Source organism: Antechinus flavipes, chromosome 2 (genome assembly GCF_016432865.1).
Source record: "Antechinus flavipes isolate AdamAnt ecotype Samford, QLD, Australia chromosome 2, AdamAnt_v2, whole genome shotgun sequence".
Lineage (NCBI taxonomy): Eukaryota > Metazoa > Chordata > Mammalia > Dasyuromorphia > Dasyuridae > Antechinus > Antechinus flavipes.
Window position 1 is genome coordinate 684,820,795 of NC_067399.1, and position 65,561 is coordinate 684,886,355.

The 65,561-nt window shown below is 58.8% G+C and overlaps 3 protein-coding genes across 5 annotated transcripts; all 3 read right to left on the reverse strand.

Moving 5' to 3' along the window:
• Positions 1-8,214: 8,214 nt before the first annotated feature.
• LOC127552242 (sperm flagellar protein 1-like) lies at positions 8,215-18,033 on the reverse strand. Of its 2 annotated transcripts, none has more exons than XM_051982811.1 (7): positions 16,860-17,212; positions 16,023-16,134; positions 14,590-14,752; positions 11,650-11,719; positions 10,368-10,452; positions 9,826-9,928; positions 8,215-8,613 (listed from the first exon to the last, which is right to left on the reverse strand). In XM_051982811.1, the coding sequence occupies exons 1-7, from the start codon at positions 16,996-16,998 to the stop codon at positions 8,518-8,520; spliced, it is 768 nt and encodes a 255-aa protein (XP_051838771.1). In that variant the 5' UTR covers positions 16,999-17,212; the 3' UTR covers positions 8,215-8,517. The 2 variants fall into 2 exon arrangements, with proteins under 2 accessions (XP_051838771.1, XP_051838770.1); XM_051982810.1 differs by lacking the exon at positions 16,860-17,212 and adding an exon at positions 17,479-18,033 and having other exon boundaries at positions 8,221-8,613.
• Positions 18,034-18,681: 648 nt separating this feature from the next.
• On the reverse strand, positions 18,682-41,425 carry ADAM8 (ADAM metallopeptidase domain 8). 2 transcript variants are annotated; one of them, XM_051982806.1, is made up of 25 exons: positions 41,275-41,425; positions 34,835-34,944; positions 32,761-32,837; positions 32,434-32,512; positions 31,966-32,042; positions 31,245-31,422; positions 30,991-31,050; positions 30,838-30,906; positions 30,423-30,592; positions 29,888-29,969; positions 29,597-29,745; positions 29,213-29,396; positions 28,237-28,326; positions 27,390-27,579; positions 27,022-27,100; positions 26,571-26,733; positions 26,292-26,369; positions 22,699-22,783; positions 22,321-22,407; positions 21,733-21,844; positions 21,119-21,263; positions 20,779-20,847; positions 20,304-20,354; positions 19,770-19,832; positions 18,682-19,533 (listed from the first exon to the last, which is right to left on the reverse strand). In XM_051982806.1, exons 1-25 carry the CDS (start codon positions 41,357-41,359, stop codon positions 19,486-19,488), a joined length of 2,580 nt encoding a protein of 859 aa, XP_051838766.1. In that variant the 5' UTR covers positions 41,360-41,425; the 3' UTR covers positions 18,682-19,485. The 2 variants fall into 2 exon arrangements, with proteins under 2 accessions (XP_051838766.1, XP_051838767.1); XM_051982807.1 differs by lacking the exon at positions 22,321-22,407.
• A 14,612-nt stretch (positions 41,426-56,037) lies between these two features.
• LOC127552240 (septin-7-like) lies at positions 56,038-57,652 on the reverse strand. The gene has a single exon (XM_051982808.1). It carries the CDS (start codon positions 57,369-57,371, stop codon positions 56,145-56,147), a length of 1,227 nt encoding a protein of 408 aa, XP_051838768.1. The 5' UTR covers positions 57,372-57,652; the 3' UTR covers positions 56,038-56,144.
• Between the last annotated feature and the right edge of the window lie 7,909 nt (positions 57,653-65,561).

Sequence of the window (65,561 nt, forward strand, 5' to 3'; positions counted from 1 at the left end):
AGGGGGCAGCAAAGAGCAGTAGGGGGCAGCAGAGAACAGCACAGGGCAGCAAAGAGCAGTAGGGGGCAGCAGAGAGCAGCAGGGGGCAGCAAAGAGCAGCAGGGGGCAGCAGAGAGCAGCACGGGGCAGCAGGGGGCAGCAGAGAGCAGTAGGGGGCAGCAGAGAGCAGCACGGGGCAGCAGAGAGCAGCACGGGGCAGCAGAGAGCAGTAGGGGGCAGCAGGGAGCAGTAGGGGGCAGCAGGGAGCAGCACGGGGCAGCAGAGAGCAGCAGGGGGCAGCAGAGAGCAGCAGGGGGCAGCAGAGAGCAGCAGGGGGCAGCAGAGAGCAGCACGGGGCAGCAGGGGGCAGCAGAGAGCAGTAGGGGGCAGCAGAGAGCAGCACGGGGCAGCAAAGAGCAGTAGGGGGCAGCAGGGAGCAGTAGGGGGCAGCAGGGAGCAGCACGGGGCAGCAGAGAGCAGTAGGGGGCAGCAGAGAGCAGCACGGGGCAGCAGAGAGCAGCACGGGGCAGCAAAGAGCAGTAGGGGGCAGCAGGGAGCAGTAGGGGGCAGCAGGGAGCAGCACGGGGCAGCAGAGAGCAGTAGGGGGCAGCAGAGAGCAGCAGAGAGCAGCAGGGGGCAGCAGAGAGCAGCAGGGGGCAGCAGAGAGCAGCACGGGGCAGCAAGAGCAGTAGGGGGCAGCAGGGAGCAGTAGGGGGCAGCAGGGAGCAGCACGGGGCAGCAGAGAGCAGTAGGGGGCAGCAGAGAGAGCAGCACGGGGCAGCAGAGAGCAGCACGGGGCAGCAAAGAGCAGTAGGGGGCAGCAGGGAGCAGTAGGGGGCAGCAGGAGCAGCACGGGGCAGCAGAGAGCAGTAGGGGGCAGCAGAGAGCAGCAGAGAGCAGCAGGGGGCAGCAGAGAGCAGCAGGGGGCAGCAGAGAGCAGCACGGGGCAGCAAAGAGCAGCACGGGGCAGCAGAGAGCAGTAGGGGGCAGCAGAGAGCAGCAGGGGGCAGCAGAGAGCAGCAGGGGGCAGCAGAGAGCAGCACGGGGCAGCAGAGAGCAGCACGGGGCAGCAAAGAGCAGCACGGGGCAGCAGAGAGCAGTAGGGGGCAGCAGAGAGCAGCACGGGGCAGCAGAGAGCAGCAGGGGGCAGCAGAGAGCACACCAGGCCTAGACTGCCCCACGCAGGGCAGCAGAGAACGACTCGGTGGAGACTCTCCGTGGCGACGCCCCCAGAGGACAAGGGCTGCTCGGGAGCAGTGGGAGACGTCGGCTGTTCCCCCCAGATGTGTTCCTTGATCAGCTGACGTCCCTGCACATGCGCTTCTTCATACCCGTTCTAGAGCCGCGGTTCCCTTGGTACCAGGACCCCTGGCCGGGCCGCGGGATCCGTCACGTGACCCGGCTGACCGTTGGGGCCGCACTGAAGGCCGGGGCTTCCCACTCCCGCTTGTTCCCGGCCCGGCCGCCCCGGGGATCCGCGCCCTCAGAGCTTCCCTCGGCCGGAGCCGGGGCTTGGGAAGTTTCCATCCTTCCATTGCTGGATGTGCTCCCTCCGTTCCGCCCCCGCAGGAAGCGCGTGGCTCCGTCTCAGGGAAAGCTCTGCTCCTATTTCCAGCGGACGGGAGTGGGAGGCCCCGGGGCCGCGCAGCAGCAGCTGGAGGGGGCGCTAGAGCCGGGGCCGGCCCGCGGGGGAGGCGGCGCCCGCGGGGGAGGCGGCGCCCTGAGCCGGGGACCTCCTCGCTCGCAGGGCAGCATCTTGAAGTTCCTGGGACTCTCCGGGGGGACCCGCTTCTGTCGGCGCAGATTGTCACTCGGCCCCCGTGGTTTGTGGCCTTCGAGGGCCCGGGGGCCCAGCCGGTCGCCCCCGACCCGAAGCCGTCCCAGGATCGGGCCTGTCCCAGAGCTCGGGCTCGGAGCCAGCCTCGGAGAGCGCCCTCTGGGCCTCAGGGCAGGCGCTCCTCCCGGCCGCCCTGCCAGGGACCGCTCTGGGGCACGCCCCGGACCCCTCACAGCCTGAGCTCGCTCCACGTGGGGCTGTCCCGGAAGCAGCCGTGTGCCCCCGGGTTCTGGGGCAGGAAAGCCCCCCTTCCCGCTACCCAAGTGGCCAGTGCTGACTCCGCCCCGAGACTTCTGGGAGGCGCCTTCCTCAGGGAGCCTTCTCCGGCCGTGGACCGGCAGCCTCGGGGCTGGGAGCTGCCTCTTGATGGAGGACCAGAACCTGCGCTAGTTGTAGCCTGATCCGTGGGGCTCGCAGCCCTACTAAGGCAAACACCTGGCTCCTTGTACCCGGCTGGTTTGGACCTTAGGCTGCTGTGAGAATTCAAATCAAGGGTGTTAAACGAAGAAAGAGTGAGATTTTTTGGCGTGGGAAGGACTCAGACCTACCCCCTCCCCCCAAAATCGCCTCTTTCCTCTCTCCAAGGACCTGGTAACCCTGAGCCATCCCGGGTAACAGCTGGGTAATTTTTCAGCCTTGATCCTTGCAAACCCTTTTGTTCCACTTTTTTCCCTTCTCCCCCCCCCCCCCCCAGATTGCAGGCAGACCAATACGTGTTAAATATGTTAAAGTATATGTTAAATACAATATATGGAGACATGTCCAAACAATTATTTTGCCGCACAAGAAAAATCAGACTTAGAAATAAAGTAAAATTAACCTGAGAAGGAAATAAAAAATGTAAGCGGACAAAAACGGAGGGAGTGGGAATTCTATGTTGTGGTTCACACTCATTTCCCAGAATTCTTTCCCCGGGTAGCTATTCTATGTAGTCTATTCATTGCTGAACAAATGGAACTGATTTGGTTCATCTCATTGCTGGGGATGGCCAGGTCCATCAGAATTGGTCATCACACAGTATTGTTGTTGAAGTGTACAATGATCTCCTGCTCATTTCACTCAGCATCAGTTCGTGTCAGTCTCTCCAGGCCTTTCTGAAATCCTCCTGCTGGTCCTTTCTTACTGAACAACAATATCCCATCACATTCATATGCCACAGTTTATTCAGCCATTCTCCCACTGATGGCATCCCCTCAGGAGCTAGTTTCTGGCTACTACGAAGAGGGCTGTAGTGGGCACCTGGATAAATCTGGGGGGATTTGCTGAGGGATCCCTTGGGAGCAGAGTCGAGGCTGGCGCGTTGGGGCTGGCTGCCAGGGTTTGGACGGCCTCCCTTCACACCCCCGGACTCTGAGTGCTACCCCCCCATCACCGTCCCTCCTGGTAGGGTGACTGGACCCTGGAGCCCTGTGACCCCAGCACGGACACAGTGTAGAGGGTTGAGCTTTGGGGGGCTCCTATATTCAGAGCCGAGGCTTACTGGAAAATGCAGATTTCCGTGACCAAGGTGAGACCAGGACGTGTAGACCTGATCCCGAGCCTGGGTCCAAGAAGCGCTGCTAAGCACAGAAAGTAATAAATAAGGAAGCCTTGGGTGAGAGCGCAGAGCCGGCAGGAAATCACAGTCCGGGCGCCCGAACAAAAGCCGCTCTGTCCCGTGCGTAGAAGCTCGGACCCTCATGGTCGCCAAGTACCCGCCTGTCCCGGCCATACTTTCTCCCGAGGGCCTTGAGCTGGTCTCAAGTGGCACCGGAACAGGGACGAGGGAACTGAGAGAGAAAGGGGAGAAAGGGCCTCCAGTGAGACCCAGGACCGACAAGGGAGGGGCAACAGGAAAGCCCAAAGTCCAGGCGCAGCCGATCCGGGAGGAAGAATGCCTTAGTCTCATAAGAACAGAAATGAGACAGTCTGTGTCGAGGAAAACAGACACAGGTTTATCTGGAGTCTGGATGAAGATAGTTAAGGAAATACCACTGAGAATTAAAGGACTTTATGCTGGGGTAGAGAAATGCTGCCCCCGGGCTCCGTGTCAGGGAACTGGACTGGGAAAAATGGGAGACAAGAGGAAAACAGGAGAGAAAGTGTAGGTAGAGGCCCCTAAGCCTTCCTGGAACAGTCATCTCTGCCTGGAATGAGCTTAAAATTGCTTCCAAACCCCCTGAAAATGTCCCATTTACTCCATGCAGGTGGATGTAGGAGCCACAAGGCAAGGCGGGGAGAGTGAGAGCCGGTGAGCAAACAAGGTGGGCAAAAGGAGGATTCGTGGGACCCGGGGGTGGGCAAAGTCCCGCCAACGGCACCTTCTCGCCCTCCAAAGCTCACTTAGGATAATCTAGACAAGATGGAACAAACGGCAAAGAGCCAGAGTTGTGGGGCAGCAGCGGACCCCGTCCAGAGAGCTTTGGAAGCAGCCCGGCCACGCAAATGCTTCATCCAGTGCTAGAGGTTCCTGATCCCCAGAACCTGGGAATCCAGGGAACACATGAGAATTTGAACTACTGGAAGCGTGGAAGACGGGAACATCCCGATGGGGCCCACAGTTCTTGCGGGAAAGCTTTGTAGAGACAGGAGCAAAGTTAAAATTCTGTCCCCTTGATTGGCAACAGGGGTCGAGAACAGCTTTCCCGGGAGGGGATCACTATATCTGGAAGGCTGCGTTTCACCAAGAACGTCAGAAAAGAGAGGGGACAAATGGGGATTAATGCTACTTTTGAACAGTCAACTGGAACTGGAGCTTATGCTCCTCTCAATCACAATTGGGCCATGACAATGCAGCCGGGAAAGCGGGGTCTCAGCTACTGGGGGCACCGGGCCCACCAAGGTGCTGGGGTCCTGAGGGCTTCAGACTTTCTGCACTGATGGACTCGTACGTACAGAGGCGCGTCAGGGTCCGGGGGCGGCATCCATCACGTTCCAAAAAGCCGCCAGGGAACGTGGGAGTCCGGGTTGCTGGAGGGAGAAAAAGGAGTGACCATTCCCGAGCTCCGAGGTGCCGGGGGCGGAGCCACAGCACACACAGCGGGGGGCCTCAGAAAGCGGGCCCACCTCCATCGAGTCCTCCCAGCAGCGTTCGGGGACCCTCCCAGATGCAGGCGGAAGGAAGGCAGGGGAGCTGATGTGGACCCCAGGACGGACCGTCCGAGTGGTGACGGGGAGCCGTGCAGAGGGCAGAACCTGCCGCCGACCCGAGAAAAGCGGATGAGGGAGAAGCCTCCCCGGAGATGTCGGAACAGCCATAAAGCCGGGGTAAGCTTTCTGGTGTCCTGACTCGGGGAGACGGGGCAGGAGAAGTCGCAGAGGAAAGCGGGACATTTGTGCCCCATCTGCCCTGCGTTTGCCTGCGGACTGGAAGATACTGGGAACAGGGAAAGACTCTCTAGTCATTTCCACACAAGATCTCCACTACGTTGTGATTCCCACTTAACTGACCCCTGTGCCTTTCAGTAATACGAAATAGAACTGGAATAAAACACGGGCTAAGCTGAACCGCACGTGGGCCGACTCTGCCTCGCCAGAGACTTAGATTAGTTGAAAACAGACATTGGACATTGAAAATCGCAAAATTGCAACTGACGAGAAAACTTTGACAAATGACATGTTGGATGTTTTGAAACAAATAAATCCTTTTAATAATATGGGCGGTCCCCGGAACATCCGGATCCTTCCACTTGCTCCTGATGCCGGTGCGTGCGCGCAGAGGCGCCTTACTCCGCAGGCACCGGGGGGTTTCGTCAGCACTGCCTGGATGCCTCGAGTTAAAAAGGGGGAAGATGTGGAGGGCCAGAGTCAGTGGGGCCGCCCGAAGCTCCGCGGGGCTGACGGCGCTCGGGGAGCCGAGCTTTGCGGGCAAATGCGGGCTCCCACCCCTCTGTGTGGGACCAAGCTAGAGAGCGGCCGGCTGGCCTGTTACCGAGTCTGGTGGATCAGGGAGTGCTGCTAAGCCCAGGGAAGTAAGCATTAAGCTTCGCGGGAGAACACGCAGGCGGCGGAAATTCCCCAGGCCGGGTTCTCGGAGAGCAGCCCTCTCTCGGGTCTATAAGCTCGGACTTCTCCGCCGAAGCACCCGCCCGTCCCGCCTCGCGCTGTCTCCTGGGCGAGGCCTTTGAGCCTGTCTCACGGCCACCCGGAGAACGTCCTTTTCCTCTGAAAACTAGAGGGGTTTGTACACAATGCCGGGCCAGGGTCGTTGGCCCCTCCTCCGGCCCGGCAGGTGCTCTGTCTGCCCCAGTCTCCCCCTGCAAGATGAGAGGATGGCCCCCCGGGTCTCTGAAGCTCTCTCTGGGGCAATCGGGCAGTTCTAGGTCTGACTTTGGAAGTCAAGGGTGAGGTCTCCCAGCCAGCTGTCCCAGGAGCTCTTAACCCCCCTCTGACGCCTGGGAGAGAGGTCTCCATCGGTGGGCAGGATGCTGCTAGTCTTTGGGCAACCCCGCCCCCCCATCTGTGGCCACGGAGCACCGCGTCTCGGTGATGGCTGATGGCCCCCCAGCCAGGAGTGCCCCGGGCCCCCAGTTTGCTATCATTCCACTTCCTCCACAGTCTTCTGCAATGGACTCCCAGGCACACGGGCACCGGCATCCCCGAACAGAAACCGGGGTCTTTTCTCCTTGTAATCCCGGGGCTCCACAAGGGCTCCAGGGGCTCCGTTCATTCGTACCCACCCTCAGATTTACCCTGAACTTCTCCCCCAGTGACTCCTGCCTCTCCGGGCCACCCCATCTCCTTCCTTACACCCCCAAAGTACACGCACAGGCGGCAGTCACCAAGTTGCGTTCTCCAGGGCACGGCTGTTTTCCAGCGGGGCTTGTGAGCTGTTTGGGGCCCTTTGTTTTGGGGTTCTCGTACAGCGGGGCCCGTCTGTGTTCAGTAATCCCAATTAATCTGGGATCCCGCGAGCGCCGCTGGGGGGGCAGAGGGCAGGAGCGCCACAGATCCCCACAGCCACGTCTGAGTCTGCCCCTGGATAACCCTCGGCCTGTCCCAGGTGGCCACAGCTGTATTGTGCAGACTCAAGATACAACTAAGACCGTCCCTACCCTCGGGAGGCTTCCACTGTGGGGGGGGGGGGGGACTGGGGCTGGACCTTCCGGGGCCTTGTCTGCGCCCCTCCCTCGGCCACTGCCTTGCCCAGGGCTTGTTCCCGAGCGGCCGACACCGGTGATCCCCTCTCTCTGTGGCAAGAAGCCGGCTGACCTCCGAGTCCTCTGCATCTGTTCAGAGGAAAGAGCCAGGCTCTGCCATGGACCCAGCCACTGAGACGGCTTCGGGATCCTGGCAGCCAGAGGGGATTGGGCGAGGGACAGCTCGGGGAGCTGCCGGGAGCCCCTTGGAACATGGGGCCCAGGGGAGAAGCTTCAGAGTCCAGACTGTCCAAGGGTGGGTAGGGAGAGGCTCCGAGGGCCGGGAGAGACATGGAGGGCAGGGAGAGGCTCCGAGGGCAGGGAGAGACATGGAGGGCAGGGAGAGGCTCCGAGGGCCGGGAGAGGCTCCGAGGGCCGGGAGAGGCCCGCGGGGCTGGGAGCAGGCAGGGGCCTCCTGGCCACGGAGCTCCCAGAGATTCCCACGTGTTCCACGGCCTGCCCCGGCCCAGTCCAACCAGACACCGGCTCCTCACCAGGCTTTCTTTAATTGTAAAAGTAATTCCAGGCCTAATTCTCACCGCATACATTTTTAAAGGCATTTTCTTCTAGCCCACATACGTGCACTAAGGGAGCACTCGAGTGACCCCTGCACGGCAGGAACACGTGTGCACACGGACGTACACGCACACACACATGCACACACACGATTCCGGAGAGCCTCCTTAAGGCAGCCTTGCTCACGCAGGAGGGGGAAGGGAGGGGCCCCTCAGTAAACTCCCCTGCACTGGACACGACTGCGGACAAAGGGCTATTTTTGCCCAAACTGACCCCACAGAATTGTGGGCCCGTCAGAGAGAGCTACCGGATATGCAGATGGAGCTGTTTGGGTGTACCAGTGAAGGGCAGAGAGAAGAAAGGAGGGAGGGAGGGAGGAAGGAAAGAAAGGCACAAGGAAGGAGGAAAGAAGATGAAAGGGAAGGAAGGGGGAAGGAAAGAGAGGAAGGAAGGAGAGAAGGGAGGAAGGAAGGAAGGAAGGAAGAAGGGAGGAAAGAAAGAAAGGAGGGAGGGAGGAAGGGAAAAGAAGGAAGGAAGGAGAGAAGGAGGAAGGAAGGAAGGAAGGAAAAAGGGAGGAAAAAAAAGGAAGGAGGGAGGGAGGAAGGGAAAAGAAGGAAGGAAGGAGAGAAGGGAGGAAGGAAGGAAGGAAGGAAGGAAGGAAGGAAGAAAGGAAGGAAGGAAGGAAGAAGGGAGGAAAGAAAGAAAGGAGGGAGGGAGGAAGGAAAAGAAGGAAGGCAGGCAGGCAGGAAGGAGGAAGGAAGGAAGGAGGGAAGGAAGGCGAGAAGGAAGGAAGGAAGGCAGGAAGGAAGGAAGAAGGGAGGAAAGAAGGGAGGGAGAAAGGGAAAAAAGGAAGGAAGAAAGGAAGGAAGGCAGGCAGGCAGGCAGGAAGGAGGAAAGGGGGAAAGGAAGAAGGGAAGAAAGAAGAAAGGAAGGGAAGGGGGAATGGGGGAGGGACAGCCCTCCTGACTGTTGCTCCTGACAACCTGATCCCCTCAGGTTTCAGGTCAGAGAGTGAGAAGGGGCAGTCATGATGCGTGGAGGCGGGCAAGGCCATGCCAGATGTCTCCCTTATTTTGGGGTGTTCAGGTGTCTCGTCAGGTCCTCAATCCTCATGTCCTTCAGCTGCACCAGGTGTTCCAGCCTATGCACTTTCATCTGTAGAATCTGGAGGAAACACAGGTGCCCATGAGCCCATCTTGTGCCCATCAGTTGTCCGTGAGTCCATCTTGTGCCCATTAAGTACCCAGGAGCCCAGCTTGTGCCCAAGAGCCCATCTGGTGCCCTTCAGGTGCCCGGGAGCCCATCTTGTGCCCTTCAGGTACCCGGGAGCCCATCTGGTGCCCTTCAGGTGCCCGGGAGCCCATCTGGTGCCCTTCAGGTACCCGGGAGCCCAGCTTGTGCCCTTCAGGTACCCGGGAGCCCATCTTGTGCCCTTCAGGTTCCCGGGAGCCCATCTTGTGCCCTTCAGGTTCCCGGGAGCCCAGCTTGTGCCCTTCAGGTTCCCGGGAGCCCAGCTTGTGCCCTTCAGGTTCCCGGGAGCCCATCTTGTGCCCTTCAGGTTCCCGGGAGCCCATCTTGTGCCCTTCAGGTACCCGGGAGCCCAGCTTGTGCCCTTCAGGTACCCGGGAGCCCATCTTTTCCCCATCAGCTCGCCCAGAGCTTAGCCTGGCACATATAAGGTACCTAAGAAATGTTTCCTGACTGACAAGCCAGAGCTCCCCATTTCTTAGTGACTCATTGGCCATCTTGTCGAGTCGGGGGGGGCTGGGACAAGCATGAGTGGGCCCATTTTACAGAGTGGCCACTGAGGCTCGGCCGTCTCAGTCAGGACTTCTACCTGATGCCGCCTTTGGGCTCGGAGCCCGGCCCCCCTCCCGGGAGTCCGGGGCGCCTCTGGCAGTGGGCCCCACGTCCCCCCGAGGATGCCGCCCCCGGCCTCTGCTTTGCAGAGAGAAGCGTGTGCGCCTCCCCTTCTCGGCCTGGGAGGTGCCCCAGGGTCCGGCCCCACCGGAGCCGGCGCAGAAAATGAATCCGATACTTTGTTCGCGGCTGACGGCCCGACGGGCCGGGGCTGTTTTCCTTCCCATTTAACAGATAAGTAAACTGAGGCTGAGAGAGGCGATTTGTCCGGGCCGCCCGTGAGGGGCTTGTGGGCCAGTGCTCGGGGCTCCAGACCCCACCCACCACCGGGCGGGTATGTTGAGGTCTGTCTCTGGTCAGAGGCTGGTGAAACATCCCAGCTCCCAACTGTGTCCCTGCTTTGCTCAGAGCTTCCTGCCAGGGGGCCGTCAGCTGGGCTGGAGACCACCCAGGGAGCCCGAGAGCAGAGCTCTCCCCTCCCCCTCCCGCTGCTTCCCCCTCCTCCCCGGGCCCCACCTGCACTGTCTCCTGGAGCACGGCGAGAGCCTGCTCCTTCTCCTCCAGTAACTGCTGGAAGTTGGGCTCACTGTGCGGGCACTGGCTGAGACTCACATCCTGCCTGGAGAGAGGGCCGGCCGTCACCGCTCAGCTCGGGGCCTCAGAGACCCCTGGGGGGACTCAGAGATGGGGGACCCAGAGCCGGGGGGACCCGGAGCCGGGGGGACCCGGAGCCGGGGGGACCCGGAACTGGGGGGACCCAGAGCCAGGGGGACTCAGAGCCGGGGGGACCCGGAGCCGGGGGGACTCGGAGCCGGGGGGACTCGGAGCCGGGGGGACCCGAGCCGGGGGGACTCGGAGCCGGGGGACTCGGAGCCGGGGGGACTCAGAGCTGGGGGGCTCAGAGCCGGGGGACTCGGAGCTGGGGGGACTCAGAGCTGGGGGGCTCAGAGCCGGGGGGACCCAGAGCTGGGGGGACTCAGAGCCGGGGGGACTCAGAGCTGGGGACTCGGAGCCGGGGGCGGGGGCTCCTGACCCCTGGCCTGGCTGCCATACTCCACCTTCCAAAGTAGTCACAGGCTCTCTCCTCTCCCTTCTGATTGGGAATCGCCTTCTTGCCCGAGGAGCCCTTGTTAGCCAGGGATTCTGCAAGGAAAGGCGCCGCAGGGTCACAGAGAGCACGGGCCGTGGCGGGGGCTCCCGGGGCCCACTTCCCGCCACCTGCGGGGGGCGCCTCTGTGGGAGACTGAGCCGCGCTCCTCGGGAGGCAGAGGCCCTGGTGGAGACCCTGGGGGGGGGGGGACCCGCGGGAAGCTGGGAGCGACTGACAGTTGGAGAACCGGGCACCGATCAGCGAGCCTTTCTGGGCGCCCCCGAGCATCTATTAGACACTCACTGTGTGCAGGCAGCGCCTCTGATTCGGTTAATGCGGGAGGTGAGGTTTTGGTAAACAGGCGGGGCTGCCTTTCATTCCTGTTAATCTTTCCTTTTTATGCCGCCTGAGTTGGGCCAACAACGTGGGCACCAGAGGCCAGTGCGGGTGTAATTATTTGTTCCATTAGCACCAACTGCGGCTGACACGCCGGGGGCAAATGCTCAGAGACCCTCAGTGCTGACAGAGCTGGGGGCCGGGCTGGGGCCGCTGACATCTGCAGAGCACTGATTAAGCACCGACTGTGTGCCAGGCAGAACCCCCGCCCAGGGGCGCGATGCCGCTGTTTCCGTTTTTCTGGAAAGGGTCTCTCAGGGCCAGGAGACCCGCCCTCTGGGCGCTCCCCAAACACAGGGATGGGACCTTCCGTTCTACCTCGTGTCTAACGGGGAAACAGGCCCAGCCGAGGAAGGCAAAGAAAAGGCTGAGGCGGTCAGTCCGAGGCCGGTCAGTCCGAGGCCGGTCAGTCCGAGGCCGTCAGTCCGAGGCCGGTCAGTCCGAGGCCGTCAGTCCGAGGCCGTCAGTCCGAGGCCGCTCAGTCCGAGGCCGCTCAGTCCGAGGCCGGTCAGTCCGAGGCCGGTCAGTCCGAGGCCGCTCAGTCCGAGGCCGTCAGTCCGAGGCCGGTCAGTCCGAGGCCGGTCAGTCCGAGGCCGGTCAGTCCGAGGCCGTCAGTCCGAGGCGGTCAGTCCGAGGCCGGTCAGTCCGAGGCCGTCAGTCCGAGGCCGGTCAGTCCGAGGCCGGTCAGTCCGAGGCCGTCAGTCCGAGGCCGGTCAGTCCGAGGCCCGAGGGCACAAGTTTTCTGCGGGCCTGGGCCGCTGCCCCAACTCTGAATTCATGACCCTCCCAGGGTCCTGGCCGGTCCCAGAGACTCCCCTTCCCGGGCTCACAATCGGCGCCCACTAAAGGCCTACCGGCGGACTTGCAGCTTTCCAGCTCTGCCAAGTGCCTGTTGATATTGATGCTGTCAAATCCGATGGGGTCCTGCGGAGATGTGAGGGAGGAGAGGTCAGCGTCCGTCCCTTTCCCTGGTTGCGGGGACCCCGGGAGGGGCAGCCTCAGCCCTGCAGCACCCCCGGCTCCCACTCCAGGATACCCCCCCCTCCCCTGCTCCCCGGCCCCTTTCTGCTTCCCGACATCCGGCCTCTGCTTCCATGTCTCCGGTTTCCCTCCCGCAGGGCCCCGGAGGGCCGTGACTCAGCCCTGAGTCCCCCCGGCAGTCGTGGTTTGTAATGGTATAGCCTTCCCTACCAGAACAATCTACCTGTATCAACCAGAATTGGTCTTTCTACTACATTTCTCTTTTTTCTTTTCTGCCCAAGTCTGTACCATTTTTCTGGGGTTTCCTTTACAATATCCATGACGAAACCTGATGTGGTGAGCTTTTTCTTCTCAAAACGCAGCCAGGTGATAAAAGTTCAGATCTTTTATTATCTCCAATATAGCCCGGTTAGCTTAGAGGCCTATCTCTCTGCTTGGTTCCAAGAGCTCTCTCCGAATGTTGCCAAATCCAAAGGTCTGGTCCTTCAGCCTCTGCCTCTTCTTTCTTCAGCCTCCAGCCAGCTCCAGTCTTCATGTCATTCCAGTGAAATCTCGACTTGTAGCGTCTTCCTCTGAAGAACTTCTTCGAGAGGCCCATTGGCCTATTTATGCTCCTTCCAGAGAGAGGGATTATGGGTTTTCTCCCATAGTGCTCTCTGGCCCAATGACTTCAAGGGAGGTGTGAACTCATTGAACTCCACAAGCCTTGTATTGATTAGTTCTACTTAGTACCTAGTTTCAGGTTCTGGCCAAAACATCTTCTTGTAAGATTAGATCAACTCTAATTAGTTAGCAGTTAGTAAGGATTCCAACAGTGGTTTCTCGTTCCCACTGCCCGCCAGCACAAGTTTGAAGACAGATTTTTTGAGCGGCGCCGCCTCCCCCGGGGGTGAGCAGTGGGAGGTGGGCTCTGCTCGGGGGTCCCGGACACACAGCACCGCGTGGCTCAGGGTGGAGAAGGTGCCGCCCACGGCGGGGATGACAAATCGCAGACACCGGCGGCGCTCGCTCTCCCCCCGCCGGTCCTCGCCTGGGCGCGCATCTCCCCGCGGCCCCCTGGGACGGCTCAGCCCGCCGCTAGCGGGGCGGGTCCCTCCCGGCCGGCCACGGGCCAGCACTGCCGCTCCGCAGGCGCTCGTTGGCGGGCGAAGCTCCGAGCCCGGAGAGCGGCCCCCAAAGGCCCCCTCCCCTCCCTGCGCGCCCTGCATCGCCCCAAGAGAACGTCCGGGGATGGTGTTTCCAGCATCAAAAAGACCTGGGGAGAGGCCGGCCCAGAGGGGTCCTGCAGCCCCCCCCCCCCAAGCCTGTCTGGGCCAAGTCCCTGGGGGGCGGAGGATGCCTCGGGCTCCAGGCCCCACGAGCCTCCCTGGGGCTGCCTCAGGACTGGCCTTCCCGCCCAGCAGGGAGAGGGGGATGGGGGCTTCAGGAAGGCTCTCTGCCCTGGCAGCAGGATCCTGCCTGGGGGGCTCCAATGTGGACGTCAGGGACTCGAATGACTCCTGGAGGGGCTGCGAGCAGCTCCAGACGCTGGGGACAGCAGTTAGGATCTGTGCCCAAACCTATTAAACCGCGTCTACGGGAAGCATCGGGGTAGTCCCTGCCCCCCAAGAGATGAGAGAAAGGAGAGGGACCCTGCACACAAACTTAAAGCAGCTCTTTTTGTGGGGGCCACGACTGGAAACTGAGGGGGTGCCCATCGACGAGGGGGGGCATTGGTGAGGGGGGGCCCATCCACGAGGGGGGGCCCATCCATGAGGGGGACCCATCGGCGAGGGGGGGCATTGGTGAGGGGGGGCCCATCCACGAGGGGGGGCCCATCCATGAGGGGGACCCATCGGCGAGGGGGGGCAGAGCAAAGTGCCGTATGCGATTTTGATGCAACGTTATTGTGCTATAAGAAAGGACGAACTTTTCGAAAAACCGGAGGCCGACCCGAATCAGTACAAAGTGAAGTGCGGAGAACCGGGAAAACGTACCCGGGGAGCGCTGAGAGAATTATCTACTCTGCTCAGCGCAGTGGCCGGAGCATTCCGTCCCCCCCCAGAGCTGGTGGGAGCCTTTGTTCCTTCTTTTTTTTGGGGGGGGGGGGCATGGCCACTATGGAGGTCTGTTTTGCATGGCTGTCCATTGTAACGGGCTCTGCTTTTCTTGCCTTCTCAGTGGGTAGAGAAGGAGAAAGGGGAGGGGAGAGAACTTGGTAATGAGAATAAAATGTGATAAGGTTGTTGGGGGGACCCGCGCACAAAGGCCTGGAGGGAGGAGTTTGGAGGTACACCAGGGAGTTAGCTCATCTTGTACGATAAAGACTTTGGAAAGGGGAACAAGGATGAGTGGCAGCCAGACCTGGAGAGATTGGGGGTCGGGCCGGGAGCCTCTTTTCTCCTGAGGTTTGGGGTCAGAGCTGGGTCTGAGGGGGCTGGAGGGGAGGGGACCGTCCCCCCGGCCTTGCTCCCTGCCCTGAGCCGCCCGCTGAGGGGCCAGTGGCTTCCCAGCTTCCCCTGCTGCTCCATCTGGCCACACAGCCCGGAGCTGACGGAGCCCACAGTACCGGCGTTCCCCACGCCTGCGATACCCGAGCCACGACAGGTGGCGGGCAGGGCTGCCCCAAGCTACGCGGTGGCGTTTGAGCCGCCGGGAGTCCCTGCTCAGCCACCTCGGGAGAAGACCCGCAGCGCGCAGGGGGCCCGGGCAGCCGAAGAGACGCCCGCGCCTTCCTCCCCGGGGAGCAGAGGCCACGGCCGCCCCCGGGCTCTCGCTGCCCCTTCCTAGAGCAAAGCCCAGCAGCCCCAGGGGACGAGAATCTCCAGACGCACCTTCATGTTCATCCTGGCCTCCTGGATGGCCTTCCTTTGGCACTTCTCTTCCATCTTCTGCCTCAGTGTGGACAGCACAGACTCGATAGCCCCCGGAGTGCTGATGACAACCTTCCGAATGTCCTCCTCGGAGACATAGAAGCGAAGTTTGGGGAACACTTTCCTGAAAAGCAATCGGGGAAGAAGGGCTCGGGATCGGACTCTCGTATCTCCGGCTGAACCGAGGGGCACCTGGGAAGGCAGAGGCCCCAATTCAGGAGACAAAGTGGTAGAGGGAGGACCAAGCAACAGCCCTGGCGTTCGCCCCCCGCTCCTCCTTCCTGGCTCTGGAGGCAGATGTTCACTCCCTGTGTCACTGTGAGTCGGGGTTTTACTCCTCTGCCCCCCCAGAGCTCAGACTCCTCTCCTGCGAGGAAAGGGGGTTAGACGGGAGGGTACCGAGGTCCCCATGGGCTTGTGCTGCTACGACTCGGAGGAGACACGATGGATGCTGGCGGCCCCAGCACCCCCAGACACGTGCGACCCTCGGGGTCCCTCAGGCTCTGAACAGACCGGGCCTCTCGCCACACTCTCCTCCCTCGTGGCCCAAAGCTCTTGCCCTCCCCAATGCAAACCCAAGTTTCTGATTTCCCAGGAAACCACCTGCCTCAAGCCCAGAGGCGAAGATAGGTCCCAGCCTTCAGGGCCTGGCTTGCAGTGACCCGGATTGATAATGAGGATTTACTCCTTCCCACTAAACTGAGGCAAGCCAGCGGAGGGCACCCCGAAGTCCAAAGCACAGGCCCCTCTTCAACTTCAAGTGGGATGATCTCCCCCTATTCCCAATTCCACTTGTGGGCATTTGTGGAATCCATTTCCTTAGTCCCGGCCCCCTCCCTGCTCATCTTCCTTTTCAATCCCTGCTAACCCATCTCCCTCAGAATCTGGCCTGATTCAACACCGCGGGACCCCAACCCCAGCGTGTCTGGAGACCTCAACCATTGTGGAAATCCCAAACCAAGCCCGGACCGTGACCCCTGCTGTACCCACTACCAACCTGGCCAGTGCATCCCCGCCCCCAGCAGCCCCCCAGCAGCCCCAGGCTCCGGGTACAGACCCCATCCAAAGCAGTGCCCAATGCGTCCTGTACAGACCCGTCTCATGCAGCACCCTCAGCAGATCCAGACGCCCGCTGCGCCCAGGACACATGCCCTCCGGCGTGGTGCCCCGTGTACCCCAGAGACCCATTCCGTGAAGCGCCCCGAAAGACCCTGGCAACTGCACCTGGGCCAGATCCCCTCCGGCGTGGTGCCCCGTGCACCCCAGAGACCCATTCTGTGAAGCGCCCCGAAAGACCCTGGCAACTGCACCTGGGCCAGATCCCCTCCGGCGTGGTGCCCCGTGCACCCCAGAGACCCATTCTGTGAAGCGCCCCGAAAAGCCCCGGCACTTACCTGTTGAGGATGCTCCAGTTGCTCAGCTTTTGTTCCGTGTTGCTGGTCGGGATGTAGTTGTGCATTTCCACAAGTTTGGGTTCAAAGTGTTTTACAATCTCTGCAATCATCACTGCAATGAATTCACAAGAAAACAAAGTCTATTATTGTTCTATAAGAAATGATCAGGGGGCAGCTAGGGGGCACAGCAGCTAAGCACCAGCTCTGACGTCAGGAGGACCTGAGTTCAAATGTAACCTCAGACACTTAACACTTCCTGGCTGTGTGATCCTGGGCGAGTCACTTAACCCCGATTGCCTCAGGGGGAAAAAAAGGAAAGAAATGATCAGCAGCATGATTTCAGAAAGGCCTGGAGAGACTTACATTACCTGAGGTTGAATGAAGTGAGTAGAACCAAGAGAACATTGTACAAGGCAACAAGATTATGTGATGATCAACTGTGATGGACGTGGCTCTTTGCAACAATGGGGTGATTCAAGGCAACTCCAACATACTTGGGCCGGAGAGAGCCAGCTACCCAGAGAGAGGGCTGTGGGGATTGAATGTGGATCAAAGAGTAGTATTTTCATCTTTTTGTTGCTTGCTTTTTTATTATTTTTTCCCTTTTTGATCTGATTTTTCTTGTGCAGCAGGATAAATGTGGGAAAGTGTTTAGAATTGCACGTTTAACCTGTACTGGATTATTTGATGTCTAGGGAAGGGAGTGGGACGAAGGGAGGAGAAAAATTTGGAACATGATGTTTTGCAAGGGTGGATGTTGAAATGGATTTCGAGTAAAAAAAAAAAAGCTAATTTTTAAAAAAGAAAAAAAAAAAAAAGAAAGAAAACGAATTTTACTTTTGTCGCCGAAGGGGAAGGAACCCGGAGCTGCAACAAAGTCACGGCCTGCTACTTTGTATCCACTTGTATCCTCCCCGCCCCCCACCGAGAATGTGAGCTCCTCGAGGGCAGGGGAGGCGTTTCCCAATTTGTGCATCCTCGGCACTTAAATGCCTCCGCAATAGAACTGAAGTCCATAAAATCGACTGGAGGGCCCCAGACATTCAGGGCACCCGAAATTCACAGGGCAATTGTCGCGTAGTTTGGGATCAGAGCAGCAGCGGAGCCCGTGCTTCCCTCCGGCCAATCTGCAGGGCGCATCGCTGGCTGCTAGGTGACCGGTCCTCCTTGATCCTGCAGCACCCAATGGTTGTACGGCATCTCCCGTTGCCTGGTGACGGGCTCCGCCCCCCACCGTCTCTAGCCAATCCCAGGGCCGCCACGCCGGCTGCCTCGAGACCGGCCCCCTCCCTCTACTGAGCTGCAGCCAACGCCAGGCCATGGCGTCCTGCCCCTAGCTGGCCCGCAGCCAATCAAGTCCCCGGCTCAAACCCGCCTGCTCCCTGGTCCGGGCCCCAGCTCAGTCCACCACCGGACTCGCTCCGCCCCCTTCCCCCGCCCCCCGCCCCGGACTCACCGCCGTCGCTGAAGTCCCGGGCCAAGTGGCGCTTTGGTCGGCTGAAGGGCACGCTGTCCACCCAGGCGTAGAGGTGGTGTAGCGCCGTGAGCGGCAGCGGCGTGGACAGCAGAGAGCCCGGGACCGTGCGCCCAGGCCGATTCATGGCTCAGTCACTCCAAACAGGGGTCCGGGAGCCGCCGTTGCCGGGAGACCGGACGGGGCGCGACGGCAGCTCCGGAGGGACATAAGTCACCAAAGAAAGAAGCTGGGGGGGGACTGGAGCCGGGCTGCGCCGCGCCGGAGGAGGGGCGAGGCCACGTGGGGAGGGGCCAGAAGGGAGCCAGGCCTAGCCAGGGCGGAGCGGGGGCGGGCCCTGCGCCGAGCGGCTGGGAGTAGGCCAGGGCCAGGGCGGGACGCGGGCGGAGCCGGGAAGGGGGCGGGAACGAATAAAGGCAGGGAACCGGGAAGCCAGGCGGGCACGCGTGGTGCCGTCGAATGGAGCGAAGAGACGGAGGCGGGGCTAGAGTGGGACAAGAGGCGGGCTAGAGGCAGGTCCATGAGGAAGGAGCGTGGCCAGAGCCACAAGAACCCCAGAGAGGGGCGGGGGAAGGGTGGGACCAGAACTGATCTGGAGGCGGGGCCATATTGGGAAAGGGCGGGGTCAGCAGGGCTCAAAGGCCGGTCAGAGCAAAGCAGTGGGCGGGGCCAGACCCATCCACTGGGTTGGTTAGTTATTTAGTGGGCAGCCCATTGGCACGATGATGAGAGTCCCAATTGGGCCGGTGGGGGCTTCCTGCTGCCTCTGGTCACGGGAGACCATCCCGCGCTGACTTTGGGCAGGTCCCACCAAGCCAAGGTCAGAGGGCCGCGGGGGCCGCGGGCCTTCTCCAGCTGCCGGCCTGGTGGGGCATTTAGGGTCAGGTCTGCCAGCAGAGCCTTAGCCCCTCCTTGAGACACCCTAGAGCTGAAACGAGGTTCACCTTGGCTCCTCTGGTCAAGAATGGTCCCTGCGCGGTGCCCCCCAGCTCAGGGAACAGTGAGGCTGGGGAACCAGGCCCACTGAGCATCTAGGTCCTCCGTGCAGGGGGGAGACTGGGGCAGCTGCAGCAGAGACTCCTGCCACCAAATACACTTAAGGAGCAGTCACTGGGAGCTCTGGAGAGAGAGCTCAACTCTTCCTGACTCCTGCCCAAGACACAGAAAGACCATCCAAGCACAAGCTCCTTTCACGTATTTTATTTTTACAAAAACAATCTGTAAATATGATCAAAACGACAAGCTCTGCTGTATAGAGCCCCATAAAAACAGACGATTACATAAAGAATAAGATGAGTTTTCAGTATTATAAAAATAGTTGGGGCATTTCCCCATCATCCCAAAGATTCTCTCACAGAATAGATAAAATGCAGCACTTTTAGCAACGAAAACGGACCCGAAAAGCGCCTTCAGTCTTGAGGGAGCAGCAGACACAGCTATCCCCACACTGAGAGAGCAGCGAGCGCAGCCCGTGGCCAGGGCGTGCCGGGGGTGGCCGGGAGGCTGAGGCCTTGGACGGCCGCACACCCAGCCTGATTCTCCCTGAGCCAGCGAGGACGGCCCCGCGGTGAGGTCGGGCTGCGGGGGGAGCCGGCCGGAATACGGGCACACCGGCCAGGTGCAGGCCTCGGGGGGCTGAGCTGCCCCGAACGCCCGGCGGCCTTTGTGAAGCCACTGTCCCTGAGAGATGTCCATCCCGCCCAAGAGCAAGGCTGCCCTCGTGGGAGGAAGCGAAGGTTTCACAGGTCCCTGCTTGTTCCGCAGCCTGGGCCAGAGGCCCGGGGGACCCCCCAAACTCCAGGGCAAGTGCAGAGGGGGAAGGCCTCAGAGGCAGAAGGTCGGGGCCCAGCCCTGGGGGCCCCGACGGGCCTCCTTCCTCCCCTGCACTGCGGACGACTGGTTGCGACATCAAGCATGGTCCCAGACAGCCAGGATGGGGACCACGAAAGCAACGAGCGGACTCCCCGGTCTCCGGGTCCCGGCGGGCAGTCACCTGCGCTGGACTGGCGGCTTCAGAGCCACCTTGGGACCCGCTCCCTTAGGGAAGGAGAAGGGAGGCTGTCGAGAAGCCCGCTCCCCGCCAAGCTGACCCCTCGTTGGGCCCCAGGGGGACCGAGACCCCCACCCCGAGATTTACAAGGGCAGGAGCGGGAACTGGTAAGTTCCTAAGGACAGTTACAAAGGACAGACCTCGCCCCTGTGCCCTCTCCCCCAAAAGCTCATGATTTTTAACAGCGCGGCTGCGCGGGGCCTGGGTCCTCCCGGAACCTTACCTGGGCAGGCCCAGCTGGAGGCTTTAGGGGTGGTGGCGGAGGAGCAGAAGTTGGTTTGAGCACCTGGAAGGCAGTCGGGTCACCCTCGGGTCTCCCTCCCTCGGGTCCCCCAGAGAGCTCCCAGCACCTCAAGCTCAGCAAGGCCTGTGGCGCAGTCTGCCTTTGGGGAGGGGCCGCTGAGTCGCCAAAGGGGAGCCCCAGCCCCTCACCCAGCCGGCCGGAGGCTCCCCCCTCGGGCACCACGGGACGCCTCAGCTGCAGACCGGCACTCCCGGGCTAGGACAACCCCTCCGCCGGAGACAGCCGCGGGCCTGGGCACGCCTGGGCCCAGAAGGGTCAGAATGGGCAGGCCCGGCTCCCCTGCTTCCTGGCCAGTGGAAAGCTCGGAGCAGGATCCAGGGGAAGGGGGAAGGCCCAGGAACTGGTGGGGGGGAGGGAGTCAGAAAGGCCCAGGGGGGGGCCTGCCTCCCCTACCCCCCAAATCGTTCAGGGGATGCTCTCCTGGAGCCCAGGGTTCCCAAGGAGACACCTCACCTGCTTGGGCTTCAGCTCTGGCAGCGGCTTGCTGGGCGGTGCGGGCTTGTTCTGTATGAGAGAACGAGAGGGGATGGGGTCGTCGGGCAGCCCTGAGCTAGAGGTGGGGGCCCTGAGCTGGGGGTGGGGGCCCTGAGCTGGGGATGGAGGCCGAGGCCAGCCCATGGCACCTTAACTGCCGGCTCTGTCCCCATCCTGGATAGGGGGGGCTCACCACATCTAGAGCTGGTGAGCACCCTGAGCGGGGCTGCTGGTTTGTGAAAACTGTCCCCAAAGGCCCTGAGGGGCTCCCCCAGTGAAGATCCTGGGCCCCAGCGAGCCCCCAAGGACTCGTGTCCCCAGATTATGTTTCCCAGAAATGGCTTCCTCCCCCTTCCCCGGCGCTCTCAGGGGAAGGCCGGGTCCCCCCGCTCCCTCTGCCATCCGTCAGGTCCCCATTTCCCATCAGGAAGGGCGCCTGCAGGCCCCAGCTTACCTGCGGAGGGACCTGCCTGGTATAGACGGGCACCTGGAAGGGGGCCTCGGGCCGAAGCGCCGCAGGAGGCTGGGGAGAAACGAGACAGGGGGTCACGAGGGTCTGCTCCAAGGGCCCCGGCGGTCCGGCCGGTCTGTGCTAGCCCAGCGGGCGTGCTTGGGTTCAGGCGGGCTGTCCGGGGGGAGCTCGGGGCCCAGCAAAAATGGCCTCCCCCATGGGAGATCGACCGGGCACAGGAGGCCTCCCCGGCCTGGACCCTCACTGCGGCCCATGCTCCGGGGGCTCCTGCTGCTCACCGCCCCCCCCAAGCCGCCGTCACTCCCCACCAAGCCGCACTCACCGCTGGGGGTGGCTGCCTAGGGACGCCCGGCCCAGGCTTGGGGTGGGGGGCAGCAGGCGCAGCAGAGGCCGGGCCGGGCTTCTTGCTGCCAGCTTCTCGGAACAAGGGGTTGGAGAGGCCGGAAGGGGCTTCCGTCGCGATTTTCCTGGGGAGGCAAAGGGCGCACACTAGGGCTGAGGGGAAAGCTGATGGCGTTTGGGGGCCATAGCCCTGAGCTCACCTGCACACGCACATGCACACGGCAGCCGGGCCACCCTGACCCCTCCCCTCCTCCCCGGGAATCCCAGCCACTGCTGGGAGGGAGCCGAGGCCATTCCCGGGTCACAGATGGACTCCGAGAGGGGACACGGCTTGGCAGAAGTCTCCGGCCGCGGGACTGGAGGTTGCTGGGCACTCTGGGCCGTCCCTGACCCCGAACAGCTGAGGCCGGCACCCTGAGCCTCCCACCAAGCACAGGCCTCCCGGGGGCTTCAGAAAGCGGGGCCGTCCCCGGACTTCCCGGGCCCCACCCCCTGCACGCCGACACTCGGGCCGCTCTCGGGGCCCGGGTTCCTTGTATCTGCCCCTGAGTCAGAGCCTGGGCCAGGGCAGCGGAGCAGCCTCCGGGCTCTCACCTTTTCTGGAAAGGGGGAAGCCCCCGCCGCTTGTAGAGGACGAAGGCCACGAGGAGCAGGAGGGTGAGCACAGCCAGGGGCACCAAAATCCCCACCAGCACCCCTTGGGCCCCTGCGGGGAAAGGGAGCATTCAGGCCCCGCTGCGTCTGACCCGCAAAGACCTGGCAGCGGACCCTCGGCTGAGACAGCCTCAGCCGGTGGTCCCCCCCCCATGCCACTCTTCTCCCTGAGCCCTTGAACCCAGACCCAAGCTAGTGACCCCCGAGAGGGTGACAGAGCTGAAGCCTCGGGCGGAGCCGCGCCTGCCCGCAGCGTGGACTTCTGGGCCTTTCACCACAACCTCAGGGCCTGCATGGGCTTCTCCTACCCCTCCCCTTCCCCCACCCCGCCCCTAGGGGTCTGCGGCTTGTCTGAGCCGAGTCCTCCTCTCAGCCCTTCCCAGCCTGTGCCGTAGCAACGACCCAGCCCATGGTGAGGCTGGCTCAGCCCCTCTGTTCTCCAGCTCTCCCCGCCCCGGGCCCAGAACGGGGGTATCCCCTCATGGCCCCCCCTGCCTGGCAGACATCTACGTTACACCAGGAGCTAACCAGTGGTCTCTGCAGGGGTTGGGGTCAGACAACTGCGTTCTGACACGGGGAGGCTCACGGTGGGCGACTCGGGCTGTGGACGGTGGTCTGACCGGGGAGACAAAGGAGAGAGGGCAACGGAACTATCACTGCCTGCCCCGGAGGAACATCCTCCGGGCTCTTGGCTTGGCTGAGGAAGGGCCCCTTCCCAATTAGGACTCGGGCCTCTGCCACCTCCAGGCTGCTCGCTGCGGACGATGTCTGCCTTCGCCCCGCGTGAGCGCCCTTAGCCACCGGCCCAGCTGAGCCTGGCTGGCTGGTCTCCGATCCCGTCTGAGAAGGGGAAAGAAGCCAGCGCGGGGGAGATTGAGTCACCAAAGTGTCGCCAGGAGCGTCTACCTGAAGTCGCATCGGTCACTCTCTGTTGGCAGTAAGGGGGAGCCCAGCCTGGCTGACAATGGCATTCCCTCTTGTGGTTGCAAACCTGTAAGCAAAGCATTGGAGGATAAAAGCATTCCTTACCAATGGTGATCTCAGTTAACAGGCATTTATTAAGTGACTACTACATGCTGAATGCTGGGAATACAAAAAAAGGCAAATAGGAGCTCACTATCTAATGGGAGAGTCAAGAAGCAACCACCCACCTGCAAACCTCTATCCAGGAGAAATAAGAAAGAAGGGACAGAAGGAAGGCATAAGAATTAAGAGGGGCCAAGAAAAGCTTCCTCTGGACCAGGGATGGGGAACCTTTTGTATGCCAAGGTACATCTGGATATTTATTACACCATTCGCGAGCCATACAAAATATCAACTCAGAGAACTCAAGCAGTGGGAGGTCGTACCTAGCTTTCAGTTGTTCATCACCGGCAATTGCCTTAGCAAACGAGTTTGGTCGTGGATGTTTTCAAGAGAACGTTTTGGGGAAAGGTAAGAGGGACAAGCTTATAAATAACTTTGGCCTTGGAGCCCCTGAAGTTTGTTGAGCAGAGGATGACATGGATGGGCCCAAGCATTAGGAAAATTAGTAGCTGCGTGGAGGATGGACGGGAGTGAGGAGAGACTGGAGGCAGGCAGCCTCCCTACTCTTACCCCTAGAAACTATTGCCATGGTCTAGGTAGGTAGTGATGAGGGTCTGTAGAGAGGAGGCAACTCCAGGAGATGCTGCAGAGAGAAAATTGACAGATATTGGGCAGTGAAACTGACAGGAGATGCTGCAGAGGAGGAATTCACGAGGGAGTTGCAGCAGATGAAATTGATAGTGCTGGGGAGGTGAAATTGACAAAGATGCTACAGAGGTGAAATCCACAAGGGAGAAGCTGTAGAGGTGGAATCTACAAGGGAGATGCTGCAGAGGTGGAATCCAAAAGAGATGCTGCAGAAATGAAGTTCACAAGGGAGTGGCTGCAGAGGTGGAATCCACAAGAGTTGCAGCAGATGAAATTGACGGCATTAGGGAATTGAAATTGACAGATGCACTACAGAGACGAAATCCACAAGAGAGATGATGCAGATGAAATTGACAGATGCTGAGGAGGTGAAATCTATAAACTTTGGAACCCCATTGGATTTAGGGAAGAGAGATGGTACAGGTTGTGAGCCCATGGGATTTGGAGGGAGATGGCCCTTTGCTCCACAAAGTTTAGCCAGCTCCTGCCAGATCGGTAAGGTCTGAAGACAAGGTTACCCTGCAGAAGAGCGCCTGGAGCATCAGGCAGGGCTACTCTATAGAAGAGGAGGCTCATAGGTTGAGAAACTTGGACCAAGAATGTGAGGTCCCACAGGCCACTGACGCCACTAGATCTGCCTCAGTTGCACTGAAAGAAATATATCTTAACATATTTGCCAAGAGAGAAATACAGCATAACAGGAATGTCCACCATGAAGGGATGGGCTTAACAGCCTGAGAACAAAGAAGGTCATTTCTCATGTCTTAGTGGCACTGGATGCCTGTGTCAGGAAGGATTAAGCACCTACTATGTGCCAACACCTGTGTTAAGAACTTTACAAATCTCTCATTACAACAAACCTTCAGAGAGAGGTGCTATTCTTATCCCCATTTCGCAGTTGAGAAAGAAAGAGGTTAGATGACTTGCTTAAGGTTATTTGCATCAGAGCCTAGATAGCTCTGGGCATCCCAACTGCATGACCTGCATCGTACCCATTGAGAACCTCCTGGCTGCGTCGGGGAGCCACCCCAAATGGCATGTTCCTCAGAGGTCTTGGAACACGAGGTGAGCTAGCCATCCAGCAGAAAGGGGGGAGACAGAGCTGGGTCCAGGGCATGGCAGAGAATGCTCAAGTCTAGGAAGCCTTGGACAAGTGAGCGAAGAGTGTGTGGCTGTAGGTGGCATCTTTGGGGCAGGGGCTGAGCAGGAAGAAGCTGCTCGTCCTCCAAGAGGCTGATGTGAGAAGGAGAGGAGTCAGCCACCTGCCAGAGGGGCTGCCACCACCGGGGACTGCTCTCTTCTGGGCTATGTTGCCGCCTCGAGGACAACAACCCAGGCTCGGTGCCTTGAGGGCATTGACAAAGACCAGGTATTTACCAGGAACAGAAGCCCCCCACCAGTAGAACCTGCAGCCTCCCTCTCTGTGAGAGGACAGCTGAACAAGGGGAGTCTGGGACTAGCAGGAACGTGGCTCGGCTCTCCTAGAGACGTGGGTCCGAAATTCGGAAAAGCCCAGGAAGGCACCTATGCTGCAGAGGTGAAATCCACAAGAGAGATGATGCAGATGAAACTGACAGATACTGGGGAGGTGAAACTGATAGACCCTGGAACGCTATTGGATTTGGGGGAGACGGTACAGAGTCCAAGGTCATCGCAGAGCTGTGAGCCCGCGGGATTTGGAAGAAGACGGCCTATGCGACAAGCAGAAGCACAAAGACCCCCAAGGTGTGATGTGGCCGGACCCTGGCAAGCATAGACTGGCGCCCAGAGGAGAGGGGCAGAAGGCCCTCCTGAGCCCTGCTCTGCAGAGTGGGAGGCTCTGGTACATGCTGCAGGACCTGACGGGTTAACTGGGCTTGCTGAATTGCCTTTTCTTCTCTTTTTTTTTTTCTTAAAAAGAAGAGCACTCTGGGGGGGGAAGGATACTGTTAAATGAAGGGGATATAAAAGAGGAGAAAATGGTCAAGAATCTCAGGAGAAATAACGACAACTGGGACTAAAGGGGGCCCCCACGGATCCCATTCCACAAAGCAATAATTATCAAAACAATTCGTACTGGTTAGAGAGGCCCTGACAGCGGAACAGATTATACAACACGAGAAGGAAACCTAAAAACCAAAGATAAGCTCATGCGTGACGTTGTGCTTAAAGCCACTGAGGGGACTTCCTCGTGACTGAATATTTGTTCCTACAGATTTTGTTTTGTTTCTGGAGGGGGTAAGATAGAATGGATTTCTGTTCCTAAAAACGGGGAGGGGCTTATGGGTGTGACATGCTGCACACAAGGTCACTAGGGTTAATTTTTCTTTAAGACACTTCTTAGAAATTGACAAGTGTCTATGTAAAAAGAAAAAATGGAACTTAAAATGTAAACACAAATTAAAAAAAAAAAAATCAAACTCGGTGCTGCAAGGATGGCCTGGGGGTGGGCGCCAGCCTCGGCCACACAGAGATCCCAGGCTGCTGGACCCAGGAGGGAAGGAACTCGCCTGCTGAGAGGCAGCCAGAGTGCTCTGCTGCCGTGAAAGTCGGGTCCAGAGGGTGGATGATGGAGGGAGAGGGCCGGTCGGCCACACTAGTGGATCACACAGGCTTAGGACAGGGGGCCGCAAGGCGAGCCTCCCGAGTGTCCACATCCAAGAAAAGGGAGCAAAGTGGAGGGAGAGGCAATGAGGGTGGCAAGCCAAAGGAGGGCATCCTGGGCAGGAGCAGCATCCCACGTGGGAGCAGCCTCCCAGGCGGGAGCAGCATCCTGGGCGGGAGTCCAGGAGGACTGCCCCCAGGCGGAAAAGCCGGCCCTCCCTTACACACAAATGTAGACTCACCCCGTGCCCGCTGCACTGGCTAGAGCAGTTCTCGGCCCCGTAGACACGCAGGTCCTGACAGCGCCCGTTGTAGCAAACCTGGGAGATGAGGTGAGGGGGGTGGGTGTCGAGGGGAAACCCTGCCCCCGTGCCCTCCACCAGCTGCGCTCTGCGGGGCTTGGGACTCCAGCCCACTCCTGGGCAGGTAGGGGCTGGAGCCGAGACCCCCAAAGCTCCCTCCCCCAGGGCTCACCGGGCCCATGAGGCCCGGGGCTTGCGGCCCGAGAGGCCCACACTCACCATCCGCTCTCCGCACTTGGTTCCGGTGACCACCCTCTCAAAGGGTTCCTCGGCGTCCCCCCTGCCCACCATGGCGCACGTGCTGCGGTCCAGCGTGATGGTGCAGTAGGCCCTTTGGCTGACCATGCCCCCGGAGCACTGCAGGACCCCGCACTTGTTGAAACTGGAGGAGAGGCTTTCCCTCAGCGGGCCGGCTCAGCCAGAGGGGATCTCAGCCGCTGGGAGCTCATCCCCAGAGGGCTGAACCTGGGTGGGATTGCCCCCCCTCCCCCTAATTCGTGCCGAGGTCACCTCCCCGTGGCACGACTGGAATTCAGGCAGCCCATGCCGGCTGACCTTGTGGGCGTATGTGGCCAGCGCAGGGGCGCCCCCGCCTGGTGTCCCACGCAGACCCCCCCCATCCCGGGCATCCCCCCAGACCACAGCGCACGGGGAGAAAGGGGGCACTCACTTGCGTTGGGAGGGCAAGGGAACCGAGCAGCCCGTCAGGCCATTGAGCACGAAGCATCTGTCGGAGGCCACGGACGCAGCTGCCACGGGAGGAAGAGCGTTAAGCCCCAGGCAGAGCCAGCGGGGAAGGGACGGCCCGACCCCCCCAGAGTTCTGCCCCACACTGACCAGGCAGCGCCGGCCCAGCGTCCCGCCCAAGCTGGCCGGTGAGCACCAGCCCTTTGGTGGCGGCCCAGCCCCGGGCCCAGCTCCGAGCGCAGGCGGCCGCTCCTGCCTTCAGCGTCCGTCCTGTCCCGGGCTCTGTAGGATTCTGGGCCGGAGCCCCGCCCCCTCCCGCCCGGCTCCCCTCCCCCCCCCAGCCGCCCTCACCGTCGCCCCACAGGGCCCGGCACTGCTGCCGGTAGGTCGGGCAGGCCCCGTTGTAGCAGTAACCGCCTGGGCAGGGGGCGCCGTTCTCCTGGAAGACGTTCTCCGGACACTCGCCCCGCCGGCCGTCGCAGAACTCGGGCAGGTCGCAGCTGTCCCGGGCCTTCCGGCACTCCCGGCCCTCGGGCAGCACCTGAGCCGGAGCCGGTCGGTGTGAGACTGTTCCCAGGCCACGGCCGCCGGCCCGACGCCCCTTCCCGGGAAGCAGCTCCGCCCCCCACACCACTGCCCTGGCCGTCTCTGGGAGGGCTGGAGAGGGAGGGCGGCGCTCTGCTCAGGGCCCCCACCCCGGCCCCTCCCCCCCGCACCTCGGCCCCCTCCCCCGGCCCCTCCCCCCCGCACCCCGGCCCCTCCCCCGACCCCTCCCCCCATACCCCGGCCCCTCCCCCCCGCACCTCGGCCCCCACCCCCGCACCCCCACACTCCGGGCCCCTCCCCCGCACCCCCACACTCCGGGCCCCCACAGGTCGGAACAGCTGGGAGCTGCGTGCCCGAGGGCCTGCCCCTCGGCGGTCACCGAAACTTCCCACAATCCCTCTCCCCGCCAAACACCGGCCCCGAGGGAGTGGGTGACAAGCTCTCCACGGGAGTCAGTTGTAAAGCACCGAGCGCAGGACCGGCCGTACACAGCAGGAGCTTAATAAAGGCTCCGTCACCCAGGGACTCCTAAAGATGCATTTCGCGGCCTTTCCTTTTCTCTGCAGCCGCGTCAGTGCCCGAGCCTCTGCCCTCCCCGAGGTGCACGGGCTCTTCCCCATTCCCGGCCTCCCTCCTTCTGGGGCCGCCTTACCTGGCACTCGTGGCAACACTCTCCCTGCGCACACGTGGCTCCCGGGGTCAGTCTGCACGTGGTGGCGTTACAACAGCGATTGGTGCAGTCCTGCGAGGGGGCGGGGCCGTGAGGGGGCGGGGCAGCAAGGGGGAGGGGCCGTGAGGGGCGGAGCCGCGAGGGGAGGGGAGGGGCTGGCCCACAGCCCAGCCCTAGAGGGCACTGGCCCGTGGCCCAAGGTATCCCTCTGCATCTGGCTGCAAATCATCTTCCTGTTCCTCCAGCATGGGGTCAGGGGTCAGGGGTCGGGCCCCCGGCGGGTCACCTGCCCCCACGTTTCAGAACCGAGCCTCCACTGGCTGAGACCAGGCCGGGCCAGGAGGCCGCGGGGAACTGAGGGAGGATCCCAGAGCCCGAGGGCGGGTCCCTAGGGCCCAGTCCCAGGAGGGGCAGCTGAGCTGGCGCGGGCCTGACAGCCCGGAGGGCGGGGCCGAGTTGCCCCGTGGGAGGGGAGCCCGGGGACAGGCGGGGCGGTGATTGCGGACCTGGGCTTGCGGCTCTCCCGCCCCGCCCTGGGTTCCGACTGCTCCCGGAATGCGCCGCCCAGGTGAGCCCCGGGGGGCGGAGCAGAGCAGGAAGCACCGCCTGATTGGCAGAGAAGGAGCCCAGGGCCTGCCCGCCTGTGTCTGTGCCCACCTGTGTCTGTGTGCCCAGGGCCTGCCCGCCTGTGTCTGTGCCCGCCTGTGTCCGTGCGCCCAGGCCCTGCCCGCCTGTGTCTGTGCCCATGGCCCTGCCCGCCTGTGTCTGTGCCCGCCTGTGTCCGTGCGCCCAGGGCCTGCCCGCCTGTGTCTGTGCCCGCCTGTGTCCGTGCGCCCAGGCCCTGCCCGCCTGTGTCTGTGCCCGCCTGTGTCCGTGCGCCCAGGGCCTGCCCGCCTCCACGTGCCCACGGCCCTCCCCCACACTCGGGGGACGTCCCACGGCCCGCGAGCCCACGTACCTCTGGGGAGCCGCAGTCGCACTCCTCCCCGGGCTCCACGAAGCCGTTGCCGCAGGCCGGGCCCCCGTAGATGTCCTCCAGCCTCGGGGGGTTGCTCAGGCAGCTGGCCTGGAAGATGTTGCTCCCCACGAAGTTCTCCAGGTTGTTGCGGCTGCAGGAGCTGAACGTCTTGGGGAAGACGGTGCTGCCGGGGAGCAGAGGGCGCTGGGGGCGGTGCTCGGGTGGGGTCCCGGAGCCCCCCAACGAGGTCGGGAAAGGGAGGAGCCCCGGGAAGGGAACCACAGGCCTCAGGCCTGACCGGGCTGCCCGGGCCCAGGGCCTCCAGAGCCGCTACAGAAGGGGCCGGAGAGGGGGTCCGGGGCCAGGGGGCGGCGCTGGCCCTACCTGAGGCTGGCCGCCATGATGCAGCCGCCGTTCTGTCTGTGCTCCTGGCAGTAGCAGCCGGGGACGTTCTCGTCGTGGTCCATGCCCAGGTTGTGGCCCATCTCGTGAGCTATGGTGGACGCGACGCCGATGGGGTTTTCGTGGTGGTCCTGCGGAGGGAGGGGCCTCAGCCGGAAGCCACGAGGATCACTGGGACCCAAGCCCCCCGAACAAGAGGCCCAGGATCCTCGGCTCCTGTCAGAGGTTGCAGGGCGGGGACCCCGAGGACCTCCTCCCCAGCCCAGTAGTCACCTGGTTCACAGCCCCGGAACTCAGGGTGCACATGGAGGCCACCTTGGCCAGGCCCACCGTCGTGTGCTCGAAATCCACGCCCCTAAAAGACAAGTCTTACTAACACCCTGAACCAGCCCTCTGCAGGGGTCACAGCCCCCCGTCCTCCCCTCTGCAGGGGTCACAGCCCCCCGTCCTCCCCGCTGCTCCTCGGGGTCACAGCCCCCCGTCCTCCCCGCTGCTCCTCGGGGTCACAGCCCCCCGTCCTCCCCTCTGCAGGGGTCACAGCCCCCGTCCTCCCCGCTGCTCCTCGTGGGGGTCACAGCCCCCCGTCCTCCCCGCTGCTCCTCGTGGGGGTCACAGCCCCCGTCCTTCCTGCTGCTCCACATGATGCCGTTCCCCACTTGACTTTGCCCCAGGTGCTGCTCCCTCCTGGAGCGCCCTCACGCCCCCTCCTCACTATCTGAACAGGGTCGCCCAAGGCTCCGGGGCCGGGAGCAGCTCTCGGGGAGCCCGGAAGCACTGGCAGCTGCGCCCCCTCCCCGCGCCCACTCACGTGATCAGCTGGGCGTTGTCGTGCTTCTTCCGGGGGACGAGCTCCCGGCTCCGCCACCTGAGGAAGTTTTCCAGCGTGGCCTCGGGGCTGCTGCTGACCTGCGCCTTGTCCTGCCGGTCCCAGATCTCCAGGCCGATGAGAACCACGCGGAAACCGAGCTTCTGGTAGAGCTGGGGGGCGGGAGCGGGTGAGGGAGCCGGCCCTGCCCACACTGGGCCCCAAGCAGCCCTTGGGGGGAGCCCCTGGCAACGGGGGGAGGGAGGGCGGGCTCATGGCCCCTAGGGACAAGCAGCCTGAGAACGCCCCCCCCCCGGCTGCCCCCCCAGGTCACACTGGCCCTTGTGCAAAAGGGGCCAGGTCAGAGGGCAGCCAGGAGGGGAGGGGGACGGGGGGAGGGCTCCTCCAAAGAGCTCACCTTGTCCACGTGATTCACAATCTCTTTCACGCGGCTCCGAATGTTCTCCCGGTTCCTGTACTTCCTGTACTGTGGAAGGAGAGCGGCCGTGAGCCTCCCCCCGGCCTCAGGCCCAGGGGCCCGGCCCTCTCCCGGCCCTCGCCCGGCCCTCACCTCGGCATGATCCACAACCACATAGAGCTCCACGTAGCGGGTTTCCTTTGAGGCGGATTTCTGAGGGAGAAACGAAGGGGCTCAGGGGGAGAGGCCCCGACTCCGCTCCAGCCCTGGGTCCAGGGTCTCCGCCTCGCTGCCTTCCCCTCCTGGGGAGGGGTCCCCGGGCTGGGCCCCGGGAGGAGGGGAGGGGTCCCCGGGCTGGGCCCCGGGAGAGCTGCCATTGGCCTGGGGCGGGACGGGCAGAGGCTCACCCAGTTCCTGGGCTTTTGGGCCGCAGACATCCTGGGTTCCAGGTCCTCCAGGGTGCTGTTGCTGACCCCGCAGGTCACCAGCTCCCGCACGAGCTGCTCCGCCCTGTAGACGGCGTGGGCGCCGCCCTCCTCCAGGGGCTCGATGAGGTGGGCCGTGGCTCCCGTCCGGAAGAATCCCCTGCAAGCACAGGGCGGAGTCTGCTCCTGGAGCTCCAGGCCCCCGGCCCGAGGGCTCCCGGCTCTTCAGGCTTGTGCCGGGCCGGTCCGAGAGCTCGCCAGCACGGGCGGGGCCGGGGCGCCGGGGCCCACAGGGCAGGGAGGGCTCTGCAGGGTGAGGGCCCTGAGGGCTCGAGCTGGGAAAGGCCCGAGGAGCCCTGGAGGACCCAGGCCCAGCTGCAGATCCCCAAGAGGGGCCCCCACGCCCAGGGCCAGGCGGGGTCCTAGAACAGCCTCATCTCCTGCCAGCTCCCGCTGCACCACCCGCCCTGGCAGGGAAGCCTTGGGCAGAGAAAGGGGCGAGCGCCCGGAAGCCTTTCCCAGCCCACACCTTGTTCAGAACGGTCCCTTGGGAGCACGGGAGGGCAGTTAGGGCCGGGCTAGGCCGGCCTCGGGCCCGGCCCCCGAACTTCCTGTCCTGAGCCTCGGTTCCTTGTCTCCCTTATTCCTGGGGAGGGGGGGGCAGGAGGATTCAGCAGGGTCATGGCTGCTGGGCCGGGCCTACCTGATCCCGCGGCAGGCACTGATACTGGCTGCCGAGTCCTCGTGCCCTTCCACGTGGCCCTGGTAGAAGCAGTGGTCCTGGACCGGCAACAGGAGGAAGAAGGGGGTCACAGGAGGGCCCCACGGCCAGACAGGGAGCCCCCTCACTGCCCGCTGCCCCTTCCGTGCCCGCCGCCCCCTCACTGCCCGCCGCCCCCTCACTGCCCGCCGCCCCCTCTGCCCACCGCCCCCTCTGTGCCCGCCGCCCCCTCACTGCCCGCCGCCCCCTCACTGCCCGCCGCCCCCTCACTGCCCCCTCTGTGCCCGCCGCCCCCTCTGTGCCCGCCGCCCCCTCTGTGCCCGCCGCCCCCTCACCGCCCCCTCTGTGCCCACCACCCCCTCTGTGCCCGCCGCCCCCTCACTGCCCCCTCTGTGCCCGCCGCCCCCTCACTGCCCGCTGCCCCCTCACTGCCCACAGCCCCTTCCCTACCTGCCGGGCGGCCCGCTCGGTGACTTCGGTGCCGTTGGCCAGGGTGTACGTCTCTGTGTAGCTGGCCCCCATCAGGTCCCTGCAAGGCAGCAGCAGCTCACTGACCCCCCTCCCCCATGGCACACCTGGCTCTCCCCGCCTCCCCGCGGCCTCCAGAGCTTCCTGAGTCCCTCCCCGATTCCTGATCTCCCCTTTCCCGCCTTCCACCTCTCAGCTGAGCTGGCGCAGAGACTGGGGAGACTCCATGGGGGGGTGGCTGAGGGCGCTGCCCCCCCTCCCCTGCCTCTGGGGGCCCCCAGAGGCTCCTCCAGGGCCCTCTGCACTCACCTGTTCCTGCGCAGGCGGAGGGTGACGTTGCGACCTGCCATGGCCAGGACATAGCGCAGGCTTTCTGGGTACGGAGTCTGAGCCCGAGAAGGAAACCCAGCAAAGGCGTTTGTTAAGGCCAAGGGGGCCCGCTGCCCCCGGGAGGGCCCGCCCTGGCTGCGGAGGCCAGGTGCTCAGTGGGAGGGCCCCCCCCCTGCGGAGGCCAGGTGCTCAGTGGGAGGGGCCCTCTCTTTCCCCGCCCCCGGGAGGGCCCGCCCTGACTAGGGAGGTCCAGGTGCTCAGTGGGAGGGGCCCTCTCCCGCCCCCGCCCCGGGAGGTCGCGTGCTCACCGGCTGACCAGGACCGCCCCTGCTCCTTTGGGCCCAGCCCCCTCCCTCTCCACCATAAGGGCTAATTGTGCTGGCGCTCGGATAACAGCCTTTTAGCCCCCGCCGGGCCGAATGGACAAAGGCCGCGAGCGCCCGTTCCCGTCCCTGGGGCTTCCCTGCCCAGCCCCGGGCCGCCCATTTCCTTCTCCGGCTCATTTTGCAATGAGGAAGCTGAGGCGGGCTTTGGCCCGGGCTGCGGTGGGGGGGGGGGGGGGGGGGGGGGGCAAGTCTGCGACCACATTTGACCCTGGGCCTTACTGACTCCCCGGCCGGACCCCTGGCTGTGCTCTGAGCTAGAACCGGGGCGGGGCAGCCGGGCTCACTCCCCGCACTGTCCCCTTGTGCGCCCCAGAAAGGTCTGACCCCCTCTCTGTGCCCCCTGGCTCTCCCCCCAGCGCTGGGCCACAAGCAGCTGCTAGAAGGCCCCAGGAAGGTCAGCCGCTGACCTCCGATGACCTTTGGAATCACAGCATCCCACGGATCCTGGACCTCCAGAGTCCTGAGTCTGCCCCCCCCCACTTCTCTGGGGGATCCCCCAAGGAGGAGCCGCTGCGATTATGACTATAAGTTAGCAGAACACTACCGTGGGGGCAGGCCAGAAGCTCTGGGGCCCCTGGGACACAGAGGGGGGCAGTGCCCAGCTGCCTTGACAGGTTCTGACCAGTCAGAGGGCTCGGGACCCTCCGGTTCTTGGGCCCGATTCTGCCAGGGCAGCCGGGAGCCACACAGGCAGAGGGCGGACCCTGACGGGCAAGCCCAGAGTCGGCCCTTTGAAACCCGGAAGGGGGAAGTTGTGAGATTAGGAAAACAAGCAAAAACCGCAGAGACACCCCTCCCAAACCGCCGGAGCCAGCGCCCGCTGCGGGCAAGAGAGGAGGGAGGGGGGCTGGGGCCCCAGTTATCTGGGCCCCGGCCTGCACAGGAGGCCAGGAGGGCTGCATCCGGGCCTCCCTGGGGCAGACAGGTGACCCCCCGCTGGGAGAGGGGGCTTGGGAAGGGCCAGAAAGGGGAAGAAGGGCTCCCAGCGGGACTGCCCTGAGGCCAGGGTCCAGCTCAAAGACTCTGGGAGTGAGGGGGAGGATTGGGATAAAGAACCAAGGGTTTGGACGGCGAAGGAGGCTGGAGGCAGGTGGACAGTCTCCTTGGTTCTCAGGTCTCTTGTATACACGCAGCCCAATGACACTAGGCTAGCGTGTCCCCCCAGGGCTCAGCACGGGCCCCTGTACACAGTAAGAGTTTAATAATTGCTGGCTGGACCTTGTTTGCTGGTGAGAATGGGGAGGACAGGAGGGGCAGCTTCCTGACTCCCAACCCAGCCCTTACGGGACCGAGCCCTCTGCCCCAATGAGTGAGCCCCCACTAAAGGAGAAGGGGGCTGGAGAGGGCTGAGCCTGGGGGGAGAAGCCCTGGCACAAGCTGCCCATCTGCCTGCCCGCCCAGCCCCCCCCCAAGCCGACTGCCCCCTCCAACAGAGAGTGTAGCTGATTTTGGCTAATGAGCGCGGGGGGCCGCCTCCCAGCCGGGGACCAGACTCCCGGAGCAGACAGCCCAGGCCGGGCCTCAGGGGGGAGGGCCCCCTTAACTGGGCAGCCGAGGCCCCCAGCAGCCCCCGAGCGGAGGGGACCGAGTGTCTGACTAGAGCGGAACCCCGCGCCCACTGTTCCCGGGTGTGGCGGCGAGAGGACAAGAGGCAGAGGCGGACTTACCGGGGACAGGTCTCTCCGGGCCCGGGGGCCAGGAACCCTCAGCGGATACACAACCTCGTACTTCTCCACGTGGGGCAGGGGGCCGGGCAGAGGCAGGCGGGCAGAGGGACCTGGAGGTGGGGGCAGAGGATGAAGCAGCTGCTGGCCAAGCCCAGTGGCCCCCGTGGCCGACACCTTCTGAGCCTGCTCCGTGGCACCGAGCTCAGGGCGGGGGAGCCGCCTGGGGCTGACTTCCTCTCATCCCCTTTCCCCCCAGCATCCTCCTGCATCTTCCAAAGGTCAAGGGGCAGCCTGGTCATCAGCGCCTCCCCCCTCAACAAGCAACCAAAGGAAGAGGAAGCGGGAGACGGTGAAGACCAGAAGCTGGGGCTCAGCCTCCGTCCCTGTCCCGGGCAGCAGGCCCAGTTCGAAGGGCCAAAGGGCCAGAAGTGGAGCCCGCCCCAGTCCCTCTGCGCCTCGGCTTCCCCTCTGGAAAGCAGCTCCTAAGCCAACAGGCCCAAGCTTGGCATACGGAGTGAATGCACGGGCACCCCCAGGGCCGGCACAGCTCAGAGCCCAAGCCCCGACCGTCAGCTGAGCCCTCGGGGGGACCCTGCCCGACAGCTCGGTCACGGCCGCCATCTTGCCAGACTTGTCATTATGGTCAGTCTTCAGCTGTGTGTGGCTCATCACGACCCCTCGAGGGATTTTCTTTTTTCTCTCCCCACTTCATAGTATCCTCCCACCGCAGTCACATGTAAAGGTACTTTTCAACATTCATTTTCATAAGATTGTGAGTTCCCAACTTTTCTCCCTTTCTTCCCAAGACAGCGAGCACTCCGGTAGAGGCCATCCATGGGCAACCGCGGAGACGCATTTCCATGGTGGTCACGTGACGGAATAAAAGATTCAGAAAAGGAAACAAGCACAAGAAAAAGCAAATTAAGAGGCCTCTGCTTCGGGCTGCATTCCCGCTCGGAGCTCTTCCTCCGGATGGTTCCGAGATGCGTTTCTTAGTTCTTAGAACTGCCCTGGCTCACTGGACTGAGAAGAGCCAAATCTGTCTCAGTGGGTCAGTCACACAAGGCTGCTGTTACTGTGGACGGTGATCTCCTGGCTCTCCCCTCTGTCCGCAGCAGTAGCTCACACGAGTCCTTCCAGGTTTTTCTGAAATCCACCTGCTCAGCATTTCTTACAGGGCAATAGTGTTCCATATAGCGCAGCTAGTTTAGCCACATCCCCCCTTCAATCTCCACTACAAAAAGAGTGGCTATTTTTTTGGTACACGTGGGTCCTTTTCCTTTCTTTTTTATGATCTCTTTAAGATACAGACTAGTAGGAATACTGCTGTGTCAGAGTCTGCACACCGTGACAGCCCTCTGGGACGAGTTCTGCTCTCCAGAACAGTTGGATCCATTTGTAACTCCACCAAGAGTATTAATGTTTTATTTTTCTTTTATCATTTTCCTTTTCTACCATATTAGCCAATCTGGTAAGTGTGAGAGGAAACCTCAGAGTGGTTTAATTTGTATTTCTCTAGCCAACAGCGAGCTAGCATTTTTTCCTATGACTGTTCTGATTTGTTCATCTGAACACTACCTATTCGTATTCATTTGGGTTTTCCTTAGCTAAGATGCGGGAGTAGTTTGCCTTTTCCTTCTCCAGTTTATTTGACAGATGAAGAAACTGAGCTAAACAGGGTGAAGTGACTTGCCCAGGATCATACAGCTAATAAAAGTGTCTAAGGTTAGTTTTGAACTCAAGTCTTACTGACTACTGGTCCTGGACTCTACTGAGCCATCCAGCTCATCATTTCAGAGGTGGTTGGTGAAATGGCAGGAAGTGCCCAGTGGGACCCCTGCCTTGGCCTAGCCTGGATACAAGTAGTTTCGGGGCCACCTTGACACCTCCCCACATTTCCACCCATCCTGCAGGGCCACATTCCTTTTTTGGGCAGGGTTTCCAGCCCTCTCACCGCAGGGAAAAGCAGGTCCTGGGGGCAGAAGAAGAGGTCTGGCTTAACCCTCCCCTGAAGCCTGCTGGTTTTCTGTCACTCTTTTCTGGATTCTTCTCATACAAAATGACTAATGGAAATGTTTTACACGACTGTACATGTATGACCTATATCAGATTGCTTATCGTCTAAAGGAGGGAGGGATAGAATTTGGAACTCAAACTTTAAATAAAAATTTCAAAAAAAAAAAAAATGCTAGAGGCTTTTCATGTTGCAGATAAGGAAACAGAAACTTAGGGAGAATGACAGGCCTACCCTGAGTTGCACAGAATTTGAACCCAGGAAGGTCCTCTGAATCTGCCCCCTACCACTCCTGCACTACTTATATGCAGGCCCCTTCCATATGCCAGAATTGGCCACAGGATGGTCAAGACCAATAGAGCTCACATGCAGAGAAAGGTCTCCCCTAAACCCTTCTTTCCCTTCAATTTCCCCATGTTCTTTCAATGCAATCAAGCCAGGTTCCCAGTCTCAGAGTCAGTCTGGACTCCTTGCTCTCTCACCAAACATCCAAGTCTCAGTAGCCTGGGATTTCCCCTCAGAAACATCTTTTGTCAATTTCACTTCCCCCACACTTCTTCATGTCTTGTCTATTTCACCTTCGTTACATTTTTAGGGTCAATTTTACCTCTGCCTAATGACAATTCCATTTCTGCAACATCTCTTGTCAATTCCACCTTGACTAATATCTCCTGTCAATGGCACTTCTGCAACATCTTTTGTCAATTCCCCTCTGTAACATTTTGTCAATTCCAACTTTACAACATCTTGTCAATTCCACTTTTACAATATCTCCTGTCAATTCTCTTTACAACATCTGTCAATGGCACCTCTGCAACATCTCTTGTCAATTCTACCTTTACAATATCATCTCTTGTCAATTCCCCTCTGCAACATCTCTAATTATCTTCCTATCATTTCCCCAATACTTTTCCTCCTCCTCTCTGCACTTCCCCCATTCTGGTGCAGACCCTCATCACCCCTGGAATACTGCAACAGCTGCTGACTCAGGACACCTGGATATCCTTCTGGCCCCATATTTTGTACACATCGTGTTTCTCCCACTGCCTAAGTCCCATTAAGGTGCTTTGGAAATGCCTGTGAATGAACAGATGGATGGATGGATGGATGGATGACTGCAAGGCTGCCCCTACCACCATTTGAGAGTTGAGTCCAAGGGCAGGACAGGGACAAAGCAAGTAGCCTGGCAGTCAGCAGAACTGGCTCTGTCTCAGTTCTAGTTTTGGCTGGTTGGGCAGGTTGCCCTCCTCTGGTCCATGTCATCTTTGAGACCAGCTGAAGACAGTGGGCATAGATAGACACCCTAAAGATGAAACAGCTCAGTGTGGGAGAGATGCTGATTTTGTGTCTGTCCTAAAAAAAAGGGTCCCAGAGAACAGACCTGAAAGCAATCTGCTGGGGAAGGGAAAGGAAGGTGATGAACTTCCCATCCCCCAGGTCTCTGCTAGTAGAGGCTGAATGAGATTGTTGGAGATGAAGCAGGAAACACTTGTGTGCAGGTATGGGCTGGACTAGCAAAATGGCCTCCAAAGTCCTTTACTAGAGTGACAACCTGCCATTTGTTTTGGGTCTCAAGCTTTCCACCTCAAGTATGTGCCCCCAAGGGTGTGATGGAACAGCCTAGCTACCCATAACTGTATCCAGCCAGGGCTTAGCACAGGGCCTGGCATTCAGCAGGCATTTAATATGTGCTGCTGTGATCTCCCAAGACAAGCCACAAGAGGCTGCAGGGAGTCTCCCCTCCTCTCCCCCTCCCCCCCCCCCCCCCCACATACTCCATCTCTTAGTTCCACCATGACTATAGATCCATCTGGTCTGTAATGGCCCTTCCAGGGCTAAAATTCTTATGAAGAAGGAACTAAGACCTGAGCTTTTCTGTCTCTAAAATAATCTGTGTCACTGTTTCTGTCCCTGAACCTGTTCCTCTGTCACAATCTCTCTTCCTCTGTCCTCTGTCTCTGTCATAATCTCTCTCCTATCTCTATTTCTCTGCTCCCCCCCCCACTTCCTCCCTCTCCTCTGTTTAGCACTTGAATGATTTTGGTTACCCCATAACATTCTACCCCTTCATTTTACAGAAGAATGGGGGGGAGGGGGGAGAAGGGAACAAGGGACTTGGTCAAAGTCACACTAAGTTGGCTCCGGGCCCAGAGCCCCAATTTCTGGGTTACTTTGAGCAGTTACTTCGAACCTCAGTTTACTCACCTGTAGGCTGGAAATAATGGTATCTGCTTTCCCTTACTCTCAGCAAGCAAGAAACATACATATTCATCATTTCCTATGTGTCAAGCACCAGACTTGAGGGCTGGGATCAGAGAAAGGGAAACTGTCCCTGCCCCCCAGGATCTGAGCTTGCACTCTGTCTGATGGCCGGAGGAACTGCTCATAAAAAGTAAAAAGGCTGTATCTGCAAAGTGGGGGGAAGGTGGTAGGAAGGTCAGGACAGTGGGAAGTTCTGAGGAGAGCTGGGTCTCTAACGTTGGCCAGCTGGGAGACCCTGTAAGAGTCACTTATCCGCAGTGTCTTGTTATTGTTGTCTATGGATGTACAGAGGAACAGAAAGGGCTGGGAAAGGGCACAGCCTGCCCGGTGACCTCAGTCCAGCTCCCAGTGAGGGAGGGAAGCTTGGTCTGAGGCTACTCTAACCCTGACCTGAAACTCCTGGGGTAGGATGGATATCGATGATCGTATAGGGCGGGGCAGGGCAGGGCAAGTGGGTGGAATGGGTGCTCTGGCACCGCTGGCACCGACCACAGGCTCTGGCACCGACCACAGGCTCTGGCACCGACCACAGGCTCTGGCACAGACCACAGGCTCTGGCACAGACCACAGGCTCTGGCACCACCACACCCCCAGCTCCTCCCCACAGCCTCCAGCTCCAGGAACTCAGAGAAGCCTCAGTTTCTCCAGGTGCCCTGACTCCACCGACCCCCCCTTTGTGGCTTTCCCAGGGCCCAGGGTTCCTGGGGCCTTCTGCCCCCCAGCAGCACTCACAAACGGGATTTTCCAGGCAGGGGAGGGGCCCCACTTCCCGGTGCTTGTGTTTGTTGTTGTTTTAAGCACCGGCAGAACTGCCCCCCTTTCCATCCGAACTCAGAATATCCTAGGCGCTCAGCCTCCTCTCCCATCCCCACAACCTCCAGATATACCCAGAGCATGTCTGGCTTCGGGCCGGGGTCTCAGGGCATCCAAGGTCACCCGATCCCAGGGCCAGGGGCGGGAGCCGGGACTCCCGGACCGGAGCCCCGGGGCTTGGGATCCCTCCTTCCCATCACTGCTTCTAAGCTTCTAAGTTCTAAGGAACTGGGGAAGACTTCTGGGGAGGCCGGGGCTCTCGGCTCCTCCACGGCCCGAGGCTCTTCCTCAAAGGCCGGAGTTAAATCCCGGCCCGGCCGAGAGCCCCTCCCCCCGCTCCCGGTCCCTCCGCCGCAGGGGACCGGATGATTCACCGCCATTAGTCACGGCAGATAGGGGAATCACCTCCCGCCGCTGGCCCGGAGGTTTTGGGTTACTCAGGACGCTGGCTCAACCCTACTTGAAAATCTGCAGCCTCCCCCCTCCTTTGGATTGTCGGCGTAGACGCCCCGCCCCCCAATCCTCAGTCCCTGATCCCCCCCCCCCAGGACAGGAGGACCGAGCCCTGGGGGGCAGCCTGGGTGGGCCCCCGAATTCCAGCCCGAAGGTGGGCGGCGCGATCCCGGGCAGCTACCTTCCCCGTTTCAGAGAGCCCGTGCAAAAGGAGAACTTGGACCGATTGAGCGTCCCCAGGTCCAGCTGCGGGGAAGTCCGAGAAATGACCCGGAGCGAGATCCGAGCCGCCTAGCCGGATGCTTGGAGAAGAGCCGGCGGTCAAGGTGGCTTCTGAGAGCCCAGGGAAACCAGCAAAGGTCAAGGCTCCCTCCCGCCACATGGCTCAGGGGCTACGCAAGGAGAGGGAAGGGCTCTCGGGGGAGTTCCCAGATCACAGTCCCTTTTTCCCCCCCTTCTCCCCCCCTCCCCCGACACACCCGAGCTGCCTGGAAGCTCGGCCGGCTGGAGTTCGCCCGTCCGCCGGCCTGCTCTCCCGCCCTCCCCAGTCCTTACTGGGCAGACCCAGGCTCGACCCCCGGGAGAGGTGACGGGCGGGACGGCCCCTCGGAGCCCCCCCGCCTGACTCACTTCCCTTCACCCAAAGCCTGGGGGCCAAACCTCCGCGAGCGCCTGAACCTTGGACCCGTCGGACTTCGGACGAGTTCTGGAACCTGAAGATTCAGGAACCAGCCTGGAGACTCGATCCCTCCCAGGACCCGGGGGATGATCCAGGGCCCCGGCCCCGAGCCGGGCGAGGGGGCCAAAGCAAACAGCCCGGGGAGGTGAACTGCGCTCTGGGCTGAGCCGCCCCGGGTTCCCCAGCTCCACACCCCGTGTCTCCCAGCCCCGCACTCACCGGGGAGCCCTGGGACGCCGCGCGGGCTCAGGAAGAGTGCCCACAGGAGGCCCAGAAGGCAGCAGCGGCCGCGGCGGCCGCACATGGTCCCGGCTCTGACAGAATGGCCCCGGCCGGAGCGCACCGAGCGCACAGGGAGAGCGCAAGCGGAACTGGGCACTGTCCCAGGTCTACCGACGCTCCACCCCCGTACTCCCGGGCGGGGAGGGGGCGGTGCTCCCCTCCCTCCTCTTCCTCTCCAGTTGCCTCCTCTGCCCTGATTTCTGGAGCATTGAGTTAAGTGGCTCAGGTGGACACCAAATGTGGCCCTCCATTCGTGGGCTTCCCGTCCACATCAATTCCAGCGCAGAGGAATTTCCGAACCCTGGAGAGGAGTTCTCCTACCTGGGCAGCAGACTTTCTAAAGGCATGAAAATCGCTAGAGAAGCACCCCAAGTGTTCGGAGGGACTATTGTGCCCCCCTTCCCCCCACGCCAGAGCTTTCCAACCTGCCACTGATCTGAGCAGCCACGCTCAGGACCAGATTGGAACACAGGGCTGTCCTTTTAGTCATCTCCCAGAAGGAAGGACGGAAAAGCTCTCCAGGGACGTCCACATTGAGGATGGGTCATTGCATTGCCAGAGCTAGCTCAGGGTTTGGGAGGCTCCGAAGGAAAGTGGGGCCAGGAGAGGCCCCCCCAGACTGAAGGCTGACAGAGAGACCTCATTATCCCATGCCAGCGAAATCTGGACAGCCTACCCGCGCCAGGGCCAACGGAATCGCTGCCCAGGAAGATTCGGAAAATCAACTGGCGAGAAAAGGTGGCGGACCCCGGGTCCTTTCTCCAACTGAACAGCCAAGCCTGCCCCCCGGGCTGCTGAGAGCAAGCCCCCTTGGGCCGGCCAGGGTTCGAATTTCAGATGTACCTTTGCCAAGAAAGATTATTTTATGAAGAACTCGCACAGTTTAAGAGCTCCCGAGATGGTCAAAAAAGTGACTTGAGGACACTCTCGAGGTCTGGAGAACTTTAGAATTTATCGTATGACAGGGGAGACCCTGGCCCAGGACCGCCCTGATGGCGTGCCCTCCTCAGAGAAGGGGCTGTGCTCCAGGAGCAGAGCAGGGGGGAAGGGGCTGAAACATGAGTTAGAGAAGCCCCCAAATGGCCATAGTAACTATTTGGGTACCGTTCAGCCAACTCACAGCCCGGGGCAGGAACCGCCTCCACACCCGTCCTTTCCAGGTCGCCTAGGTTGGGCGGGTCCGCCTTGCTCTGCCCCAGAGGGAAAACAGGGGCCAGATAGGAGGCCGCCCCTTCCTGGGAGGGGCGGGAAGGCGTGGCCCACCAGCTGCGGGCCCTGTCCCTAGGAGATGACTTTTACCTGAGGTAGTTTCGACCCCCGGGGAGTCTCACTGTCTAATGGGAGGGACTGCTAGGAAATCTGTACAGACAAGCTGGACGTAGTAAGACAGCGGATTAAGAGCCTTGAGGGGGTTGGGAAAGGCTTCCTGGGCAAGGTGGGACTTTAGCTGATATTTGAAGGAAGCTCGTGTGGAAGGACAGTGAAAAGTCAGAGGGAACATGGCCAGAGATAAAGAGACCGAAACACAGAACAGAGAACGAAACACAGATAGAACAGAGACCGAAACACAGAACAGAGAACGAAACACAGATAGAACAGAGAACCAAACACAGATAGAACAGAGACTCAAACACAGATAGAACAGAGAACCAAACACAGATAGAACAGAGACCAAAACAGATAGAACAGAGACAGAAACACAGATAGAACAGAGACCAAAACACAGAACAGAGACCGAAACAGATAGAACAGAGACAGAAACACAGATAGAACAGAGAACCAAACACATATAGAATAAAGAACCAAACACAAATAGAATAGAGAACCAAACACAGATAGAACAGAGACCAAAACACAGATAGAACAGAGACAGAAACACAGATAGAACAGAGAACCAAACACAGATAGAATAAAGAACCAAACACAGATAGAATAGAGAACCAAACACAGATAGAACAGAGACCAAAACACACAACAGAGACGGAAACAGATAGAAAAGAGACAGAAACACAGAATAGAGAACCAAACACAGATAGAACAGAGACCAAAATACAGATAGAACAGAGACTGAAACATAAATAGAATAGAGAACCAAACACAGAACAGAGACCCAGAGAAACAAGAAGGAAGCCGGCACTCCCCTCCCCGGCCAGGACATTCACCTCTCAGTAAGGCAGAAGATGACTTCAGGAACCACCACTTTAGACCTTGGGGGAGGGGAGATGGGGAAGTAAAAGGTGTCCCTTGTTTCACAGATGAGAAAATGGGAACCACTTGCCCAAGATCCCCCAAAAGTCAGCCTGAGCTGGGACTGGAATGACTTCATTTGCCTTTCGAGTCTGTAACTCATCCCCCAGAGATCATTTCTGCATGAAAGGAAGTGTAAATGTCTCGAGCCAAACCTCCCCATCTCATTTAGAAAGGTAGCTGTCATCGAGCTAAGAGAAGGGAGCACTTTTATCCCGATGAAGTCAAGTTTTGTCATGGGGATGATGATGGGTCAGCAAGAATAGGCTGCAATCTGCCTCAAAGGAGGGCTCTCCTCCACAGAGGAGGGCATGACTCCACTGAGAAGAGTTTCTGCTTGTCCCTGGTGACGGCTGGGGTCACTTCAGTTCTCCAGGCTGCCGTCCGGCATGAGAGCCATCCTTCTACCCTCCACAAACGCAAATTTGGGAGCCCTCCCGTCTCTCGGCCATCCTAGTCCTGGACAAGAGCGCTCCCTGGCCCCCGGCGGGACGATGCTCCGCTCGTCCAGCAGAAATTCGGCTCCGTAAGGGCAGGGCAGTGTCGTTTTGTCTCAATATCACTTGAGCCTAATACAGTAATATTAATTATAAGAAATATTTCTTGGCTGAACCTTTTAGTGCAGACTCCCTCGTGGCTCCCAGGCCAAGCCACTGTGACCACCCCGTGGGGCAGGGCTGCTCTCATTGACCCCAACGTCTCTCTGCGGCCATCCCTCTCACGTCCTGATGTGCCCCGATTCCTCCCCCAGACTAGAGGAATGTGAGATTCTCCTCGAGAAGACCACAAAGCCCATGAGAACAGAGACATGTGACCAATGAGTTGGTCAAGGAAATGAGAGAGTCCAAGGTGGAGGTGTCCAAGGTCTGGCCAGCCATTTAAGCTGGACATCAGGATCCTTGTCTTTAGAACCTAATCAGACAGTGCTTTCTCAGCCCCAGCCCACTACCTGGGTACTGGGCCCCCCATCTTTGTCCCCATTGGCCACACAACCCCCCCAGCCCAAGATGGCGCACCTGTCTCCTCCCCCGCCCCCAGTGAAGAGACAGGAAGTGGCTGGAGGAGGAGTTCCATATCTACACTCACTTTCCGGAAGGATGCAAAGGTTTCCTAGTCCTGATCTGCCTCTTCCCCTTTCTGGGACTCAGTTTCCTACTCTGCAAAATGAGGGCCTCAAGGGCCCTTCCCTGCCTAGTGATCCACAAGTCTGACCTTCCCTGCACTTCCTGGACGATGAGGAGGCTCAGAATTGTGACCAGAAACGGTCGGTTTATAAGCACCATCACATTGCAGATGGCAAGGGTATACCCAGCCCACCCCCTGCAGTTAGAACGCTACTAAAAGAGCATTTATTCAATCCAATGAGCCCAAATGTAAAGCCCAAAGAAAGCCACGTCCCAAATATGACAGTTAAAAAGTTCAAGGGGCAGAGTTTCTGGGTAATTAATCATTTGATTATTTATTGCTTGCGGACTATTACAAGGATCGATCATTTGGCTGCCTCTCTTAAACCAAAGATGGATCCTGACAGCCCTTGGATGCTTATATGCCCAGAAGAATGAGTGTCCCAACAGCTGGAGATCAACTCTGATTGGTTAACAATTAATCAGGAGAATGGATGTTTAAGGATTATTCTAATGAGGGGCTGGGGGACGGAGCCTTTGGTGACAGACCACCCCCAGCCAGGGGTCCAGACTCTAGCACCTCAAACTGTGGGTCTCGCCCCCTCTGGGGTCTTGTAACGGAATGGAGAAGTCCTGAAATTAAGATTTATCCCCAGTCGATGTTTGATTTGTATTTGTATTTTGTAATTCACATATCCGGACACAAGTAAAAATTTCTTGGACCAAAAAGGAGTGTCGGACGGCAAAAGTTGAAGAAGCCTTGATCTAGATTAAAGATTTACACTGTCCCCCTGCCCCCCAAGCCCAAGTACGATGGGCTTCCTCACCGAGGTGGGTCTGACCCAGGTTGAGGAGAAAGGTAACCTGATCTCATTTCCAGCGATGGCCTTCAGATGCTGAATGAACCTACAAAGGGCTGGTGTCTGGATGGGGAAACAGGAAGGCTAAAAAGTCCGGGCTTTAATTCCATGACTGGCTATGACTATGACTAATTATTCCTCTCACAAACGAGGGGCTCAGTCAGGGGGTGGTCCTCCGGACTCTCGCTTGGCCATCTCCTCAGCTCTTTTGGAGTCCACTATCATCTCTTAGAGCCATTTCTCCAGGATTTAGTAAGCACGTCTGTTTCGCTCTCTGCTCCGCCAACTGCCTTTTGCACATATTGAACGAGCTAGCCGGCCAGCAGACATCTTAAATGGACCCGGCCAAGAACTCTTCATCCTTCCCCCTCTGCCCTATTTTCCCTGGTACTGGGGAGGGCACCAGCACCTTCTCGATTGCCCAAGCCCCCCATCCGGGCTCCAAACGCCCAGTCTGTTCAAGTGCCCCCTTTTTTCCCTCAGATGCTTTCCCAGCCTGGCGCCCATGTCCTCCCCGATGTCTCCCTATGCAATAAAGCCGGAGGTTCCTCAGCACCTCCAGGGCAGACACCAAGGCCTTCGACCGGCATTCGGAGCCCTCTGTCACCTGTCCCCCTCAGCTTTCTAGGCTCCTCCTGCAGGGACAATGGTCAACACACAGCATCCGGGTCCTGATGCTGAACATTGTCACGGCCGTGCCCCATCCCTCCTGCTTTACAAGGAAGGGAAAATGGACTGGGGGGCGGGGGCACTGACTGAGAGAAGGGGACGGGGCAGTCTGAAGCAGAATGGGGGGCCACTCCAGGGGAGGAAGCTGTGCGAAGGGCCGCTCAGCGCATTTAGGGTGGAAATAGCGGGACCCAGTCTGGGCGGGCTGGGAGCGAATCCCGCTTGGGTCAGCAGCCCGCTCGCTCTCAGGCGGGCTCCCCAGCCGGCATTTTCCTTCCTTGACGACGTCTGGTTTGGGCTCACGCGGGTAGCCGGGCACTGAGCAGGAGCGGGCATCCTTACCCTGGAGGACATCCGGGCCGCTGTACAAGAAAGGGCACTCGTTAATACAACCCCCCGCGTGTGTTTGGGTCGTAAGGGTCAGGAAGACCGAATGTGCTTGTCCTGAGAACCTGGAGCTGGACGGGGGTGCTTGGATGGGCTGGCAAAGGCTGAATAAGGGGGGGCGGGGAGGGATGCGGGAAACCCCCCAGCAGTCACAAAGGGGCTGGGAGGCTGGGAGGGTGCAGGAAGAACGATCCCCGTTAATTAATTGCAGTTACTTAATCCACCTAATTAGAGCTCGCCGTTAGTCCGTCTCCCGGCGATCATTTCCCGGCTTCCTCAGCCACGAGCCCAAGCCCGGCGGTTCTCGTTGTTCCTCGGGCGCCCGGTTCTGAGTTCCAGGCCCGAAAGGAGCCGCCGCCGTTCGCCTGGGACCCCTCGGAACGCTTCCGAGCCTCCGCCCTCTCGGGCTTTCCCGCGGGAATCTAAGTTTGAGGGAAGTTCATGGAGGGCGGAGCGAGTGGCACCTTCTGCTCCCTCCAGCCCCTTCTCCTCGTACTTCGGTTCTCCTTTGGGTTCCAAAGCTTAGCATTGGGCGCTGCCAAAGCGAGCGCGAGCCGGTGGGGAGCCCCGCGGGCGGGGGAGAGGTCGGAGCCTCGGCTTGGGGAAGGCTTTGCTTTTCCTCCTCCCGTTCCCAGACAGACCCAAGCAGACTCCTCGCCGGCTCAGACGCTGTCGGGGATTTATGACCCTTTAAATCCAAAGCGGTGGCTAAAACCTTCCCTACGGAGCACAGGGGTGGGGGCTCCCGGGGTACAGGGGCGGGAGCTCCCGGGGCACAGGGGCGCGGGGTCCCGGGGCACAGGGGTGGGCGCTTCCGGGGCACGGGGGCGAGGGTTCCCGGGGTACAGGGGCGGGGGCTCTCGGGGCACGGGGGTGGGGGCTCCCGGGGCACAGGGGCGCGGGGTCCCGGGACACGGGGGTGGGGGGTCCTGGGGCACGGGGGTGGGAGTTCCCGGGGCACGGGGGTGGGGGTCCCGGGGACGAGGGTTCCCGGGGTACAGGGGCGCGGGGTCCCGGGGCACAAGGGTGGGCGCTTCCGGGGCACGGGGGCGGGGGCTCCCGGAGTATGGGGAGGCTTCCCGAGGCTCTGGCTGGAGGCATTGCCAAGGGATCATGCGTTTACACATTTAAACTTCATGAATAAAAGCTCCCGATTTCTCTGTAAGTTTACAAAATGATAAAATCGCGGGGCGCCTTAAAAAATAAAACAGGGAATTCAAGGAGTGGGTGTTCGAGGGGTGGGGTTCTGCAGGTGGCTGGGGATGGGGCCATTAGTTCTGCAGAGGTGAGCTGAGAGAGACTGGGGGGTCAGGAGAGGGACTGCTGTGGGGTACACCCAGAAAGTGGGGGATGGTCAGGAGCTGTGGGGACCCCACATAAAGGCGCCACCCTGGCAGATAGTGGGTGGGTATGGCGGATGACCTGCCATGGGAAGAAGGATCAGAGAGGAGGGTGACCAAGGACAAGGAGGAAGTCTGGGGGGAAGGGAGGCAGTGTTGGTGGAGATCTAGAGAAGGGCTGAGCAAAGCTCCAGGAGGCCCCTGGTGAGCAGCCCATCCAGGGGAGGCAGCTGATGCTGGGCCATTCCCCCCTCCCCCTCCCTAGCCATCTGGGCTAGGTCTGGGCCTGGGGCCTGGCCCGTCTGGGTCAGCAGCTTCCCGGCCAGTCCCTCCTCCCCCCCAGCGTAATCTCTGAGCCTGTTAGAGCCCCACCCCCCAGACCCCACAGACCCCTGGTCTCCAGCCTTCCCTCCCCACGCTTTGAGCTCTGTCCGCCCCCATCCCTTCACCCTTTCTGGGGACCAGGAGGAGTAAGGGAAAGGGCCCTTGTCTTGGGAGTGCAGGGGAGGGGCCTCCATTCTGTGGCCAAGCAGGGTGACAGTGACAAGAGCCAGCAGCCGTGTAGCACCCGCTGGGTACCAGGCGCTGGCCCGACCACGCGGTCCCCGGGGAGCCTCACATGCGGTTGGGGGGCAGAGGGGCTTTCATCCCTGTCTGACCGATGAGGAAACTGAGGCAGGAGGGAGGCAGCGGGGGGAGGGGGCGGGTCCTGCCTCTGGAACGGGCTTCTCGAGTCACCGAAGAGAACCTCCTTACTCAGCTCTTCAACATGGCCCTTAAACAGGAAGTGTGGGGAGGAAGGGAGGGCAGGAAGGACACCTCTTGTGCAAAGGGGCCGGACAGAGAGGTGACGTCCGGGGTCCAGAACCTGCGGGAGGCTCCAGGCGGGAGGTTCCGCAGGGCCCCGACAGGCTTTTAAATCCCTTCTGCACCCCCAGGGAAAGGGGGGCCCACGTGTGAGTGAGTAGGGCTGACTCCCCACAATCTGGAGGGACCAGGCGCGAGGATTGCAGGTCCAGGCCCACCCTGGCTCTCCCGATGTGGATCTGGGACCCCTCCCAGCCCCACCTCGCGGTGGATCCAAAGCCTACGGCCACCCTCCGGGGGGCTTCAGAGGCAGCGGGGAACCCTGACCCCGGCCTCCGGCTGCCCCCCATCACCCACCCGGGCCTTCCGGGAACAGGCTGATGGCAGGAGCATCCCAAGCCGGGGCTCCAGGAAGGAAGAAGTGAGTGATGATTACCCAGAAGCTGACCGCAAGATCCTGCAGATTCATCTGAGCTGTGAGAAGAGAGATCATCATCAGCTGCCGGGGCTGAGTCACCCGGGGCCAGACAGGCAGCCCAAGGGGGGGGCAGGCTGGGAAGGAGGGGAGCTGCCGCAGCCAGGGGGGCCCTGCCCCGCAGGGGGCCGGAGACAGCCGGGGGGCTCCGGGAGATGCTGGTGCGATCCCCAGAGGAAGTGGAGAAGGGCCGCAGGGCCTCCCTAGTCCAGCTCTGTTTGTGGCAGGAAAAACTAAAGGGAAAGAGCCCGCTGACCCAAAAGAAGCCCGGGGTGAGGGGGAAGGGGGGAAAGGGGGGGCGCTGCTGTGGCTCTGGAGCAGAGAAAAACAACCCAGAAAGACTTAGATCAAGCCAGTGACCAATCCCCGACCCAGAGAGTGGGAAAGGACCTTGCCTCCCGAGGGGGAGATGGGATGTGGTGAAGGTTGGACCTGACTTTGCTTGACTGTGGGTACTGTTAAGAAAGGTCCGGCTTTCCTCCTTCCTTCCTCCCTCTCTCCTTTCCTTCCTCTTTTTCTTTCTCTCTCCCTCCTTTCTTCTCTTCCTCCCTCCCTCCCTCTCTCCCTTTTTCCCTCTCTTCCTCCTTCCCTTCCTCCCTCCCTTCCTCCCTCCTTTTCTCCCTCTCCCTCCTTTTCCTTCCTCTCTCCCTCCCTTTCCTTCCTTCCTTCCTTCCTTCCTTCCTTCCTTCCTTTCTTCCTTCCTCTCTCCCTCCCTCCTTTTCTTTCCTTCCCCCCTCCTTCCTTCCCTCCCTTCCTCCCTTCCATCTCTGTCTCTCTCATTCTCTCCTTTCTCTTTTTTATCTCTCTTTCTTTCTGTCTCCATCTTCTGCTTCTCTTTCTTCTTCCTAAATGGGAGAGAGAGTGGGCAGTGAAAGGAAAAGGAAATAAATGCTTGGAAAGAGCCCGTGCAGCCCGGGAGGTTTCCCAATTCTAGCCCCTTGAGGTGCTGACCTGTGCATGGTGGGCCCAGAACAGCCATGACCCTCAAAGAACTGCACGTCTGATCAGAATCCGGGAGAGCTCATGGTGGAACGCCGCCTCCCTGGAGCCTCTGGGGCTTTATTTGTGTTGTCAAATATTTCCTAATCACGAGTGAATTGGGGTGCAGCCGGGCCCAGGAAGATGCCCCCTGACCTCCGGGGGTCTGACCTCTCCGACTCTAAACATCATCTGGGCCCCTCCCCTCATTTTACAGATAAGTGAAGGGAGGCTCTAAGGGTGGAAGCCTTTCTGGAGGTCACAAGCCTGGCCAGGGAAAGTGAGGAGGGGGCTCAGCTCCTCTGGAGAGGAGGAGGGGAGGAGGGGCCGGGGAGCCTGAGGAGCTGGTGGAGGCCGGAAACGGCTTCTCGGGCAGGCATTGGTCGGGACCAAGGAATTGGGATGGAATGGGTTGGGGGGGTGTGGGCCTGCGTGCCCCGGGCCGGCCTGGGAGCAGGAGCTGGGAGGCCACTGGTTGGTCCTCGGGGGCCGGGCCCAGGGCAGCTGCTGCTGTTCGTCCTTGCAGCCGCATATGTGTGTGGGGGGTGGGGGGGCTTCACTTGAGGGAAGATTGGATTTCAGGGAGGCGGAGTGGTTGTAGTCTTGGGCCCCACTCTCTCCCGCAGTCGCCCAGTCCTGTGGCCAGAGACCGAGACCTGGGAGGCCCCATCAAGGATCCAAAGCCCGGCGGATCCCCTTCAGAAGGAGACAGAAGGCTTCCCGAGGCCGGGTGCAGAAGGCTGGGTTCAGGCCGGGGAGGAGACGGGCCAGGCTGAGGAGACCCGGCTCCCGCCCTTTCTCCAGATGCAGCCTCCTCCCTGCCTTTCACAGTCAGGCTGAATGAGGGACCCTCAGAGGGCCTGCCCCGGTCGGCCGGGTCGGGTCCCAGCGGGCACCTCGATGAGTGTGGGCAAAGCCGGAGCCCGCTGGTGGGGGGGAATGCCTCCTGGCCCCTCCCCAACCCACCCTTTTCTTCAATCGTGGGGTTGGTTCAGTTCAGTTCAAGGGATAGAAGTGAGCGGGAAGGAATGAAGTCCGTCTGAGAGGCTCTAAAAACTTGTCCTGACGCATGAAGGGGACAGGGTCTCGTAATCCCAATTATCCGAGTTAGAGGCAGCCTCTGGAGCCTCCTTACCCCAACGCGCCCAAGCAGGCGGCCCTCCCGCTGGCCCAAGGAACACATTACCCCCTCCCTCACGGGGCAGTGCTTCCAATGGTCAGGTGGTCTGCCTTGTTCCTCCCAAACTTCTCCCTTCAAAGGCACCAAGGCTGCCTGTCTCTGTCTCTGTCTCTGTCTCTCTCTGTCTCTGTCTCTCTGTCTCTCTCTTTCTCTCTGTCTCTGTCTCTGTCTCTCTGCTATCTGTCTCTGTCTCTGAACCTCTCTGTCTCTGAGTATCTCCTCTATCTCTTGTCTCTGTGTGTCTCCTCTCTCTCCCCGTAAGTGGACATTTTTAAAATTTTTGAATAATATTTCATTTCTTAGTTACTTATAAAAATAATTTCCACGCTTGTTTTTCTGTTTTGAGTTCCAAATTCTATTCCTCCCTCCCCTCCCCCTTCCCATCTGATGTGAGTTAGATACGGGCAGGCATGTAAACTCTGCCGCTGGAAAGTAGGTCTGGCCAGAAGGGGAAGGACTTTCATAATGCCCGGGCGCATTTTGTCCAGAGGAGCCTCGGGAGTTTAGCTGGGCAGAGCATGGGCTGAGCTGCCCCTGGGAGATCCAGGGTGGGGGCGTTAACTGAGGTGTGGGCTGAGAAGGGACAGAGGCAGGGAAAGGGCAGGATTTGGCTTCCCCAGAGATATGGGGGTTGAGCGGGGGAGCTGAGGCTGAGAGCCCGACCCTGATGTCTCCCACAGGGATGGGGATGGAGTGGAGGAAGGCAAGGAATTCTCCTTTGGATATAAGGGGGGAGACCTTGTCCCCCCGGGGCCCGGGACTGAGCCTGCCTTTGCAGATCTGAGAGTGACGGGTCCTGAGTCAGGGAGGAGGACTGACGACAAAAGACCGTTGGGCAGAAGGTCCTGACCACAGGAAGTGATGAAGAAATGTCTTCTGGGCCTCCATTCCTTCTAGACTTGAGAACACCTGCTGTCAGTCAGCAGCGGGGACGCCCCCTTGTGTCTGTCCCTGGGGGCCTTGCTTCCCCCCTATGTCTAAATCACTCGGTGGGCTGCTCCCCCCACTCCCCCCCCTCCAGGGCTGGGCTCTAGACTAAACCTGGAGCTTCCTCCGGGCCCCACGGACTTCTACCACCATCAGCTTTGTCCTTCCCCTTCCTTCTCTGAAATCTTGCGTTTGTTGTTGAGTCATTCGCTTGGGCCTGACTGATCTCAAGTGACTCAAAAGCACTGAGGGCTTTCTTGGTAAAGAGGCCGCAGTCGTTGGCCATTTCCTTCTCCGGCGGGTCCCCATGTCACGGATGTGGAACCGAGGCAAACGGGGGTTAAGTAGCTTGTCCTGGGTCACCCAGCTGCTGAGTGTCTGGGACGGCCCTTGAACTCAGCCCTTCCTGGCTCCAGGTCTGGGCTCTATCCGCTGCACTCTTACCTGCTTCCTCGCTTAGAATCCACTACATATTCAGGGACGTGTCAGACTGCGGCTTATCTCAAACGAGAGAGTTGGGGTCACTCCCCGGGGTGGGGCCAAAAGCCCCACCAGGATCCAAAGTTCAGGGTCTGAGTTGGAGATCAGAAAAAGTCTTTATTCTTTCCCATGAGAAAGGCCCAGGCTCAGCTACAACCAGGGAGTGCTGGACAAAGCACAAAACTTTCGCCCCTAAGGTGGAGTCCCCGCCCCCCCCCTCCCGCCTCAGCCCTCTCTTCTCACCATTTGCTGGTAAGGGAGCTCACTAACTGACCCAGACAGTATCAGTGTTACCTATTCCTAGATAATCTATCACCTATCAGAAGGCTGCATTTTACAAAGCCTCGAGTATTTCCTTTCACCAGATTTGGAAGCATCCAATCAAAAGGGGCTAGTGTAATTCTCCTTTTGCATCACCTCATCGTGAGTTGTAAAGTTGAGCCTGTAGGAATGGATCAGGGGACAGTAGGGAGGAAACTTCACTTGAGGTCACTTCTCTCTTCCAAAACTGTCATTTCCACCCCAGCAAAAAGCTTCTTCCTATTGGCAAGAATCCAATCCCCCAAAGAATTTCTTGGCGGGTGGAATTATCTGCAAGGCCAGGATGTTTAGGGGCTCAGTTTTGGGCAGGCGATGAGCTCTAACTGGTCCCTGTTGCCACAACAGCATTCCTGTGGGCAAGGTTTGGGATTTGTTTCCTTAATTATACAACAGTTTTCTCTTTCTAGATGGTGTCTGATATAGTTAGTTCAGGGACAAAACCTTCTCATCTTCAGCCAAAAGGCTAAATCAGGCTTCTTCCTTCCTTCCATCCTTTCCTCCCTCCCTCCCTCCTTTCCTTCCTTCCATCCTTTCCTCCCTCCCTCCCTCCTTTCCTTCCTTCCTTCCCTCCCTCCCTCCTTCCTTCTTTCCTTCCTTCCTCCCTCCTTCCTTGCTTCTCTCCCTTCTTTTTCTTTCTCCCTCTTTTCCTTCCTCCTTCCTTCCTTTCTTCCCTATTGTCTCTCAATACTATTTTATGACTTTCTACAATGCCAACAAAAATATATGAACATGATGCGGTTTGAATGTCCTCAATTCCTGGTGGTGAAGAGGTTAGTGGCAATAAAAGAGTTGTTAAGCAGTGAAAGAATCCACTCATTCCGGAATTCTTAGTTGCAAAATGGAAGTTTATTGCTGGACAGCGATGGGTTTGCCGAGGGCCTGACTGGTGGCGAAGACCTATTAAGGAAGTGGAGTTTTGGCGCGTAGAATGCTTTCTCAGCAGCCGAGGGTCCTGGCAGCTGAGCAGGCTACGAAGGGCCATGGGGAAGAGCTTGCTCCAGGAAGCTGTTATATTGGGCATCTTGGTGGGGGCTGGGAAAGCCCGAGCTCATCAGACCAGGATTCCTCAGCTGAATGAGAATTTAGGATTTCTGTGGGGGTTGTTTAGCCCCTGCACAGAACCGCTTCTCTCATGCTGGGAGGATGGGCTCTGTCTCCACTGCTGGGAGCCTGGGAGATCCTGATCTCTGAGAGCAGAAGGGGACACGATCTCTAAGAGATCATCTTAAAGGGAACAGCTCCCCTCCCCCTCCCCACACCGCTTTTTTTCCTTTTTTCTCTTCAAGGAGCCACGAGTCCCGTTTCTAGTAAAGCAGAGACTGCCCGCAGGTGGAAGCCCGGTGGGTAACGTCCACAAGGGCGCCAGGAGCGCCTTTTTTCTCTGCTAAACAAGCCAGGCCGCAGAAAAGAGCTACATCGAGAGACTCTTACTGACCTGAGGCTGCAGTGGGAGCCTTCGGGCTAAAGAAGTCACTGAAGCGAGAAGAAGACGGATTGGAGGCCTCCCAAACAAGAGAGATCTATTAGAAACAGCCTCTGTGCCCTGGAGCCTGGGGGCCTTGTTTTCCCTTGTTCGGGTATTTTTAAACCACAGTCGTGGCCAAAGAGGGTCTGCCGGGTTAGGCCGGGTCACACTCTCACGTGGGAGGGAAAGCAGCCGGTTTGTGTCTCCCCCGCGCAAACCTTCGGGGCTTTTATCCTAAAACATCCCGCAAACACCCCCCCCCCACCGCCCCCAGATCGGGACTTCGGGGCAAGGTTCTCGGGAATTAAATGAAGACTGGTCACAAAAGGGAAGGAGACCTGGGACTGGTCACAAAAGGGAAGGAGAGAGACCTGGGACTGGTCACAAAAGGGAAGGAGACCTGGGACTGGTCACAAAAGGGAAGGAGAGAGACCTGGGACTGGTCACAAAAGGGAAGGAGACCTGGGACTGGTCACAAAAGGGAAGGAGAGAGACCTGGGACTGGTCACAAAAGGGAAGGAGACCTGGGACTGGTCACAAAAGGGAAGGAGACCTGGACTGGTCACAAAAGGGAAGGAGACTGGGACTGGTCACAAAAGGGAAGGAGACCTGGGACTGGTCACAAAAGGGAAGGAGACCTGGGACTGGTCACAAAAGGGAAGGAGACCTGGGACTGGTCACAAAAGGGAAGGAGAGAGACCTGGGACTGGTCACAAAAGGGAAGGAGACCTGGGACTGGTCACAAAAGGGAAGGAGAGAGACCTGGGACTGGTCACAAAAGGGAAGGAGAGAGACCTGGGACTGGTCACAAAAGGGAAGGAGACCTGGGACTGGTCACAAAAGGGAAGGAGAGAGACCTGGGACTGGTCACAAAAGGGAAGGAGACCTGGGACTGGTCACAAAAGGAAGGAGAGAGACCTGGGACTGGTCACAAAAGGGAAGGAGACCTGGGACTGGTCACAAAAGGGAAGGAGAGAGACCTGGGACTGGTCACAAAAGGGAAGGAGACCTGGGACTGGTCACAAAAGGGAAGGAGAGAGACCTGGGACTGGTCACAAAAGGGAAGGAGAGAGACCTGGGACTGGTCACAAAAGGGAAGGAGACCTGGGACTGGTCACAAAAGGGAAGGAGAGAGACCTGGGACTGGTCACAAAAGGGAAGGAGACCTGGGACTGGTCACAAAAGGAAGGAGAGAGACCTGGGACTGGTCACAAAAGGGAAGGAGACCTGGGACTGGTCACAAAAGGGAAGGAGAGAGACCTGGGACTGGTCACAAAAGGGAAGGAGACCTGGGACTGGTCACAAAAGGGAAGGAGAGAGACCTGGGACTGGTCACAAAAGGGAAGGAGACCTGGGAAGGTGCTCGGGGCCCGAAGCAACTGACGCATCCCGCGCACCTTAATCTCCATCCCCGAAAACAAACCACCCGGGACAACCGGGGAAAACAAACTAAAGGCCCTTTGTTGTGGTGTCAGGGGTACAAACGGTGCAAAAGCGGCGCGATGGTCCCGTCCCCCCGCGCTGGGGGCCGGCGCTCGGGCCGGGGCTTAGACGCTCTCCCCTCGGTTCTCCGCCTCCCCCCAGGCCCTGGAGGGACCCCGCGGCTCCCGGAGGCGCTGCTGGGCCTCCCAGGCGGCCTTGTCGAGCTCAAACTGGCGCCACTTCTCGGCCAGCTCCCGGTGCTGCTGCTCCAGGGCGAGCCTCATCTGCTCGTGGCGCTGCAGCAGCTGCGCCTCGGACTCCTGCAGCTTCTGCACCTTCTCGCGCAGCTTGAGCTCGAACACGCGCTGCATCTGCGCCTCCAGCTCCCGCATCCGCGCCGCGTGCTCCTCCCTCTGCGCCCGGGGGCTGACGAGCAGCTGGGCCCGGCTTCGGGGCCGCGTCATGGCCGCCAGCTTCCGGCTGCGGTAGTTCTCGTAGTGCACGTTGTTGGTGACGTCCTTCAGGTCCTGGGTGTGGGTTCTCATCAGCATGTTCCGGAGGATGGTGAAGTCACAGTGATCGCCGTTGTCCACTTCGGCCACGCCCCAGGGGTACTTTCTGCCCCGGACCCTGCGGCCGTCGACCTCGATGATGGTGTTGCTCCCGACCACGGCCAGCGGCAGGCGGTCCCGGATCTTCTTGACCAGCTTCTTGTCCCCCGCGTCGCCCGTGCCCGGGAACTCGTAGATCTTAATCTGATGCTCCTGGATCTCCTTCATGATGCGCTTCTTGAAGCGCTGGCACTCCTCGGGCGTCAGCGTGTCGGCTTTGGCAATAAGGGGGATGACGTTGACCTTGTCGTGCAGGCGCTTCATGAACTCCACGTCCAGCGGCTTGAGGCCGCGGCCCGAGGGGGCGAGGAAGTACAGGCAGCACTGCACCCGGTTGTCGGGCGTCTGCCGGCGGTAGACCCGCGACTCGGCGTTCAGATAGTCCTCGAACTTGCTGTCGATGTAGTCGAGGACGGGCTGCCAGCAGTTGCTGTTGTCCACCGCGTCCCCGAAGCCGGGCGTGTCCACGATGGTGAGCAGCAGCTGCCCGCCGCCTTCCTTGCGCACAACTTTGGCCTGCTCCACCAGGGCGGTCTTGTCGCTCCTGCGGGGGGGCCCCGGGGCCTCGGAAGAGTACAGGTCCGTGAGGAACAGCGAGTTGATGAACGTGGACTTGCCCAGGCCCGATTCTCCCACCACCATCAGGGTGAATTCGAAGCCCCTCTTCACCGACTTTCTGTACACCTGGTCCGGGAGATTCGCGAAGCCCACGTAGCCTTGGACGTTCTTCGCTTGAGCCATGGCGCCCCCGCCGCCGGCTCTGCTCCGCGGCCAGCCCACTGACCCGCGCCCCCTCCCCGGGGCCCTGTCTATTCTCCGACGCCACGGGCGCCCTGACGCAGCGGAGCCCGCGCCGCGCCCCAGATCCCCCTCTCGGGACTCCCGGAGCTTGCCGAGGTGATTCTTCCTCCTGCAAAGTCTCTGGCAGATGGGCTCCTGGCTCCTTTCCTCTGGGCCCGCAAGCCGGGCTGGCGAGTGCGGGCCAGTGTCGTTAAGGGGCAGCGGAGATGCCCGGAGGGCCCCGGCCCGAGTGCGTTTCTGCAGCCGCTGGGGCTACGGAGGTTATTTGCGGCCCTTTCCTTGCTTGGATTTGTCTCGGGAGTTCCTGGGGCTCTCCGCTGCCATTCTTCCCGGACGTGGCTCCTCTCCGCATCCGGAGCGTGGGGGCCACAAGCGGGAAGTTCCCGGCCAGTCTTCGTGCCCTCCGTCTCTAGGCGCGACTTTGTCAGGTCTAGATTTTAAGGCTGTAATCCCAGCCCGCTCCTCGGACCGGTTCCGACTTCCCAAAGACGCTTTTCTTGTCTGCGACCCCTTCCTTCCACGAGCCACAGGCCTTCAAAAGCCCCACTTGTACCCTTGTGGTCTCGGGTCTCCTGCCAAACACCGTCATCTTTGGTTGGAACAGCATGTTTCTGGATCCTTTCTGGCAGTGTTGGTGCCCCCATGAAGCGCCCAAAAAAGCGTCCTAGTTCCCCTGGGTGTCTGCTAGGCTGAGCCCCGGGTGGGTCTGGACACTGGCCAACTAGACACTACCTGGACACTAGACCAACAGAGAGAGAAAGTTGCCTTCCCTCCCAGAGAGGCGGAATGGCCAGCCACCCCTTTTCTCTGGAGCCTTACGGGCTGATCTCCCCTGGGCTGCACGGCTACTGCCTCTCCCGTTCCAGGCAAGACCCCCAGCAGCTTCCTCTCCACAGAGTCTCCAGACGATCCTGGAAAGATGGTGGGACGGGGCAGGAAATTCCCTGCAAACAGCTTCAAACAATCCTTCAAGTGGCACTTTGGAGAGGCAGAAATAAGGAAGAGGGAAGGCAAAGCCATCCTCCAGCCTGACGGGACTCCCAGAAAGACTTGCCCCATCTGGGTTTTGTGTCTGGCCAAGCTCCACACGCGTTGTCTCAACAAGCAGCAAACCTTGGGCAGCTCTGTGGGTGGCAGGAGGCCTATGGCCTCAGGAACTTTCATCCCATGGTCTCTGGGGGGCTGTTGAGGGGAGGGGCTGGCTAATCAGGGAAGACTGAGGGGTATCCCTATGCCGGTACAATGGCCAGACGTGGTCCTGAGCAGGGGAGGGGGGCTGCCCATGCGGGGAAACAGACAGACTAGCAGAGGGGCTGGGACCCCGCTCGGGGTCTGTGACAAAGAGGACAGATTGTAGTCCCTCCTGGGAGAAGAGTCACTAGTTTCCAGCCCAGCACAAAATGAGCCAGGGAAGAATGGAGGTGGGGTCCATTCTGGGGCCTGGGCAGAGAGTGTTTGCCGTTCCGCTTGCAGGGACTTGGTAGGGAGGGCTACGTCCAGGATGCAGGGGAATGCTGGGGTGATTCATAAACATGGTGGGAGCTGGAGGAGCAGCTGGCCTCGGGTCACAGCTCATTGAAAGAACCAAGATCTTCAGTGATGCTCTGAAAACTCCAAAAAACCTGGAGCCTGAGACCTCATCCCACCACCCAAGCCCCCAACCCAATGTGAAGTTAACAGTTAAGAACCAGACTAACACTAAATAGCAGAAACATCTGACCGCATGGTGTTCCTGTGATGATAGAGAAGGTCGGGGCCCAAACAGACTCACCCAGACCAGAACCCTCCTCTGGCGCCCGCGCCTGGGCCATGCCCAGAGCCGGCTGGAGAGTCTGGACACAAAGGGAAGCTGAGTTCGTTTCTAGGACACAAAGAGAAGCTGAGTTCGTTTCTAGGACACAAAGGGAAGCTGAGTTCATTTCTAGTGGGAAAGCACCTGCAAGTAGGAGCTCCGCTTCCTGAGGAGGACAGCCTGGCGTTCCGGGGCAACAGCCCAGGGGGGCTGGACCACGGCATCCTCTCTCAGCTGTTCCCTAGGGACAAGGCAGGAGTTCCTGGGTCTTGCGGAAACAGTCTCCAAGTGACTTGTCTCACAGACACAAACAGAACCAGAGTTAGCACGTTGAGGGTAAAACCGGGCTTGGTTCTCAAGCAGAGAATTCAGCAATCGTGAACCCATCGAGGTGGGATGGATGGCTCTCAGGTCCTGGGAACCGGGGGGAGCTAAATCCTTCAGGGAACACCTGGTGCTGGTGACACTGTGTCAGAAGTGAGACCATCCAGAGCGCAAAGGATTACTGTTATGGCAAGTTCAGGGCACAGCTGCTTGCTGGCCCTTAGCTCTAGGAAACGGTGCCTCCAAAATATTTTGGCTAAAGGGAGGGGTCGGGAAGAACCTGGGAGGAGACGGAGTGGGGAAACGTAGAATAAGCTTTATTCTCGGGACAACTCTAAAGGGGCTTCTGCTTCTCTGCTTCCAGATATACAGATTTCAACTTGGTTTTCCAGTTTTGAAACCAGAGAATTTCAGCTCAAATGTCATTTGCTACCTCAATTATCCTTACTTAAACCCTGTATCTGATATAATGTTTGATAGAATTCACTTGCAAATCTGTCAGTACTAGAACTTTTTCTTAGGAATCTCACTTATTGTTCTTCTGCTTTTTTAAATTACAGAAAGATACTTAAAAAATAGAAAAATAATTTCACTTTCTATATCATCTATACAATTTACGCGTAAACTCCAGCTATTCATTTATAAAACCTTAATTCAGTTTTGAGAACTTATTACTAAAGCTTAAAACTAAAACTCAGAACCTGAATTTCTGTGATAGATAAATTTGGGAGCTAATCATATACATCTGTATATAGTTCTTAGAGAATATAGCCTAGTCCCATTGCTTTTCTTAACAACAGAGGTAGAGAACAAATCGGGGAAAGAAATGAGTAATGCCACAAAACTAGGAAAAGAAACCAATTGGGAAAAGAGCTTACTGAAGAAAACAACTCCTTAAAAATTAAAATTGTGAAAAAGGAAGCTAGTGATTTCCTAAGAAATTAAAGCACCGTAAAAACAAAATCAACAGTGTGAAAAATAGAAGAGAACATGAACTATCTCACTGGAAAAACAACTGACCTGGAAAGCAAGTCAAGGAAAGACAGTATAAGAATTATTGGACTATGGAAAATCATGATTTTTTTTAAAAAAAAAGAGTGTAGACACTGTATTTCAAGTAGTTATTAAGGAAAAATGCCTGAGATTATAGAACTAAAGGGAAAAATAGAAACTGGGGGAAAAAATCCACTAATCACTACTTGAAAAAGATCCCCAGATAAAGGGGAACATTGTAGCTGTGTTTCAAAGCTCCTGGGTCAAGCAGAAAAGATTACAAGCAACTATAAACAATTCAAGTATTGCCTGGCTGCAGTCAGGATAATACAAGATTTAGCAACTTCTACATGAAAAGTCTGAAGGGCTTATATGATATTCCAAAGAGCAAAGGAGCTGGGTTTGCAACCAAGAATAACCTACTCAGCAAAGTTGAATGTAATCCTGCAAGGAAAAAAAAAAAAAAAGGAAATTTAATGAACGAAAGGACTTTCAGACATTTTTGAGGAAAAGTCCAGAACTAAATAGAAATTTTTACTTTCAAATACAAGATTCAGGAGGAACATAAGGATGCAAAGGGATTTAATAAGGCTAAACTGTTTGCTGTCCTATGAGGAAATTCTATCTATGACTTAAGAATGTTATATATTCTTAGGATAGTTAGAAAGAGCATATATAGATATAGAGGGCTTGGGTCTGAATTATGATGGGATGATACCAAAAGATAAAATTGGGTAGGAAGAGGTAAAATGGAGCAAATTATCTCACACAATCAGGGTGTGAGTGGAAGAACCATTACGGTGTTGGGCAGGAGGAGGTGGAGTGCTGGGCATGCTGGACCGTTATTCTCATTACACCTGGGTTAAAAAGGGAATAACTTACATCCAGAAGGGTATAAAAAGCCTCTTAAAGAGAAATAGGAGGACAAGGGGATAGGATAAGGGAAGAGACTCTTGGAAGAAGGAGGGGATTAAGGAGCAGTGGTCAGAAGTAAACTAGATTTATGAGGTGAGAGAGACGAAGAGAAAGAAGGATAAATAGTAGGGAAAATAATAGGATGGAGGGAAAAATACAACTAGTAATTAACTTTCAATGTGAAGGTAACAAACTTACCCATAAAATGGAAACAGCAGAATAGATCAGAATGTGTTTTAAAAAAAACACATTTGAAAACGAGAGACACACATAGAGGAAATACAAAAGTTGGAGTAGAATTTATTAGGCTTCAACTGATGTAAAAAGAAAAAAGATAATCATGATCTCAAAGCTAAGGCTAAAATAGATGTAATAAAAATGTTGCAAACATTGTGTTTAAAAGTACTGTAGGGGGCAGCTAGGTGGCACAGTGGGTAGAGCACCAGCCCTGAAGTCAGGAGGACTTGAGTTCAAATGTGGTCTCAGACACTTAACACTGCCTAGCTGTGTGACCCTGGATAAGTCACTTAACCTCAATTGCCTCAAAAAAAAAAGTATTGTAGATAATAAAGTAATATCAATACTAAACATATGTCATCCAAATTTATAACAACAAAGGTAAAATAGGTGGAAATACTTAGCAAAACCCCAAGAGCAAAACTGATAAATCTAAGAAATCGCAAAGAATTCAAGGAGATGAGCAGACTCTTAGATAAGCTAGTTATGATAGCTATCTGGAGACAACTGAAAGGGAATAGGAAGGAATATATATTGTTTAACTGAGCCGTGTGGCGTCTCTCCAAAATTTGACCACGTAGCCACCATATGTAAAAGTCTCAGCAGAAATATTAAATGCATCCTTTTCAGATCCTAAGGCAATGATAATTACATTTAATAAAGGATCATGAGGACACAGATTAAAAATTAATTGAAACTAAATATCCTTAAAGGATGAGTGGTTTGGGAACTCAAAATATTGTTTAAATGTTAAATATTATTTTACTAAATAATAAAATATAATAATATAAAATATTAAGAAATATATATTTTAAAAATGAGTGGTTCAAAGAGCAAATCATAGAAATAATTTTATTAAAAATGATAATGAGGCAACATACCAGAACTTATGGGATGTAGCAAAAGTGGTAATAAGAGAAAAAATCTATATCTCATAATGCTTACATTAATAAAGTAAGGAGCAGGTCAACAAAATTGAGTATACAGTTTTTTAAAAGTTTTTTTTTTTAAAGTAGAAAAAGAACAAATTTAAAATACCCAATTAAACACATTGAAAATCCTGAAAATCAAAGGTGAGATTAATAAAAGTGAATGTAAGAAAACCATTGAATTAATAAAACTCAGCTGCTTTTCATAGGGAAAAAAATTGTTGAAATGTTAACTGTTAAAAATATAAAAATATTATATGTTAAAATGTTTTTTTAAAAAATTAGTTAATATGATTTGAAAAAAGAGAGAAGAAAATAACATCAACTAGTATCAAAAATGGAAAATGAATACACCACTAATGAAGATGAAATTAAAGCAGTTATTAGGAATCATTTTGCCCAATTATATGCAAATAAACTTAACAATTTAAATGAAATGCGAGAGTCTTCGCAAAAAGATAAACTGCCTAGATTAACAGAAGAGGAAAATGAACATCTAAATAAACCTGTTTTTAGAAAAAAAAAATGAATGGGCCATAAATGAGCTTCCTGGGGAAAAAAAGTATCAGGATGAGATAGATTTACAAGTGAATGCTACCAAACATTTAAAAATCCGGCATTAAAGAAAATTATCTGAAATTAATCGGCAAAGAGGAGGCCCGCCACACTCCTCTTAGGAGACAAAGGAGCCTCAGCTGAGAGCAAAACCAGAGGGGGAAAATGGCTCAGGCAAGGGCGGAGAGCAAGGGGCTCCCGGGAGCACCTGCGGGTGCGTCCACATGCACACACTGCGCACACGTGCAAACACTCTCAGCGCGCACAGCGCCATCCACGCGGACACACGCAATGTTCCCTGGGAGCGGCCTTCGTTTCAGTTCAATCCAATCACCCCCAAAGGCAGCCGGGAGTTAATGCCCAGTCCTTCAGCGGCTCCTTTTAGGTCTTGTCTCCTTCCTGGGGCCCGGTTAGCTTTGGGGCCTCTCGTTGGTGCCGAGAGCTCCTGCCCCTCCTCCTCTGCCAGCGTCTGCCGCTAACTCCCTCCCAATGTCCCCGAACCCAAAGTTGGTCCTTCAGCCCCCGCCCGCACAAAGGGGGAGGACGGAGGGAATTCTGTGACTGGCCCTGAGGCCTCCTCCTCAATGCCCGCCCTGAGCACACGCCAATAACCCGGAAACCAGTATTTGTTGCAGGATTAAATCAGCCCTAAACTCGATTTCCCCGTTGTCTCCTCGGTTCCACTCAGTGCCTTGTTTCCAGTTCGGGCCCAGAACGTCTCGGGTAGGATCAGATCAATCTACTGACCTGCTGGATAGGAGAACCATCGTCTCTGCCACCGCCCCTGACTTAGAACCTTGCAAGCGCTAACACAGGGGCCCACATTCTCAGCGCGCACACGTGCACATGCATCCCCCCCCCACGTGCTCACACAGCCACATTCTCAGCGCGCACGTGTGCACATGCACCCCTCCCCACGTGCTCATACAGCCACATGCGCAGCGCAGTCCCTACACCGGAATGCACGAGACGCACGTGTGCACATGCACACCCCCCCTCCCCACGTGCTCACACAGCCAGATGCGCAGCGCGCACGTGCCCAGCGCAGTCCCTACACCGGAATGCACGAGACGCACGTGTACACATGCACCCCTCCCCACGTGCTCACACAGCCACATGCGCAGCCCGCACGTGCCCAGCGCAGTCCGTACAGCCACATTCTCAGCGCACACAATGCACACACACGAGCGCCTACACACAAGCTCACAGTACACACGGCACACCCCAACGGGGCGGCGCCTTGGTCCCTCCCCAAGGTCCTTCCGCTTTGGTCCGTTGGCCCTCTGCCGCCCTTCCGTTGCTCGTGCTTAGCCTTCCGGGGTCTGTAGGGCCGGGACGATTCCTTGCCTTCTCCGGTGAAGGGGCTCTTTCCATCTCCGGAAGGCGTGACAGGCCCTTAGCCCTACGTGACTGGGCTAACCGAGTTACTGACCCTTTGACCTTCTCCCCTTTCACCCGGCTGAAAGAAACCGGTGGGTCAGGGGCCTCCCGACCAGTCCCTCCTTCCCGCCCCCACTCCGTGTGCTTGTTCACGTCCGATCTTTAGCCGCGGATGCTGCCGAGCTTTAGCCACGCGGTGCTGGCTGCACTGTCCCGCCCTCTCCACTTTGCCCTCCCTGCCTCCAGGTCCCATTCGGAGGCGGGTGGCCTTCCCGCTTCAGAGAGCCGGAACCAGAACTCTGTGGCCAGTAGCGGCTCAAGGTCTCAGCCTCGGACCTCGGGCCTGGCCCGCTTGGCGCCCCCGGGCACCGTCTCCCTTCCACAGCCCCCAGTCTGGAAGCGGAGCCCCGGCCACCTCCTCTGTCCCGTGGAGGGTCACCCGCAGCTCGGGAACGCCGATTCGGATCTGGTGCCCACCGGTACCAGCGCAGTTCCGCCAGCGGCCTTCGCACTTCGGATCCAGCCGGGCGCAGGGCCCGGCGTCTTCCAGACTCAGCCAGACTCGAGGGGGCAAGGGCGGGCCGGCCCCGGTGGGGGAGCCTCGGGCACACAGTCCAGGTCCGCTGGGACCACCGTCCAGCAGGAAGTGAGCGGGGAGGGCGCGGCCCCGAGCGCCAAATCAGGAGCTCCCATCTCCCCACGGTCCCGCGGGCCGGCCGGCTTCTTCCCCAGGGATTTCGGGAAAAGTCTGTTTTGTCATTTGTTTTTGCGTCACCGCGGTCCCCCCCATCCTTCCCCTCCCCTTCCCCCGTTCATGCAACAAAGAGTCATTTATTGGGACAACCGAGGCTTTATTCTGTATAATCCCCATCGCTTTACCCATCGTGGTGGGAGAGAGGTCGGAAGGCCAGGGAAAAACCCCGGGAGAGAGGGAAGACCCCAGGGAAGAGAGCGCGGGGGCGGGGCTTGTTTCCACCGGCTGGGCCCGGCTCTGGAGGCAGCTGT

Bases quoted from the DNA above. Each gene is read 5' to 3' on its own strand.
- ADAM8 (XM_051982806.1), bottom strand. From the start codon at position 41,359: ATGTGCGGCCGCCGCGGCCGCTGCTGCCTTCTGGGCCTCCTGTGGGCA. The intron at 32,513-32,760 runs GTGAGTGCAGAG...GCTGCCTTGCAG, and splicing joins CTCCGCCTGCGCAGGAACAG to GGACCTGATGGGGGCCAGCT. The intron at 20,848-21,118 runs GTGAGTGCGGCT...GTTTCTCCCCAG, and splicing joins CTAGGCAGCCACCCCCAGCG to CCTCCTGCGGCGCTTCGGCC.
- LOC127552240 (XM_051982808.1), bottom strand. From the start codon at position 57,371: ATGGCTCAAGCGAAGAACGTCCAAGGCTACGTGGGCTTCGCGAATCTC.
- LOC127552242 (XM_051982810.1), bottom strand. From the start codon at position 17,623: ATGAATCGGCCTGGGCGCACGGTCCCGGGCTCTCTGCTGTCCACGCCG. The intron at 16,135-17,478 runs GTGAGTCCGGGG...AATTCATTGCAG, and splicing joins CCGGGACTTCAGCGACGGCG to TGATGATTGCAGAGATTGTA. The intron at 9,929-10,367 runs GTGGAGTATGGC...CCCTCTCTCCAG, and splicing joins GCCTGTGACTACTTTGGAAG to GCAGGATGTGAGTCTCAGCC.